The sequence below is a fragment of the Tenrec ecaudatus genome, unplaced genomic scaffold (assembly GCF_050624435.1).
Source record: "Tenrec ecaudatus isolate mTenEca1 unplaced genomic scaffold, mTenEca1.hap1 Scaffold_1546, whole genome shotgun sequence".
NCBI classification, from domain to species: Eukaryota; Metazoa; Chordata; class Mammalia; order Afrosoricida; family Tenrecidae; genus Tenrec; species Tenrec ecaudatus.
In genome coordinates this window covers 43,758-115,846 of record NW_027458038.1, presented here as the reverse complement: position 1 = coordinate 115,846, position 72,089 = coordinate 43,758, and the positions used below count along the sequence as shown (strand labels likewise).

General features: G+C 42.3%; 1 long non-coding RNA gene across 1 annotated transcript; it reads right to left on the bottom strand.

The window, feature by feature from the left end:
- Nucleotides 1-40,900: 40,900 nt before the first annotated feature.
- On the bottom strand, nucleotides 40,901-68,335 carry LOC142436121 (uncharacterized). Its single transcript, XR_012781787.1, has 3 exons — nucleotides 68,273-68,335; nucleotides 67,613-67,690; nucleotides 40,901-40,950 (listed from the first exon to the last, which is right to left on the bottom strand). It is a non-coding gene; the product is annotated as an uncharacterized LOC142436121 (long non-coding RNA).
- Between the last annotated feature and the right edge of the window lie 3,754 nt (nucleotides 68,336-72,089).

Below are 72,089 nucleotides of genomic sequence, written 5' to 3'. Positions count from 1 at the left end.
TGCGCCATGGACAGGGGAACAACTGGGGTATCAGAGCCAGTAATGAGGATATAGGGATCCAAGGTGGGGGTGGTGGTAATGTTGGAGCAACAGCAGACTAGCTAAGGGGGTTACCAAGAGGCAGAAATAAGGGGAAAGTGGCAGTGGGACATGAGGAAGGTAAAAGGCAACAGAGGAAGGACCAAGGAAGCAAAGCAATGGATAGAGGTATAAACATAGTGCTGTGCATATGTAAATACATTAATCTACAAAAATAGAGGTATTGGCCCATATGCATATATTTATATGGCAATACCCTGAGGTAGGGGATGGACTTTGGGCATCCACTCATATCCTCCTTCCATTCAAGAACACTTTGTTCTATGGGGACCCAATGCCCATCTGTAGACAACTGGACATCCATTGCAGAGCGGTAGTGGGGAGATGAGTCACTCAGGCTTCAGTGTAGCAATAACGAAACTCACAACTTTCCTCTAGTTCTTAAACACTTCCTCCCCCCAACTATCATGATCCCACTTCTACCTTGCAACCCTGGTTAGACCAGAGGATGCACAGCGGTACAGTTGGGATTTGGAAACAGGGAATCTAGGACAGATGAACCCCCTCAGGACCAACAGTGAGAGTGGTGATACCGGGAGGGTAGGAGGGGTAGAAAGGGGAAACCAATCACGGGGATCTATATATAACCTCCTCTCTGGGGAATGGGCAACAGGAAAGTGGGTGAAGGGAGACGCCTGGCAGTGTAAGATAAGATAAAATAATAATTTATAAATTATCCAGGGTTCATGAGGGAGAGGGGAGCGGGGAGGGAGAGGGAGAGAAAAAAGGAAAATGAGGAGCTTATTCCAGGAACCAAAGCGGAATGCGAAGTTTGAGAATGATGAGGGCAATGATTGTATAAGTGTGCTTTACACAATTGATGTATGTGTGGATTGTGATAAGAATTGCATGAGCCCCAATACATACATTTTTTTAAAAAGAGAAAGTTTTGTTCTAACCAGTCAGCAGCATGAGATGTTTACCCTCCTGACACAATCGCTGAAGACAAAATAGGTGCATAAACAAATGTGGTGAAGAGGGCAAATGGTGCCCGGTTATTAAAAGATATAGTGTCTGGGGTCTAAAAGGCTTGATGTCACACAAGCTGCCATTCAGCAGTGAAGCAACAAGTCCACATGGAAGAAGCACATCACTGGTGCGATCATGAGGAGTCATAGGAACTGGGCATCAGCAGACACATAACAAATAAAAACGAGAGGGCTGGAGCAGACATCCAAAGCTCATCTGTAGATAGTGGAACAATCTCCCCACAGAGGGACCACAGGGAAGGATGAGTCAACTTTCCTCTAGTTCTTAAATATTTCCTCCCCACCACTATCATGATCCCAATTCTATCTTAAAATCTGGCTAGACCAGAGGATGTACACGGGTACAGAAAGAAACACAGGGGATCCAGGACAGATGAACCCCTCAGGACTAGTGGTGAGAGTGGCGATAATTCAAGGGTGGAGGAAAGGTGGGATAGAATGGAGGAACCGATTACAAGGATCTACAATATAAGCCCCTCCCTGAGGAACAGGCAACAGAAAAGTGGGTGAAAGGAGATGTTGGACAGTGTAAGACATAACAAAATAATAGTAATTTATAAATTGTCAAGGGTTCATGAGGGAAGGGGGTGGGGAGGGAGGGGAAAAATGAGGAGCTGATACCAAGGCCTCAAGTAGAAAGAAAGTATTTTGAGAATGATGATGGAAATAAATGTACACATGTGCTTGACACAATGGGTGTAGATATGGATTGTGGTAAAATGATTAGAAAAGAGAGAAAGGAATATAGTCATTGTACAAAAAATAAGAAAAGAATATAAGCCAGGTGACATTCCACCATTTCCAGATCTAGCTCTTTCTTTTTTATTAAATCAGTTTTTGGGGGGCTCGTACAACTTAAAAAATAGTTTTATTGGGGGCTTGTATAACTCTTATCACAATCCATAAATATATCAATTTTCAAGCACATTTGTACATTTGTTCTCATCATTTTCCCTTTTGTGTTCAACTTTGAGTGACTTTCTAGTATCATTCCTTCACATTTCTCACGTTGGAGGACTGGCTTTAAGTTTTCTTGTATGGGAGTCTAATAGCTATGAACGCTCAGCTTTTATCTTGGAATACTTAACTTTTTTTTGAAGGACAATTTTTACAGTCCTTAATTTTTGAAGGACCGCTTTACAACTTGTACAGTGTAAGCATTTTTCATAAAACAAGTATGGATAGATATAATCATATTTATCATATGAGCAAGGGGAACACTGCGGAGCATGTTTGGGAACATGGCAGGGCTGAAAGAGACAGGTTTTGTGCTACATTTTATTCATTCCTAAACAGTGTTATATGAAAAAAGAAACTTTTAATTAAAAATATCTTTTGAAAGAAGGGCTTGGCTCCCCTCCTTGACCCCAGTGAAAAAGCCTATCACTCATACCTGGCCTGCCCTCAAAAGATCAGGTGATATTTTTACATCATTTACCACAATTCATATGCATTCTGATTCAACCCAATAATTGCAGCAATACCGTCAATGTACCATTTGAGTTCAGTTCCCGATCTGCAGGGGAAGAGTGCAAATCTTGGAGGTCCTGCCTATCTCTGTTCGATCAGTAAACCTGGCATCCTTTAGGGCTATGTTCTTAACTTCTCCCCCACTCTAGACAGAACCTTCTGTTGTGATCCTTTTCATAACACTTGGTCATGGTAGCTGGGTGCCGAACAATGTTTTCAATTTCTAGGTTGTGAAGACTGACATTTTCCTGGTCCTTCAGTCTGGGCACTTAATTCGGAGACCTGGGTTTGCTGACCTGAGTTTGACCAGAGCCTGAGCTGAATGTCTTTGGGTTGAGGCTCATAGCAGAGTTGTATGCCACTTCGGGTGTTTATTAGCATACCTGAAACTCTGTAATGTGTCCTGTTAAACACCTACCCTGAGCATTTCTCTTGGCACTATAACTTATTGAGTTATTAAATTCTTTCATCACGCATTTTGTCTGTGAGTTTCTGTGTAGCCGTTGCAATGGATACATACAAAAGTAAAAGAGTGGACACTAATCAAGACTATATAATGCATATATAATAAATGTACAAAGAGACCAGGAGACTTACTTACCATCTTTGGGATAGTGCGTGCCTTTAGGACGAGTAAAAGGTTGCAATCAATAGAATACGACTTTCACCTCTATCTAAAATATTTTATATCTTTTAAAAAGAAAAATTTCAAAATATTATATTAAATGTATCTAGTTGATGGGTATATGGGTTTTCTCCTAAAACTGTATTTTCTAAATATTTGAGATATTTTATAATTGAAGAACAAAGGACAAAATTGAAATATAGATATTTTTTAATTGAAAAACTGCAAATACAGTGACTCATTTCACATTACAGTAGTACATTCAGATAAACAAATGACCATCAATTTTGGTATAAAACCATATTTTTATCTTTTTTTAACATATAGTTCAATTCCCAGTGCAAAAACACTCCAATGAAAAAAAGATTAATGTACAATAAATACAAGCCTACAGGTTTAACCAAAGTACCAATATTTACATGTGGTAAAGTGGTTCCAAACGAACAAGAGTCCTCTCCTTTATTGTATAGAGGACACTCTGCTTACAGAGGGAAGCCCTTCTGGAAAGTCTGCACTCAGCAGCCATTGGGAAGTGTAACAGAGGACAGAGCTGAATAACCAGACAGTAAAGCTCTTAGGTTCAGGGTAATGGTTTCATGGGACATACCATTGGCTTATTAACATGTTTGGTGCTTCTGTTCTACCTCCTCCTTCAGTTGTCAGGCACAGTTGGTGTCGATTCATGTGGAACAACAGAATCGAATAGAGTAGGATTCTGGAATGCATGGCTAATTAGCTGCCTCCATAAACAATGCCCTCCTTTGTCACGAGTCCAAATGAACTGCATGGTGCCTGGCTACCACTGCTGAGCATTTTGATCAAAGAGTTCAGAGAAGGATCCTGAACAAAATGGGGCAAAAATACAGACAAGAATATAAAATTCTCACAATTCCCAACTTTCTGGAGCCATGGAGGGTGGCTGAACTCCTAAAACTATTGCCTTAAACCAGAAATGTACCATAATGTCTTCTTGAAACCAAGTAATAGTTTGGCTTAACTAGTAAAAAAAAAGTCTGCTTTGAGCTTGATGATCTTTTAACAACTATGTATGTGGAATAAAATGGAAAACAACTTGAAGTATTTGCCTGGGACTTTAAACAAAAAAACAAAGCCAACCACACTGCCATGAAATCAATTCTGATTCACAATGACCTTACAGGACCGAGTAGACCTGCCCCTGTGCGTTTCTGAGACCGCAACTCTTCATGGGAGCAGACAGCCATGTCTTTCTCCCAAGTCTGTTGGATTTAAAGTGCTGCTTTTGTGGCTAGCAGCCCAGCGCTGTCATCACCATGCCACCTGGACTCCCCTGGAACTCTAAGGGGAGTGAATTTATGCTAACAGATGAGCAACAACTCAAAAAAGCTGAAAATGGCTACAGACCGGAGGAATATAATCCGTATCAGCAAACTGTATACATTAAAAACTGCTGAAGTGATGTATGTTTTGTTGTGTGTCTGCTTAAGAAAACATAAATGAAATTTAAAAGGAAAAATATGATAAAGCTGTCTAGAGCCCTACTTTACATTTTAATCTTTGAAGCCAAAGTCACTACGAATTGTAATTGACTCGATGGCAATGAGAGCTTAAGTCGAAAATGCAGTATTGGAACTGCATTATCTTAACCCACTTTCTCTGTCAGGCCTGACTAAGTGTTTCCATCATGTTTTCCCAGTGGTAAAATTGGGAGTTTTATAAAAATGTGCTCTTGTCCAACACGTGTATGTTCCCAGGATCTGGCACAGAGCAGATGCTGCTGGAACGAGCCAGACACCACAGTCGCCCTGTTTCTGAGGACCATGGCCAATAAGCTGCAAGTGATTAAGGCATCACAGTGGCTCAGGTTTTAAGATTTCCTTTTCAGAATGAATTCCAAGAAAGCAAGCAGTCTTTACACACAGAGGGATGCCGGAGAAATCTTACTGATTAATTTGTTGAGAGCTCTGAGTTTTTCTTCCAAGATGAGGCTGTTTTTCTCAGCTCCTCTTTGTTTCTCTTCAGTAACCTGGAGGGCTTTAAGCAGGTGTGCGTTCTCCACATAAAGCTCCTTGAGCAGCAAATTGGACTTCACGCTGTTTTCAAACTAGAGAGGGAAGAGAGCCACCCATTACTATGAGTGCAGGGAAGGGGTACATGCTCCCGACCCTGTTCATTCCACGGTCGTTGAAATGATAACTTTAGGTTCTTAAGGATATAACAAAAATATTGCGTGTATGACACTTCTTGTTACCCTGAAGTGAGACCTCCAACTGAGGGTGTGATGAATTATGTACTGGAGAAAATTTACGGGAAATTGTGGGAATCAGTTTAACCGGAAGACCCAAGAGTCACAAATCAACAGTTCTCAGAAAGGCTATTGTACGATACAATAATGAATTGCAAAGAATGACAACAATTTTTGGTTCTTTACTGCCCCTTGCCCTAGGAATCACTGTGGCCCTGACCCCCACTGCTGTTTCCTGGGTCTGAGCTTTCTGCCAAACCCATACGGTTTCACAGATGTGAATGACAGGAAACACTAGCAATGACCTCATTCAAAATACAAGGGCACAAGAATCCCAGCATGGGGTTCAGTCAACACCAAATTTCACTTGTAGAACATAGTCAGTAAGCGCCCACATGCCAGGTCTTGCTCTAGCACTAGCGAAGCAGTGGTGAACGGAGTCTCTGGGCTGTGCGCCACATATGCTAATGAGAACCAAACTTAGTATGCCATATGGGGGAAGTGCTGAGAAAACCAAGCAAGGAGCAAGAGGGGGGCAGCTAGTTGGTTGAGGGAACTGTAACGACTAATGTAAACCTCAATTTGACTAGACTATGATTCTCATCAGTCTGACAGGTGCTTTTTCATAATGGAATCAACTTTCATTTTTGTGATCTGATATGAACAGCCAATCAGTTGAAAGGGAAATTGCCTCGGGAGTGTGGCCAGCTTCCTTTATCGAAGTGGAAGTTGTGGCAAAGTTTGCTCTCTTTCTTGACCTGCACTCTAGTTGCCTGATCTGCAGTTCCTGTGTTATAAACCTGAAGAAGTCTCCAGCCTAACCAGCAGGTCGTGGATTCACCAGTCCTACAACCCCACAAGTCATCAGAAATCCTTAGCTTCCACTGGACACATACGGTAGGTTTGGGACTTGCCAACCTCTACATCTGCATAAACCCCTACCATGCAGCAAATCTCTTTATATGTATGTATGTGTGCATCTCACTGATGCACCCCTCTCGAGAACTCAGACTTAGCTATTTGGCACCAAGAGTGATTCTAGAAGAACAAAACTCAAAGAATAAGTGGTAGTTACATCATTTCATGTCAACTTGAAGATATATGAAAGTGTAAGGGTAGAGTTTAGTCTGTCAATCAGGTCACACCCTGATGGTGACTCTCTGTGGGCGAGACTTTCTCATAAGCAGGGTCCTGGGCACCTCCCCCACTCTCTGTGCCTTCACTTTCCTGGCTGCTGCAAGCACTACGATACGGTCAGTTGGATCCACATAACTACACCCACTGGCCTGTGATTGTCCTGCATTCTGCATCATTGCATGTGACTTAATGAGTCTGAAGAGCGACTTATAGACTGAAGAGCTGGACTGGGATGGAATGTTTTATTGATCCATAATTACTTCTTGAGATAAAACTTTTTCTTATACATATATGAGTATCTCTGGATTTGTTTCTCTAGTCAACCCGGCCCAACACAGAATGCTTTCTTTCTTTTTTAGTTATATACTTTCCTTGGGAACTCTTACATCTCTTATCACAATCCACACAATCATCCATTGTGTCAAGCACATTTGTACATCTGTTGCCATCATCATTCTCAAACATTTGCTTTCTACTTGAGCCCTTGGCATCAGTTCCTTGTTTCCCCCCTCTCCCCAGTCCCCCTCTCTTATGAACCTTTGATAATTTATAAATTGTTATTTTGTCATGTCTTACACTGTCCGACATCTTCCTTCACCCACTTTTCTGTTGTCTGTCCCCCAGGGAGGGGGTTTTATGTAAATCCTTGTGACTGGTTCCCCCTTTCTATTCTACATTCCCTTGACACTCCCGGTATCACCACTCGTCCTGAGGAGTTCATCCATCCTGGATTCCCTGTGTTTCCATTTCCTATCTGTATCAGTCTACATCCTCTGGCCAGATTTGTAAGGTAGCATTGGGATCATGATGGCGGGGGAGGGAGAGGAAGCATTTAAGAACTAGAGGAAAGTTGTATGTTTCATCATTGCTACACTGCACCCTGACTGGCTTGTCTCCTCCCCATGATCCTTCTGTGAGGGGATCTCCAGTTGCCTAAAGATGGGCTTTGTGTCCCTACTCTGCACTTCCCCTCATTCACCATGATAGGATTTTTTGTTCTTTGATGCCTGATATCTGATCCCTTCGACACCTCATGATCACACAGGTTGTTGTGCTTTTTCTATGTGGGTTTTGTTGCTTCTGAGCTAGATGGCCAATTGTTTACCTTCAAGCCTTTAAGACCCCAGATGCTATATCTTTTGATAGCTGGGCACCATCAGCTTTCTTCACCACATTTGCTTATGTACCCATTTGTCTTCAGCGATCATGTCAGGAAGGTGAGCTTCATGGAATACCAGCTTAATAGAACAAAGTGTTCTGACATTGAGGGAGTACTTGAGTGGAGGCCCAATGTCCATCTGCTACCTTAATACTAAATCTATAACTATATGCACATAGATCTATTTCCCCATCATCATATATAAATATATTTACATATGTACACACCTGTACTTAGACCTCTATAAATGCCCTTTGCCTTGTAGTTCTTTCCTCTTTTTCCATTTACTTTTCTCTTGTCCCACTATCATGCTCAGCCTTCATTTGAGTTTCAGTAATTCCGCTCAGTTACATTGTCCTTGATCAAGCCCTACTAGGCCTCTTACACCATCCTCGTCACTGATTTTGGAGCACTTGTTGTTCTCTTGTCCCTGGGTTTGTTAACTCCACTACAGCATGCTTTCTGAACTTATTCTCAAGTCTGGCTGGATTTAAAAGTACTAATTGCTCGACTTCCAATAGTAAAGAGGCATAGTAATCCACGGCATGAGGTGGCAATAAAGACAAGCATAATATCCCCACCATTAGATCAAACATCTGTGAGAGACAATGCTGTGAGTGACTACTATTTCATTATTATCTTTCAACATTTTTGTTACACCCACAAGCATAGTGAAGCTGGCTGGTTCAGCTTTCAGATACACAACGCGGAAAGAGAAAATGATGAGTCCAGAGCTTCAAAGTCCTGGCTCAAGCAGTACATAAAGGACCTGAAAGTTGCTATTTGGGTCTTGAAATAAAGTCTTATTTCTTGTAGCAGTGTTGAGATTGCTGAAAACCCATCCAGAGTCTTATCCTCACTACCACTGAGTTGGCTGCAATGCACAGTGACTGCACAAGCCAAAATCAAATGTCCTCGAGGGCTCTGGGGGCTATAAATATTTATCGGAGCACAAACTTCATCTTTTACCTGGGGCGTGGCTGGTGCTTTTAAAATCGCTGACCTTTAGCTAACAGTCCAGTTTGTAACCCACACACCACCATCATTCCTGAGTCCTAGCTGAAGAATAGCTAATTACACCATCAACTGAATCCCTTATGTTGAAAGGTTTGACGGGGAAGATGTGAGATCCTGAAAATTGAGATGGGAAAATGTGGACAATAAAAGGATCAAGCTAGGGACATGGAGCCCTTATTGTTGAATTACCTTTTTTTATTTTCAGAAGGACCAGCCTCCTGCCCCCATCTGAAGGGATTAACCCACCTTCTGTGCCTGAATCACCTTCGAGAGTAAAATCAGCCCTCTTATCCTCATCTGACCATAGTCCCACAGCTGTGTCCCAGGAATCTTTGTATGAGGCAAATGCTTTGCAAGATGCACTTTTTGCTTTTAGAACAATAACTAGTGTGAAGTCCACTGTCCCGTGACACGACTTCTTTGAGGGACAAAGTGTGACCCAGGAGGAGGTATGGCATACTCCAGACAGAGACTGCTTGCTTTTCCTACTGAACACAAGGAGAAACAAAGGCCTCGGGATTAGGTGTGGGAACTGTGTCAGTCTGAGTGTAGTGCTATGAGCCTGCCAAGTGGCAAGTCTTCATTCGATGTTTCAGCTCACGGCGTCAGAAAAGTACCTAGTAGTTACATTGTTGCGGGACGACAATGAGGACTATGAAGTGGCCTATACTGAATGAAGTTGAATTGCTTTTATATACTGGAAAAGGGATCTAAAAGCTGAAGTAAATTGGAATGTTAGAGTAGATTTATCAAGATGGACATACCCACACATGCAGGGGATGCTTAGAGGGCTCTATCAATTCCAAGATGAGCAAGTGTATAGGCCCACAACTCCTATGAATCCTCTGAGGTAGAAATCCACTACACTGTCAGAATATAGATAGTTAATATTTCTCAAAGGATCCCTATGGCACTAAACTGACACTCATTCTAGGAGGCCCAAATGTCAGCTCATGCCTATCCAACAGTGGGTACAGTGGTCTCTGAAATAATCCTGTAATAATCTCTCCAGGTCCAGAATATGCAATTGACAGAATTTTGGATCCCTGACACATGGAGAAAGGGTTATTACAGTAAGAAAGGCCAAGTGGAAGCCATTAGAACTTTCCTCAAAGAAATATTAGACCAAAAGCAGTATTACATTGCTGGAGAACCTGCAGAGATTAATGTCACCATAAAGACTTGAAGAATGGAGGGGGATGATTTCCACCACAATCTCATTCAACTTACCTATCTGTCTTGTGCAAAAAAAAAAAAAAAAAAAAAGGATCTTAAGAGAGTGACAGTGAATTGATATAAACTTAACCAGTGGTGGCTCTGATTGTAACTGCTAATCCAGATGTGGTTTCACTGCTTGAGCACATTAGTACATTTCCTGGAAGACAGCACATAGCTATTGCTTTAATCAATGTCTTTTTCTTGATACCTGTCAGAAGCAGTGTACCTTTAGCTATCAAGGTCAAGAATACAAGGGGGCTTCAAAAAGTTCTTGAATGAGATCAGGTCCCTTAAGGGTAGCATTGGTGAAGAAATTAGATGGTGCCCCACTAATCAGACAGAACAGCATCTGGGATCTTAAAGGCTTGTTTCCAAACAAGCAGCCATCTAAGTGAGATGTCAACTAATTCACATGGAAGAAGCACACCAACATCTGTTATCCATAGATTGTAAATTATATAATCCATATCGGAAGAAGGGAATAGTATCAAAGCTTAGCAGGCGAGATTCTGGTTTTCTGAAGGGAATGGATGAGAGCGGAAGGCCAAAATACATTTGCAGGAGCTACTCAGCGAATAAGTCTCCAGTGATTTTCCGATGAAACTGAGGAATGGGAAGAACCTGGTTACCAGATGAGAGTACTGAAGATGACTATAGGAAATTAAAATGATAACTCTGACTTGAATAGCTAAAATCTCGAACAGTTAAAACTATGGGGGTTTATTTCTGTTGTATTTTGTCATCGTGGTTAGCCGTCTCGATTCTTTGTTATGTTTTTGCTTAACGCCTGGCCTGCAGTTCTAGTTCATAAACCTGCAGACATCTGTTCCTCTGCTACCCCATGAACCAGCAGAGGTCTCCAAGTTGCCACTGGACCCATGGATATGGGACGTGCTAACCCCCCCATGTGTGTGAGTCACGAAGTACAATTTTCTCAATATATTTACATACATGTTTTACTGGTTTTGCTTGTCTACAGAAACCCCGAGGCTGTTCCTGTAAGATGACATGTGAACGGAGTTCTGAGTAAAATGAGAGTCCAGAGACTATCCCAGTTTTTCCCAAAGGGGGCAGTACTGCCCGTTGGGTAGCAGTGAAACAGTCCCGTGACGATGTCTGGGCCTCAAAGCATCCAGGGGCGCTACACAAGCAGACACCCAAACCGTATCCTGAATTAGGGGCAATAGTACAAAAGATTTTAATGGTCAGGTGGACAATGAGTGATTTTTTTTTCCTGTAAAAAGGGGTGGTAGGCTAAGTAAGTTTAGGAATCTAGGTGCTATGTGAACACCAGGTAGCAAGAAGAGAGATTACAAAGACCTTGCAGCTGGTCAGGGCCTCGGGTGACTAGGTAGCAGCAGGCAGCCACCATAGCTGAAGGTGTGTGCTCCTGAGGAAACATAGACAGGAAGTCAGGGCAGGAGTGGACACTAAATCTAAGAGAGCCTTAAAGGACACCGTGACAAGGTTGACTTTTACTTTGAAGAAGATGGGAAGGTGTGAGGCGCGGCGAGCTGAGATCTCAGAGGTATTGCAGCGCCTGTGCTAAGAAGAAATCAAGGCCGGTATGCAAGGCAGAACCAGGAAGGCCAGAGAGAGGGCATAAAGTGAGGGGGTGTGGACCAGAGTGAGATCAGTGGGGTACGAGTGCTTGGAGTCTATATCCATTCTGAAAGCTGAGCTGCGAATTAGGTGTAGACCCAGGCAGGGGGGACGAACAGTGGCTGAGCCATGAGAGGAGCATGGAAGGGAGAGAAGCAGGGTTGTGAGCACAGAGTCTTTGAAGGGCATTTAAAGAGCAGAGAGGAGGGCTGAGGGCTAGGCCAGAGGGCCAGGCTTCTTTACAATGGGCTTACATACTTATGGCAAGGAGGGCTCCCAGTGAGTGGGGGAATAAAAAAGAGCAAGGCAGGATGGAAAGAAGAGGAGAAAGGGGACTTAAGAGGAGTAGGGGAGGGACAGGAGGAAGTAAAGGAACAGTAGAACAGTGACAGGCATGGTGCCTGGCACTCGGTAGAGCAAAACCTTTTACAGGGCCGAGACTATTTTCCCACAACCACGAACAGGGAAGTGTAAGTGTGTGGGTGCCTATTTATGGCTGTCTGGTGATCAGGAAATGTTACCGGTATTTAGCACCTGTCAGGAAGGATTCTCAAGTACAACACATGTGATATTCCACCAGTGAGCAACATGCTTCCCCCAATGCTAATCTGTTTTCTACTTGAGGTATACGATGGGGTACCCACAAAACCTGGAATTTTGTTTCAAAGCTTTGTATTTAAATTTTTTTACAAAACAACCTTATCACCTTCAAAGTACTCTCCATTACACCTAATACATTTGTCAATTCTGCGCTTCCATTCTTGGAAACATTGGTTTTTTTTCAAATTCAGCTGTTTGGACGGCTGATAGCACCTCTCTCATTTTTTTGCTTCATCTCTTCTATATCATCAACTAGCTGTCCTTTCATGTTCCTCTGCATTGGTGGAAACACAAAGAAGTTGCATGGAGTGAAGTCAGGTAAGGTGCATGGGATAAGAGAGGCATGCTGTTTCTTGTCAAAAATTGGCACACTGAGATGGCATGTGAGCAGTTGCATTGTCATGATGGTAAAACCAGTCCCCCATCTGCCACAAATCAGGTCTTTTTTGTTGCACATTGTTACACAATACTTTCAAAACCTCTAAATAGAAAGTTTGATTAACAGTCTGACCTAGTGGAAGGAACTCTAAATGCACTATATTATGGACATCAAAAAAATCAAATGAGCATAATCTTGATCTTTAATTTCACTTGACGAGTTTTTCTTGGGCAAGGTGATGACGGTGTCTTCCCCTGGCTTGACTGAAGTTTGCTTGTCACCAGTAATGACCTTGAGAAAAGTCTGGATCACTTCAGAGTTGTTCTTTCCAAGAATGACTTGTTTCCAGTTGACACTCCTTCTTGGTGGCCTGTCACAAATCTTCTGTTAAACTTCACTGAACTAAGCTCCAAGATAGTCCAGATAACTTCCCCATCTTTTTAATGGTCCATCATTGGTCTTCAAGCAAAAGTGGATGAATTTTTTGGACATTTTTGTCTGTTTGGAAAGTTGATGGACATCCAGAATAAGGTTTGTTATCGATCGACATTTTACCTTTTTGGAAATAAGAAAACTACTGGTACACTTGAGTTTTTTTCAGAGTGCTATCCTTGTAAGTTGTATTCAACATCACAACAGTTTCTGTGACATTTTTCTGGAGCAGAAAGCAAACTTTCACAGCCACACGCAGTTCTCTTAAATGAGCCATCACAAAAAACAAGGTGTGAGCAAAACTGCTTTTATGAAAAAATTCACTGTGACCAGAGAACCTTCCCAGGTGACGCCGCTGGGTGCACTAACTCAGAACAAGTTGCTCGATGCTCAGCTAGTAGGAACAATGCATCCTATGAAAGCTCCACAGAGTGGAGTTTTCCTGTTTTTCTTTTTTACCCACTCATATATGTTAGGTCATGATTAAGGGGCTGCTCAGATACCTTATCTGTGCAGTATAGTCTCCCCTAACACCCTGACTCTACAGTCCAGGAAAATGTGTTTTCTTCAAAGCCCTTGGCCAACTACAATCTTATTATTAGCTCTCATCAGCTCTAGAATTTAAGTTCCATGAGGGCTTATTTATCTCAGGTCTACCTAGAAAAATGCTTTCCTACACAGTAGGTGCTCAGTAGGCAATGTGCTGAATGAAGGATGCATGAATAAATCCATAACCTTCCTGAGGTTATGTGGCCATCTCAAAAAAGAAACCTTAAAATGATACCCAAAAGAAAATAAGTACAATAAACAAGCTAGTTTTATATATATAATAGAATCTTTTATTGACTGCTATTAATTATGAATCCTGTGGAAAATTACTTCATGTTCAAGTATAAGGTGTTGACTGAGGCTCAGTCTGAGGGGTAACTAATGAACATGGCCTCTCGGAGTCTGTGACCAGACAGTCTCTTACTACACCAGCTGTGTGAATACCCAGGAGGTAGAAGTGTGCAGATATAAGATGTTTGTGAGGAAATGACAAGAACTTATCACTCACCTGGTCCTTCTGCTCATCTACTTTTTCTTGTAGAAGCATTTCCATATTCTTTAAGATCATTTCCACTTTATCCACTTGCTTTTCTGTGGTATTAAGTTGTTTTTCATGTATTTCCTGACAAAAGGAGGTTACCAATCAAAAAATTATGTTTTAAAAGAACTAACTTCAAGACATTTAAAATGGTATTTGGGCGAAATGTACACATCTACAAGTTACTAGCTACGAGCCTCTGTCTGAACATGGGATGCTAACAAGCTCTGTCAGGAGTATAGGTGTGGCGCAGGGCGTAGTGTTTTGCATAGGAATCCGACAGTGGCAGTTTCTTACATAGGCTTACAAAAAAACAAAAACAATGCCATCAAGCCAATTTGACTCACAGCGTCCCTCTATAGAGTTTCTGACAGGATTTCTTTATGGGAATAGATAGGCTTATCTTTTTCCCTCGGATCATCTGGTGGATTTGAACTGTCAATCTCGCTGTCAGCAGTCCAATACTTATCTGGTAATGTAACCACTATTCCAAAGGCCTGTCATATGTTTTAGCAGTTGTGTTCCTAGGTATTTACTCAAATGAGTTGAAAATCTGTATCCACATAAAAGCCTGCATACAAATATTTATCGTAATTTTATTCATTATTGCCCCAAACTGGAAGTAATCAAGAGGTCCTTCAACAGGTCAATGGCTAAACAAACGAGCATATCTGTATCATGGAAATATTATCTAGCAAAAAAAATAAATGAGCCATCAAGCCATGAAAAAAATATGGAGGAAACTTAAGTACTTATTAAGTACAAGAAACCAGTCTGAAAAAGCTACATAATGCATGATTCCAATTATAAAGCAAAATTAAAGAGACAGAAACAAGGTCAGCGACTAGCAGGAGTTCAAGGAACAATAGAGGAACAAACAGGTGGAGCAGAGAATTTTAAGGGCAGTGAAATTATTCTGCATGAAACTTTAATCTTGGGTACAGGGCATGCCTACGGGCAACCCTAAGCGTCATCCTGAATGGGAACAAGAGACAGCAGTTAATAACGAAAACTGATGCTGTGGAGTTAGTTCTAACTCAGGGCAACACATGTATTTGTCAGAGTCGAAGTGCTCCATGGGGCTTTCTTGGTCATGATCTGACTCTGTAATTCTAACATCCCAGAAAACCTGATCTGATCTGTAACCACATGGAGTTTCTTTCTATCTCGTTATTTATTTTTCAATATGAAAACCGTTTGCAGTAGTGGTCTCATACAATATCTGTCTCTTGTGATTGACTAATTTCACTCAGCATCATGTTCTCCCGAATAATCCATATTATTGTTTTGCATCACATCTTTTAAAACAGTTGTATTAGCATTTCACCCACGTCATACAATTCAATCAGATCAAGAAAAGTTGTCCAATTGTTACAATATTTAATTCAAAACCTTTTTCTTCTTCCTTGTACTCATTGTAATTCATGTACTTATTTTTTTCTAACTGTGGCACAAATATACAGAAATATTTTCCAATTGCACAACTTCTAGTTGTATAATTCAGAGCGAGAAGAGGCTCAATAATATTCTTCATGTTGTACAACTATCATTGTTATCCTTTTTCAAACTATCGACCACAGTGACAGAAACTCAATGCTCCCAAAGCAACAGATCTTTCCCCTTCACCCATGGTAGCTGTTGGTCAAGTTTGGTTTCTTTTTTTAGAGTATTTTAAAAAATCATTTTATTAGGGGCTCATACAACTTTAAAAAAATTTATTATTATTTTTTAAACAATTTATTAGGGGCTCATACAACTCTTATCACAATCCATACATATACATACATCAATTGTATAAAGCACATCCATACATTCTTTGCCCTAATCACTCTCAAAGCATTTGCTCTCCACTTAACCCCTCTGCATCAGGTCCTCCCAAGAGCAACCTCACTGGACACCCCTCCCCCCACAATGTCAGCCCTCCCTCTTCTCCCCTCAACAGGCATGCACCTATGTTCCCCCAAATTTGACCATTGCCTTTCTTCTTTCCTGTGCTGCCCCTCGCATCAGTAAGCCCCATTCCTCTGACAGGGCTGATTCCCTCTCTGGGAGACCTCACCCCAAATCCACATGGCTACCTCTCAGGGACCAGCATCAACCCCACCCCATCCATCTGATTCCAGCTCTCATGAGGTGACCTTCGGCCAAGTGACCTACATGATACTTACTTTGAGCAGATGATGTGTGGCCTGCCTGGTCTTTAGCGGCCTGCCTGGTCCCCAGCCAGACGACTGGATGGCCTGCACACTTGAACTTGTGCCCGTTCTGCTGCATGTTCCTATTATCGTGGACTCACACAGTGTTTATCCTTCTGTGCTTGACTAGCTTCACTCAGCATAATATCTTCCAGATGCCTCTACAACTTGAGGTGTTTCATTGCTGTTTTTAGGGATCTATTCCATTGTATGTATGTACCAGAGTTTTTATCCACTCTTGTACTGATGGTAATGTAGGCTGTTTCCAGCTTCTTCCTGCCCACCCACCAGCTTTTTGCTACTATGAACTCTGCTGTGATGACCATAGGGGAGGGAAACATCTGTCCGTGATCTGCTTCTTATTTCTTTGGGGTACAAACCAGCAATGGTATTGCTGGATCATATGGTAGTTCAGTTGCCATCTGTTTTAGGTATCGCCATACTGCCTTCCAGAGTGCCTGTACATATTTACCAGTCCACCAGCAGGGGATAAGAGTTCCTATCTCACCACACACTCTCCAACATTTGTTGTTCTGTTTCTTTTGAAAAATCATTTTATTGGGGACTTGTACAACTTATTGTAATCCTTCCATTGTGTCAAGCACATTTGTTCATTTGTTGCCATCATCATTTTCAAAATATTTTCTTTCTACTTGAGCCCTTGGCATCAGCTCCTCATTTCTCCCCCTACCTCCGCCCTATCCTCCCTTTCACATTCTGGTTTTTTTTAATTGGGCTAGTTATGGGCATTAGGTGGGATCTTATGGTCATTTTGACTCGCATTTCCTGGGTGGCTAGTGACAGGGAGCATGTATCAGTATACCAGTATCAGACTGTTTTGACAACTGTGGCTGTATAAGTAGGTTTTGGGGTCAAGTAATGTGAGATCACCTGCTTTGTTCTTTTTCTTGGGGAGTTCTTTGCTTATCCTGGGTTTCTTCCCTTTTTATATGGAGTTAATAATCAGTGTTTCCATTTCTTTGAAGAATGATGTTAGAATTTGGATCGGCAATGCATTTTATTTGTAGATTGTTTTAGATAGTATCAACATTCTCACAATACTGAGTCTTCTGATCCACAAACACGGAATATGCTTCCATTTGTGTAGATCCCGGTTGGCTTCTTATAGTAATGTTCTATAGTTTTCTTCGTACAAGTCTTGGTTTTTGGTTAAGTTTATTCCCAGGTATTTCAGCTTTTGCAAAGGATACTGATTCCTTGGTATCTTTTTCTGTACCCCCATCCCTGGTATAGAAGAAGTCAATTGTTACTCTTGTATACTGCTACTCTACTAAACTCCTCTATGACTTCCAGCTAGTCTCTTGTGGACCCTTTAGGATTCTCAATATATAAAATCATATTATTTGCAAACAGTGAAGTTTCACTTCTTATAATGAGATTCTTGAGGCTCTTGCTATCTATATTTTCAACTTGTCTTTTCAGAAAGGTTGTAGGAATTTACTCTCTTTTTAAGATTTAATTCCTTTATGCTACTCTTCTAAATAAAGCAGATTTATAAAAAACTATGATATTCCATGTTCTTTTCCCCTAGGCTTCCTGGCTATGTGTGGGGCAGTGTATGTCTCCATATCTTTAAGTTGTTGCTCTCATATTCCCACTCTGCACTGCCCACTCACCTGCTCTTTCACCTGGTGACCAGCCCGATCCATCTTCAGTGTCAGCAACTGAACGGGTACTTGATTTTTCTCATTTTGAGCCTTGTGGACAAAGGCCTCCTCACCCAGGTGAAGGATCCTATGGTTGAGCTGAGATAACTGATCCTTGTATTTCTGACTCTAGAGCAAAAAAGGGTAAAACAATGATTGAAAACAAAAACGAAGCCCCAGCAGATCCTTTCAGTGGTTAATGAGGGGTAATTTTGTCTCACTGTGGGACGTGGCAACATCTGGAGGCATTTTTCATGGTCATAATTGGGGTAGGTAGGGGTGGCTACTGACATGTAGTAATGCTACTAAATATCCTACAGTGTATAGGACAGCCCCTATACAGACTTATCCAGTCTCACACAGCAATGATGCTGAAGTTGAGAACTCTGCTTTATTCCTGAGAAGAAGTGAGAATACATCTAGACCATTAAGAACATTCAAACCACTGTTCTGAAGGCCTCCCACTTTTATCTAAGTTATTTAAAACATCGTGTTAAGAGGGGGGGGGAGGAAGAAACTTAAAGCATATGAATCTCTTCAAAAGGACCTCTGACCTGTCCCTGATATCCAAATCTATCTGGCAGTAAGTTGTTGATATTCTCAGTACCACTGGGCCAGGAAATTAGAGTGTCTGACAGATGTCCTCTTGGTGTATACACAAATGGCCGTGTGTTCCAACAGTTGCTAGAAAATTTCTCAGTTTTTCACCATAGAGATTTCAGTTACTGTCAACCACTGGTCAGGAGCATCTTTCAATAAATTACAATTTAAAAGAATCAAATTACATTTTTGTTGGATTGCCTTTCTTTTTTTCTCACAACAATTAGTTTTCAGGGGAGAGATCAACCACAGTTCCAAGGTATTCCCACGTTGGTGTGAATACCTATGGTTCAGCAATGAGCAGAATCATATCATTTTTATCTTGTAGGTTTAATACGCACACACAAGGGTAAGTATAAAAGCATTTTATAATAGAAACTTGTTAAAAATGATTATGGAAACATATGTATGAAGGTGCTTGACACAATGAATGTATGTATGGAATGTGATAAGTTGTATGAGCCCCCAATAAAATGATTAAAAAAAGAAACCTTAATTAAACAAAACTATCAAAATATGAAGCTACTGTTTCATGTCATATCTTTATCTATGCCTATATGCTTCTGAAGTGTTTTCATCTTTCTATTCATTTCCCAAAGAATTCTCACTCTTCAATTTATGTCATGTCAAATGGGAGTTTTGTCATGTTCAAGGGATGCAAATCATGTTCGTTTTAAATGTCCTCTGAGCTTGGGAACACAGAGCAGTGTGGAAGGCAGATAAGGCTGCGTCAGGTGGATGGGTCGTTCCCAATGAGGAGCTCGTCAGACAGTCCTTGCTACCCTCCAGGAGGAGCAGGTATGGCGCCGTAACAGAACACACGCCGTGGTACATTTTCCTGTCCTTCTTCCTCCTCCCCAGCGCAGCTTTCCATTCTCTTCAGATGTCTTCCTGAGAAGTCTCTGTGATCATCCTTGAGAAAATATAAAGAGGATTCCTTTGAAACCCAGAAAGAGAGTCTCCAAAGCCTTCTGAGGTGACTTGCCTTGAATTCATCTTTGAGGTCTTCCCGACCTTCATTAAAACGCTAAAAAGTATTGTGTTATGTGGAGCAGCAGCATTCCTGTAAACTTGTGGGGAAACTTAATTAATTTGGGAATATTCACTTGAGTTTTGTTAAAAATGTGATAGCCCTGATGTAAATGAAAATTGATTTTTTAAAATTTATGTTTTTCCCAGATCATTTTATTAGGGCATAATCCAGACATCATACCAATAGCTCTATCAGATCAAGCAGCGTTGTGCAATTACTGCATATAATCAATTTCTTCCTTTTCATACTACGTGATATCAGCTCCCCATTACCTCTTTCCTCCCCATCAATACACCCCAAGAACTCTTACTCCAGTTATTACCTCTACAGATTCACCCAATCTGGGTTTGATAAACCCCCAAACACAGAAAGATACATAACAGAGAATCAAGAAAGGTACCAAAATAACAAAATACAGCAGAGATAAGACCTAATCTAGAAAACAACAGCAAAACCCAGAAAATATTAAAAACTAGATAAAAGTCAAAGTGTATCTAAAGGGAGCTCAAATAACAAGATTTTAACCATTCAAGCCCTATTTATCATTTTAATTTACTATAATCGTCTTTCCAATACCAGCTGCCTGATAACCAGGTTATTCCTATCCCTCAGTGATAGTCAGAGGGGGGCCACTGGAGGCTTATTCCCTGTGGAGAACCTGAACATGTATTTTGGGCTCCCACTGTCAGCCATAGCTTTGTGAACACCAGAATTTCACAAATTTCAGCTCTGACAGCACGCCCTTCTTCAGATCTGGTTTATATAATTGATAATCCTTGGATCATCGATGATCGTGTGCTTCTTCCAGGTGAGTTTACTGACATCTCACTTAGATGGGTGCTTATTTGAAACAAGCTCCAATTATTTCCAACAGGGTTTTGTGGAGACCTTGGGTTTTTCTCTCTCTATAAAATCATACCATCTGCAAATAACTAGAGCTTAATTTCTCTTTGCCCAATTGCACTCCCTTAATCTCTTGTTGCCTTTTGATTCTGGCTAGGATCTAGCACAATGCTGAATAAAAGTGGGGATAATGGGCATCTTTGTCTGGTTCCCATTTTCAATTGCAATGATTTCAGCTTTTCTCCATCCAGTATGATACTGGCTGTTGGATATTAAGACATGGACTTTAGTATATTGAAGAATTTCCTTATATTTAATTATTGTTTTTATTAGGAATGGGTGTTGGATATTGTCAAATGCTTTTACTACATCCATCAATATGATCATCTGGTTCTTCTATATTTTGTTTATATGGTGGTATGAATCCCATTTGGGCATGAAGTATTATTATTATTTTGATATGTTGTTGAATTCTACTGGCCAGGATTTTGTTGAGAATCTATGTTCATGAGAGATATTGGCTTGTAGTTTTCTATTTGTGTGAGGTCTTCCTTTCATTGTCATTGGTTTAGTAATTTTTTCTCCATCTTTTGACTCTCAGTCTGTTTTTGTCTGTGAGTTTGAGGTGTGTTTCTTGAAGGCAGCAGATTGATGGATCTTGTTTCCTAATCCAGTCTCCTACTCTGTCTTTTGACTGGGGTATTTAGCCCATTGATTTTCATTGGTATTAATTCCAAATGCAGGTGAGTTACTATCATATTGTATTATCTGTGTTTGGGAGGGAGGAATCTATTCATGTCCTTGTTTCCCGTCTAGATCTACTGTTTTGGGTGTTGTTTTAGTGTGTTGACTTCTGGAAAGAAGCACGGACTGTGGCGATCTCATAATGTTTTTGTGCTGTTGATTTTCTGACCATAGAGATATGGTTAGTGTTTTCGGCAATGCTGGTTTTGTTTTTATGAATTCTCTAACTATTTCCTTGTTTGGGAATACCTTTATTTCTTCTTTATATGTGATATATCGCTTTGCTGGATACAGGATTTTGGTTGGCAGGTTTTTACTTTGAAAGTTTGATCTATGTTGCTCCATTTTCTTATTTCCTGCATATTTTCTGCTGAGAGCTCTGAGCTTATTCCAATCTGATTACCTCTGAAGGTGACTTTTTCCCTCTCTAGCTGCTCTCAAGATTCTCTCCTTTTCCTTGAAGTTGAATATTTTGACTATCATATGTCCTGATGCCCTCCTATACATGTCCCCTACCCCCACCCCCCGGGTCTAACCTCCTTGGAGTTCTCTCTGTCTCCTGAATGGTTATTATCTCCTCCTTTATAGTACTGGGGAAAATTTCCTCCACAAATTCTCTTACTAATTTATATGTAGATTTGTTTGTTTCTTCCTGTTCCAGTATTCCAAACAAGACATTCATTACTTCTGTTCATGGTTTCTCACATCATCCTCAGGTTTACTTCAGATTATTTTACTCTTTTGTTTGTTTCTCTCATTTGCTGAAGTCTGCATGGTTGTCTTCAAGTTCATAGATTCAATTTTCATTTTCTTCCATTCTATTGTTCAGTTCTTTTTTGGGGGTAATTATTTTATTGGGGGCTCATACTACTTTTATCACAATCCATTCATACATCCATTGTGTCAGCACATTTGTACATTTGTTGCCCTCATCATTCTCAAAACATTGCTTTCTACTTGAGTCCTTGGTATGAGCTCATTTTTTACCCTCCCTCCCTGCCCCCCTTTCTCATGAACACTTAATAATTTATAAATTATTATTAGTCATGTCTTACACCGTTCAACGTCTCTCTTCACCCACTTTTCAGTTGTACATCCCCCAGGGAGGGGGTTATATGTAGATCATTGTAATTGGTTCTCTCTTTCTACCCCCACCTTCCCTCCACCTTCCCAGTATTGCCACTCCCACCACTGGTCTTGAAGGGTTCATCTATCCTGGATTCCCTGTGTTTTCAGTTCCTATCTGTACCAGTGTACATCCTCCGGTCTAGCCAGATTTGTAAGATAGAATTGGGATCATGATAGTGGTGGGGAAGAAACATTTAAGAAATAGAGGAAAGTTGTATGTTCATCATTGCTACACTGCACCCTGACTGGCCCATCTCCTCCCCGTGACCCTTCTGTAAGGGGGTGTCCAGTTGCCTACAGATGGGCTTTGGGTCCCCAATCTGCACTCGCCTCATTCACAATGATATTATTTTTTGTTCTTTGATGCCTGATACCTGATCCCTTTGACACTTCATGATCACACAGGCTGGTGTGCTTCTTCCATGTGGGCTTTGGTTGGCCTAGAAGGCCACTTGTTTACCTTCAAACCTTTAAGACTCTAGATGCTATATCTTTTGATAGCCGACACCATTGACTTTCTTCACCACATTTGCCTTCAGTGATTGTGTCTGGAAGGTGAGCATCATGGAATGCCAGTTTAATAGAACAAGTGTTCTTACATTGAGAGAGTACTTGAGTAGGGGCCAAATGTCCATCTGCTACTTTAATACTAAACCTATAAATATATGCATAGTTCTATTTCTCCATCATCATATATAAATATATTTACATATGTACATGCCTATATTTAGAGCTCTATAAATGCTATGTGCCTTGCAGTTCTTTCCTCTATTTCCTTTTACTTTGCTCTTGTTCATGTTCAGCCTTCATTAGGGTTTCAGTAATTCCTCTCGGTCACATTACCCATGATCAAGCCCTACCAGGCCTCTTACACGCTCCTCACCACTGATTTTGGATCACTTGTTGTTCTCTTGTCCCTTGGTTTGTTAACCACTTCTTTTCCCCAACCTTCCCCTCTCTCATGTCCCCCTGGAACTGTCAGTCCCATTGTTTTCTCCTCCAGATTGTTTATCCCACCTATTTTATCTAGATAGACCTGCAGAGATAATAATATACACAAAAACAAGACAGAACAAAACAAAGCAATAAAAGAAAACAAAACACCACCACCAAAAAACAAATGACAAAAAAAAAAGAAAAGCCTGTCAATAGTTCAAGGTCTGTTTGTTGACATTTGCGAGTGTTTGCTGATTGAGCCTGATGGGGTGCCATGCTCTGAACCCAAAGTCTATTTTTGATAATGCCTCGGGACTTCCTTGCTCTGCTCCCCTTGCTGTTCTGTTGCATGCCCTTCATGTTTTGCCTCAGTGTGGTGGGGTCAGATCGGTCTAATTCCCACACTGTGTCTCCAGTGTTGTCCCCTATAGGGCTATGGGTCAGTGGGGGATGTCCTGTCTCATAGTGGGACCAGCCATATGGTCCTCTCTGTGCATTGGCTGTTCTTAGTGGGGATATTGTCCTTAAGGCTTGGTGGGCCAGGATGTGCTCCAGTCTCTCTTCCTCCCCCTTCATTTGCTTCGATTTGCTCTGATCAGACATGTCCCTCTCTCGGAGCTGTAGCTTCAATGCTATCCTCTGAAGTACTTTCTTCTGGGGGCAAGGGCTGCTGTCCATGTAGTTGGGATTGGGGCCAACCCCTCAGACCTCTCTACTGGTTCCTTGCTTCATGCCAGTATGTTGCATTCACATCTTGGAGCATGGGGTAGAAGTCTGGTCCTTCTTTCCCGGCGACGATATGAACAAGACACTCCCTTTGGATGGGTTAGTTCCCTGTTCCCCAGCTACCCATTTATTTCATTTTCTTCCCCCCCCCCACACCTTTTTAATTGTCTAACATATGTATCCCTGGATTTGGTCTGGCCCCTGCCATACTACCTGGACCTCACCCCAGGAATGTTTGTATACAGTAGCTTTTTCCTTATGTCCCTTTTGCATTTTTTTTAAGTTTACCTCAGCGGACTCATGTTGTATTTGTGTTTTGTGCTTGGCTTACTTTGTTTAGCATCATTTTCTCCAGTTTTTCCCATGTGGCAAGGTGCTTCATGCATTCATCACTGCTTTTCAGTGATGTGTAGTACTCCAGTGTATGTATGTACCATAGTTTTTATTTAAATCATTTTATTAGAGGCTCATACAACTCTTAGCACAATCCATACATACATCAATTATGTAAAGCACATCTGTACCATAGGTTTTTAATCCATTCATCTGTTGATGGAAATTTGGGTTGTTTCCAACTCCTTGCAATTGTAAACTGTGCTGCGATGAACACCGGTATTGCTCAGTTCTCATACAATGTTTTTTAATTCTGTTATCTCATTGTTTTGTTTCTCGGTTTCTTTGGGGTGTGAGGTTCTTAGTATCACACTTTCTTCCTTTTTTCAGAATTGATCCCCAAATCTCTTGTATGGTCACAAACATCATTCACCTGTATTCTCTTTCTGGTTATTTAAGGTCTTCACTTTCTGTGTATTCCAATGAAGTTGCGTAATCTTCAGTTGTTGACTTTTGTTTATCTTGATTTTTTGTGGTTACTACTGCTGACTGTTGTTTGCATGGCATAGTGATCCAAATGTAGATGGTATGTAAGGTTCTGGATTGTGTGTGAGTAGGTGGAGGAGGGAGGGACAGGACTTGCTCTTTGGGTTAGTGGAGAAAGTTCAGATAGGGGCTGGAAATTGTATTCTGTTGAGATGAGGGAGAAATGATAGAGCTGACTGGGTAGAAGGAATAGGAGATAGGAATACATGAGTAGGATTTAGGTGACAGAAATAATCATGTGGTGTTCTGGTTATAGTGGTTTTCTGATAAATTAAAAAAGGGGATTTTAAGGGGTCTGCTAGTACTTGTTAGTTTATGTGAAAGTGTGTCTCACTGTTAAGATTCTGGCTGAGACTGGCTGAATTCCCAAGGAGGTTCTAACTGATGGCAGTTTCTAACATTTTATATTTTCTTTTGGCTGAGGTTTTTCTCTGTTTTGCTTTGTCATTGTTTGTGCTTTGTGTGATTTTCTGTGTATGAAATCCAGGCTATGTAAATCTCTAGAGACAGTAACTGGAGTGATAGTTGGCTAGGGGCATGGCAGGGAGGATGCGGGAAGTGGGAAGCTAACAATGAGTGGAAGAAGGAAGAGTTCTGACATTGATGGTGCTGATGACTGCACAACTCTTACTCTTGTACTTCTGCCAAAGAAGCCTCATCTCAATCTAATTATTATCAATGACTAGACAAACCCAAACTTCAAGACACGGAACAAAACAATTGCATGTAATATTCAAAAGTGCCATGGTCTCCAAAATAAAGAATAGACCGAGAGAAAGAGACAAGAAGACATGATATAAATGCCATATGTGATTCTAAGAATTATCAGGATGGCTGGCAGCACCAAAATGGGGTGTCCCTGACGGCAGTAATGTATCCACACGAACTTTCTGATTTTTGACAAGGGAGGTAGTTACTGCATTCTGAAATCGTTGAGGAACAAAGTCCTCTATAATATTCGAAAATAGTTTTTAAAGAAAGAAAGAAAGAAAGAGAGAAAGAAAAGTTCATTAGCTTCACATCAGGTGGTAATACTAAACCTGACTGTTGATCATTTCCATTTCAAGGCAGGCCTGATATTTCTCTTTCTTTAAAATATCAATTTCTTTCCTGTTGAAAAAGCAAAATTAACAATATCATTGCCAACTAATGTGTTTTCTTCTTCTAGTAACAGTCCACCATGGCTTGGACAAAAAGGCCCACCCCTACCTCCCCTCATATTCTACGGCCCAGATCCCTCTACACTACTGCTACTGCTATGATTGATAATAGTGGTGATGGTTCAATCTTGATCCCAAGCTCCTAAAGCCAGAAGAATTTAGGAAAGTTTACCCTTAGGACTTCAAACCGATTCATTCCAGTTCCAACCCCTGTTGATAATTTGAATTTTTGACCTAAATATACTGAATCACAATCAATATTTTAGCAAAGTTCTCAGGCGATTCTTTAATTTTTAAAAAAGTTCTATTGATACATAATTCACATATATACAATTCAATAGTTCAATCATATCAAGATTGTATAATCATCACCACAATCAGTTTTGGAACATTTTCTTCATTCTTGTACTCGTCGTTATTAGCTTCCCATTTCCTTCTAACCAACTGTGTGAAACTCCCAAAGAACCATTAATCCAGTTAGGGTCTGTATAGATGCACCTATTCTGGACTTCATCTATAGGAAAACATACTTTAAAAACAACAGAAACAACTAACAATAACAAAGTAAAACAGACAAGAACATTTAGAAAAGAAAGCAGAAAGTATTAAAAACTGGAACAAATTAAAAATGGAACTTAAGAGAGATCAAAAGACAAGGTGCCAAATTTCAAACTAACTGCATCTCCAATAATCCCCTTTCCAATGCATTTTACATGAGAACAAAGCTGGTCCCATCCTTGGTCTAGGGTCAGATGGGATTCGTCAGGTGACTCTTTTTGAGGCGGAAATGAAAATTTTCAGCAGGGAGGGTGAAACCAAAGCCAGGTGTCACCTTGGTTTGTGCTGGTAACTGCCAAGGTCAATGGTATAGCCTCCCACACCCCTTAACGATTCAGTCTTAGAAACCCTCTACAGACTCAATGAGAGTGGGTTTAGTTTTCGCTTGCAAGATTTTGCCAGATTGTACAAAAGGAGCATTCTCCGTGGCAATCCTTAGTCAAGCAAATCACTACGGATTTAGCAAAGTATGGAACTAGCCACCCAGCAACACAAACACAAACCATCTTACCCTCACTGCGATCTGCTGGGAATGGAGTCTGGTAGTAAACTTAGGAGAAAATGGTTTCAAGGGAAGACCTCCTGGATTTCAGAACTGTAATGATGCAAATCCCCGCTGGTCCCTTCCCCTGCCATCCATATTCTGACCGTCATGGCTACTCCATCAACTATGCTCCATGCTCGCAGCAGGTCAGAGTTGACTTTATCTTGAACTTCTTATTTGGAAGAAAAATCAAAAGGCAGACTGCCCTTGGATATGGCTACAGCAGTGAAAACTCACTGACCAGTGTTAGCACTCCACTCCCTGTCCCTTGTTCCTGCCTCAGTGTCCTAGGGCCCAGACCTACCCCTAATGCCGATATCTACATACAAATATAAACCGTGGTGAAAAGTCCACCTGAAATTATTACTGAGTCATGAACATAGATATTGTATTTGTCTAGGAAGGCCCTAGGATCATTTCACTGTACTAAACTATGTCCACCTGTCCTCACCATCAGGTGTGATGCGGAGTACTTTCATACAGGGAATAAGGTGGTATGCCACGATGGCAGAGGTAAGAAGGATGGGTGTAGCAGCTGCTCACTGTGGGGTGGGCAATGCTGCCACATACATACGTGTTCTACCTTTTACGTCTGAGACCAGGCATTCAGGTATGAGAGGGGCTGCCTGCATGTGGAGGTAGGCCAGGGCCCTTTACATATGTGTCATGTCATGGTCAGAGACCAATTAGGTTCATCCACTCTTGGCTTTCTGGAAAGTGAGGTTGATTTGAGAATACGCCCCACTTTCTATCTCAGTAACTTCTACACTCACTTTACTGAGAGGAAACCACTCATTCTGCTATGTGAAAACTGGGTCACAAGCTCAAAGGTCCTAAGTTGAACCTGGACAAGCCTTTACCTCTGTACATCATTTGTTCTTTCTGCAACTTTAAGTTCTTGCTGAATCCTTCCCAATTCATTTGTCAACGATGTGTTTTCTTCAGAAATCCTCTGTAGCTCGGCTCTGCAAGCACAATTGACAATCAGAAATAAGTTGGGAACCATGTGGCCATGGTTGGTATCAATGCGTAATACTGAATGTGAGACCTTGGGGCATTCCAAAAGCTATTCCCTGCTAGTGAATCCCGGCAGGGATCTAAGAAACAAGAATGACCAGAGCTTAAAATATATGCACACATTTTCCTCTTTAGTGAGACTGTCACCTGCTATACTCCAAGGTCATCACTGGAAGGAAAAACTGAGGAAGAAACACATATTGATTTATGGAGCGGCCTGATGCACAGTGAATACCTCAGCAGAGAAAGACAGGTGTCACTATCTACTCCATGACCAAGGCTACCCTGGGCCACATTATTTCCTGACAAACAATTCTTAAAGAATCTCTGCCAAGACAACACAAGTGATTTATGACAGGCAAGTATTTTTACCAACAAAAAAATCCCTAATGAGCTTTGAACCCATACTTTCTGTCCTGAACACATGTCGATATTTATCCTCCCAACTACGTCTTTGTCTGGCATCTTGTTAGATTCTAATTTTCCCAATCTAAGTAATCAAGGTACTATATAACCTTGCCATGCTTATCTTATGCATTATGTTCTAGTATCAAGCACAAATATGTCTCATCTGACTTCATTTGATCTCATGGGGCACTAAGGGAAAAATAGAGAAAAAGAAGTCATGGGAACTTTAAAAGCAGCAAAGGGTTTAGAGTAGGGCTGTCAAATAAATGGGACATGAAATTTGAAATGGTCACTCTGGCTCTAGTATGGGAAACAGACTGATTCTAGGTGTGTACACTGTGTTAGGTGGAGGTTGAATTCTACTTTTGGCTGCTTGGAGCGCAGATACACTGAAGATTGCTCATCCTATCTGCTGAACAATTAAGAGACTATGTGAAGCCAAGTATGTAACTGCCCTCACAGAAGTAATGGAGAACACACTCAGAGCAGAACACAATGGATGACTAGGGGCTCCGAAAACGTAGACAATTGTGTGTGTCAATAGATTCCACCAAGAGTCAAAAGAGAAGCCAAAGGCTGTGGAATTTCATATTGGACAATGACATACTGGACAAGAGACTCATCTCTAAAATTTACAGAAAATTGAGTATCTCAACAGAAAGAGATAGACAATCTAATTTAAAAAATGGTCAAAGGATGTGAACAGATCCTTCACCAAAGAAGACATTCAGGGGGGCAAAAATATATGAAGAAATGCTCTTAATCATTAGCCATTAGATAAATACACATCAAAATGAGATACGACCTCACCCCCCAAATTAACTGGAAGGTTAAAAAAAACAACAACAGATAACAACAAATGATGGTGAGGGTGTGGAAAGACTGGCACTTTCATACACTGCCGGAGGAACTGGGAAATGGTGCAGCCACTGTGCCAGGCAGTATGGTGCACCCTGAGAAAGTTGGGAAGAGAAATACCATGACACATCAATCCCTCTACTTGGAATGTGTCTTCGAGAAATAAAAACTATCACACAAATAAATAGATACAGACCCATGTTCATCATAGCATTATTCACAATAGCAAAAAACAGGAACAATCTAAATGCCCTGCAGTGGAAGAATGGATGAACAAACTTGGGTGCAATAAACACACAATGAAATGCTATGCAACGTCGAAGAATAACGATGCACCTGCAAAGCCCTCACAGAGGGATGGACACGGAGGACAGTACGCCGAGTGGAATTAGTCAAAAACAAAAAGGACAGATATCGTATGAGACCACCACTATAAAAAATCAACAGTAAGTTTTCTTATGGAAATATAAACATTCCTTGATGGTTGCAGAGGATGGAAAGGAGGGGGGGGGGAAGGTGCGGCTAGAACACAGGCAAGTGATAGCCTGGGCGGAGGGGAATGCAACACACAGGAGAAACGATGGAGGCAGGCAGGCGAGTACACCGGTAGTTTGCAAGAGTGAGAAACTACAGACGCAAACACTGTTAGATTCAAATTCCTACAACAGTGGGGGATTGGGGAATCTACAAGTGAGTACTTGGACATACACACAGGCTGAACAGATAGGAGACTTTTACAAACATATATATATGTGTGTGTGTGTGTGTGTGTGTGTGTGTGTGTGTGTGTGTGTTTAAAAGAGAGTATTTGTATATTTACTTTTACTGCAAATATATCCATGAATGTGGTGGGGCGAACAGAGGACAAAATTATGACAACTTCTTAAATATAAGCAGATACTCTGAAGGAATAAGGTACTGGGCTTTGGGGGAGTGGTATCACAATAGTTGCAGGGGACAAAATGATCCATTAGCATATCATAGTTCACAAAGACAGTGCTCTACATTCTAATCTGGTAAGTAGCAGCGGTCTTAAAGGTCTCTGAGCAGCCGTCTAGGGTGCAAGGACTGATCTCTCCCTGTCCAGAGCAGAGCAGCGGGGTGGCAGTTAAACAAACACAGGGAAAACACTTAGTCGAAGGGACAGTGAGAACACCGGTCTCCACAATCCTGGGCCCAGAAGAACGGGGTGATACCTGGCGCCACCACCACCAGCTCTGCATAAAATCACACTAGAGAGTCCTGGAAAGAGAAGAAGAACCTGTCAATCAAAATCCTAAAAGAAACCAGGCTTACTGGTCAGACAGCGTCTGGTAGGGCCCCTAAGACCGTGCTCCCTTGGGTCTGGACTTCAACTCACTACTGTGTTAGAAAAGTCAACCGTTAAAATGAGATGGGGAGCATTCACCCAAAGACAGAAGGCTAGGAAGGGAGGAGAAAAGGACACAGAAAACAGGGAAGTCGTGGACTAAGGGAGGGCATATTAAGGGGACTGGAATGAATGAATGGCATCAAAATATGTATGAATTGCAGAGTGTTAAAGTATGATCTGCTCTGTAAACCTTAATTCACAATAAAAACTTCATTAAAAAAAGAGTTGTAGTTGAGTTTTGCACAAGACACATTGTTTCTTATGTCAATAAAAAGGTAAACATTATTATATCTTAAAATCTAAAAAATTCCATTCCATACAAACATATTGCATTGACCCAGAACTTTCATAGCAGTAGAAAAATGCAGGCAAGAGAATGAAAAATAAAGTGCAAATGAAATAACTATAGCTCTAAGCAACAATATGGAAGAATCTCACAAACAACATATGGTAAGAAAGGACGGATGGTATGCTTCTTTTATATAAAGTGCAAAAACAGGCAAAATTAAGGAGTTAGAAGTCAGGATACTGGCTATGTGTGGGGAATCCAGGAGGGTTCTATTTCTTGTTTTGGGTGCTGGTAAAACGATCTGATCAATTTCTTATAAAATCATAGCAGTACACTTTTTTATTGCATATAACATTAGAATATTTTAAAAAATACACACCTAAATACACCAAAGATATGTGATCATGAATGTAACAGAGATAAAAAACATCCAGATCACTACTGTGGTTGGCAGATTAATGACCTCCTAAAGACTGTTCTGGGAAGCCATGGTGGTGCAGTTGGTATTGTATTCATCTGCATTTCACTCTAGGTTGCTAACTGGAAAGCCAGCAGCTAAAAGACCCACCCACTCACTGCTCTAAAGGAGAACGATGGGGCTTTCTGCTTCTATCAAGATTTATAGCCTCACAAACCCTAGGGATCAGTTTTACTCTGCCCTTTGGGGTGGATATGAGTCAGAATTAACTCGATGGCAGTTGGTAAAACATTATTCATGTTCTAATTCCCGATTGTGAATATTATGTTACATGGCTAAGGGGAATTACAGTTGAAGATGAAATTAAGTCTGCTGATCAGCTGACTGTGAGATAATGAGATTATTCTGGACTATTCTAGTGGGCCTATTGTACAGACTAGGGTCCTTTTAAATGAAAGAGGCAGAAGAGGCACAGCCTTAGATTCAGCCAGCCATTGGACGCTTTGAAAAGTGGAAGAGGCCACGAGTCAAGAAATGTGAGTGGCTTCTAGAAGGTGGAAAAAGTAAGTACATGGGTTCTCCTTAGAACCCCTTGGAAGGGGCACAACCCTGATGACACCTCGATTAGAGTACAATTTAGCTCTCAGTTCTAGCTAACATGCAACTAAGCTGTCAAGAAATTAGCTAAATTTTAAACTATTTCTGACCTGTAGCGTCTAGAACTGTAAGATATTAAATCTGTGTTGTTTTAAGCCACTCAGGGACATGGGTCCATCTATGGAAAATATTGGGAAAGGCCTTCCTATATCCCAGGCTTTTGAGATAGAGCATTTGCCAGCCAAAGTCCTCAAGCGAGAAGGCCAGTTCCACCTGTGGCCTTTCAAGCAGCCTGCCCAGCTGGTGGAATTAAGAACTCCCTCTCAGCTCAGCTTTCTCTAGAAGGCATTGGCTTCTGCGGCCAACATCCGAGTGTCCCAGTCAGTTCTTGGGGCTCTCACAGAATTCACGAAGCAGTAGATCTGCGCCAAGGACACTTTCAATAAATACACACAGTGGGACTAAAGGAAGGTGCTTGGAGCTGGCAGGCAGAGACCTTCAGAGACCCCAAAGGAATGAAATGGGGTTCAGGGCAGTCTTTCGTGGGCCCCGTGAGACAAGCACAGATTTCCTGCCGACAGAGATAGTGAAAACCTGAGTCTAAGCCACAGCAGTCCTCTTGGTGAAGTTCTGGGGGTTTCTGTATGGAAAATTTCTCTTTTCGCATTCACACAGCACCTAGCAACACCACGGCCCGAGTACAGGCCAGACTGGGCTTGTAAGCTTGGGCACACCTGGGCTACGTGGTATTCTCCTGGTGCCGAGTCTACCAGCCTGCTAGGAGGAAAGGGGGTTATGCAATCAAGTCATCAGGGACTGAGATGACTCAGTTCCACTTGTTTAAGAATGGATAGAGGGCAAACCTGTTATTCTCTCTCGAGTCTGCTTCTTTCTCCCTAGCCAGAAGCTTATCTTCCAGCTGTAGGAGCCTGGTTTTCATGTCATTCTTTTCTCTCTCCAGCACAGTTTCTACCTTCTGTTATCGGTACAGCATCTTCTAATTTCTGCTGTCCTGTCCTAGTGGTCCCTACCCCATGCTCACCTTCCAAGACACAGAGGCTCCTAGAGGGGCAGCTTGTGTCCAGCCATGTCCAGTAAGGGCTGCTCTGTGGCTTTGGACTCCTGCTGCTCAGATGATCTTTGCTTCTGACCAGCAAGGCTGCTAGCCAAAGGTACGGGTTTCTCCAGGAACATGGGCCTTGCCCCTCTAGGGGATAGCATAGATCACCCATGTCTCTAAAGGAGCAGGAGCCACCTCTATATCATTCACCAAGATGGGATGGCCCTGATAGTGAGCTATGCAGAGGGTCCTCTGGGCTGTGGGGCTGCTCTCGGGACCGGGCTCTGGACAGGATCTGCAGTGAGATGCCTCCCTGGCATACGCAGGAACTCAGCCTCTCCACGTTCTGACCCTGCTGGTCCCGTCTCCTTTCTGACTTCTGTGGACCTCAGCAGGCCTGGAGGCAGTTGCCTTTCCCTCCTTCAAGAAGGCTTTCAGCCCCTCTGCCTCCAGGGAAAGCCCTTTTAATTGCTTCCTATATGTGGTTTCTAACTTTTCAAGTGCAAACACTTTGCAAATTTTAGCTTGCTCTTTACTCATCAGCCCTCCCTGCCACCCTCCACCCTCCACCCCCCACCCAACTTGCGTTGCTGCTTCTTGCACTGGGCTAGCATCTCCTTCTGCCTCTCTTCTCTATCCCTTGTCCAAGTCCAGCTGGGCTCCCATGTCTGTCACTAGCTGCAGTTGCCTCTGAAGCATCTTTTTCTTTTTACAGTCCCATTGCTGTAACAAGTGCGCTGCTTCCATCCACAGGAGTTTCTGGCTCAGTTCAGCCTTTGCCCCCTTTCTACAGAAACTTTCACATGGACCTGGCTCAGAAACACGAATGTCACATGTATCACAGGGTTAGAAAGGCCTGCCCAAGCGCACGTTCTAAGTGCACAACTCCTCGCTACTCGTGCCAGCTGCGCTCAGAGAGTGCATGCACAGGATCTAGTTGATAATGCAGCAGACACGACTTGTCAAATGGGACTAAATTTACATTTAGACGGATTAAAATGGAATAAAATCAAAGCTCAGATTCTTGGTCACATCAGTCACTTTCAGTGACCCCATGTGGCCAGTGGCTCCTGTAATGGGCAGGCAAACACAAGATATGTCTATCACTACAGAAAGCTGTATTGGGCAGTACTGGCCTAAAGTTTAGTGAAAAAAAAAGTACCTTTAGTCGAAATTACTCTAAAAAGTATTTTAAACATCTAGGAAAGAGGCCTTTAGAAGCCCCAGGAAAATAACACTGAGGTGGAGTGAGGCCCAGCTGAGAGCAGTCAGCCTGGGAGAACAAGAGTAACTCAGCTCATCAGAGTCATGCAATATGGCTCGACTCACAATCATGACATGGGGTGGGAATGGGGGTGGGAGCAGCCTTCCAGCCAGTTAAGGAAACTCCTGGGACCAGACATGTCCCTTTGCTGCTTCTTAGAGCCTGAGAGGGCTTGGGAATAGTGGCAATGGTCTATAAGGTGTTCTGGACAGTAGCCCGCCCTTTACCAGACAGTTCACAGGTTCAGATACTATGAAGCAAAATTCTCAGGAGGAAGCTCTGGATCATCCTAGTGGGCAGTATGTGTTATTGCAACGCCCAGGTCTGAGGCCACTGTGTGGTCATCTTTTGGGGAACAGAAAGGCAGGGTACAGAAGAGGGTACAATTCAGTAGTCCAGGATTTTCTTTACTGCCCATACTCAAGCTGCCTCAATTCCCTTGCACCATGACAGAAAGGCAGACTGGCTCTGGGATCATCAACCTCCCCAGGTCACAGGACACGGGAGATGGCTTGGTCCACTGTGGTCATCGTAGTGCCGCTTCTAACCCGAGCCATGTTCCCAGCTAAGAATGCTTCCCAAGGAGGCTTTGCAGGTCTGGTCAGCAGGGCTCTAGCCCGCTTGGTGTCCAAGTTGGCGAGGGCCAAGATTCTCTGTGGGAGAGTGAGGTCATGATAAATAGGCATGGGCTGGCAGCAACCAGTTATCATTCCACTAAGTGAAACCTACTTGATACGCTCAGTTTTCCAAAGAAATCTTTCATTGCTTTTCTTTGTGATGACACAGCAACTCGCTGCCATGAAACCGATTCTAACTCCTATGCTCTGCAGGATGGAGCAAACTGCTGCCGAGGCTCTCAGATGGTCCCTCTTCTTGGAGGAGCAAGTCTGTTTTTCTCTCACAAAGCAGTTGGGAGGTTGGAATCACCAATCTTGTAGTTAGCAGCCTGATGCTAACCCAAAGCCCCAGCAGGGCTCCTTTCGCTTAGGACAGCTTTGAAAAGCTACCTTCGCAGATAACTTGCCTCCCTATTGCAAAGGAGCTTTTAGCCTTTTTCTCCATTTGCCCACATGCTACCACGTGCACTGGAAAATTAGAACATGACATTAAATAAGGAAGATGCTTTGCTACTTTGTTCCTTTGCTACAGAGAAGTCTGAGGCAGAAAATAAATATGAATGTGTTAAAAGTAGTCTACAAAATAAATTACTTCATAACTTAAGTTTTAATATATATATTTCTAATTTAAGTTAAAACAACTCATACAAAGCCCTATTTTTTCCTACCTTCCTCTCTGTGGCCAGAGAAAAACTACCCACTTAGCATGCACTGCAGTTGAGTCATTTCCTGAATTAAATATCTAATGTGGGTTTTTGGGAAGAACTTCAGACTGAAGGAGGACCCAGAAGAAAACAGGGCAGCAGACCTGATTTGTGGTAGTCCGTGCTGGTGTCTCAGGCGTAGCTTCTCGTCTGGCCACTGAGCTAAGGTGGCCAACTCCTTGGGGCAATGTGGGCCCCCACTCCTTATCTCCCACAGCTGCCCCTGCAGGCTGCAAAGGGCATCCTGAGACTGTGCATGGAGCGCCTCTCTAGCATGCTGACTTCACTTTTGAACATAAGCTCCATTTCCCTTTTCTCCTTGTCAAAGTTTTTCTTCATTAGTTCAATTTCCTGCTTGTAGTTTACCTGGAAAGAGAAACATTAGCCCCTGACAATATGACATGGAAACAGCAAGGTTGTCGGGCATGCCAAGGAGCTGAGGCCTGCAGAAGTCAGGGATGAAAAGGCAGCGGTGACATCCCCAAGACTCAGTGCTCAAGATGTAGGCACAGCCTTGTCTGGACCAGTTGGATAACCTCCCGTGGGAGAAGATATTGTCTGGCCGTTGGCTGGCAAGCTCCGTTTAGGTAAGTAACTTGCAACCAGGAGCTCAGAGGTCCCGGTGGAAACAGGGTGGCTGGCTCTCTGAGTCCTGAAAGTAGAAAGAACGCGGCACATGGCAACTGTGTGCGGACATTCTCTTAGTCACCATCTAAGGAGAGGCAGGAGCTAACTTCATCTGAGAAGACCTTGTCAGCCAGGGTAATCCTGGCTGAGAAACTATGCAACATCCCACGAGAGGCAAAGCCAAGGATAAGTTATGCTAAGAATGAGGTAGGTGTTGTGAATTCCCGCACAGCAGTTGGCAGGGCTGCACTCAGCATGCCAGCCCCCAGCGACTTTGGGCCAGGCACTGACAGTCATTTCTGCTTGTATTTCCCTCAAACTGTCTTCTTAGTGCCCCCGCTCACCAACCAGAGAAATCCAAGGCAGCTGCCTGGAGAAGGGTCAGCACTAAGCACGGCTCTCTGTGCACAAAAGGAAGCCCCAGGCTCCCCCTCGGGCACCCCTCACACCTACCTTCGTCTCCAGCTGGCTCTTGACGTCTTGGTAACGTTCTTTCACCTGCTCCATCATGAGTTCCGTTTCGAGGCTCACTGGAGTAGGAGCTGTAACGCATGTGAAAAAGCCTGCGAAGAAGAGGAAATCTCAGCTTAGCTCAGTGAGGACATTACAGGTTTCTTACAGCTTTCCTATTCCCAAGGGACAACAAAGCACAGATTCTACATGTGCTTTTTCAAGGGAAAGGCAGTGATGGTGGAGTCCTGCCGCACTGGCGTACAACAGCACGCATCACTGGTGATCTGCTATGTTGTATCCATGTAGAATAAAGGATCTCAAACTTATTTGGTCAGCTGTCCAATTTTCAGAAAAATAGTTACCCAGCAACCCTCTGGCAATTAACTTTTATACAATAGCCCATCCCTAATCCAGGATAGGGTGTAGGTTATTTGCTTTGGCAGCTCCCACGGATTATTCCAGTGCCCCCCAGGGGGCAGCATTGCCCACGTTAGGAAACACTCATTTAGAACCATTTCACACTTTCACCAGAACAGATTGCTCAGGAGGCTCCTGCAGCCCATCACACCCTTCAAGTTCCTACAAAGTGGCAGTGATATCGTGTGATGGGACTTCAAAGAACCTCCAGAACACGGAAGAAAAAGATAATGGAATTGTCCATGAATGTAAGGCCCCCTTGTACTTCACTTCAAGTTTATTCCCTGGTGATGCCAGGATCATAGAGGAGGTGGGGAGATGGAAGAAGTGGGGTGACCTGGTGACACATGCCTCTGGGCAGTGTGATGCCTGGGAATGAGCCTCACTGTGTGTGAAGGTGGCCAGACACACCTCATGGCCTGTTTATTAGCTAAAGACTTCAAATTGGCCTCCTCCTCCTCCACATTATTATATCACACAAATAATGCTGGGTTTCAGGATATGTAGGAGCTCTGGTGGCATGGTGTTTATGCATTGGACTGTGATCTGAAATGTCAGCAGTTTGAAACCACCATCAAGAGTTACAGTCTCAGAAACCCACAGGGGCAGGTCTCCCATGTCCTATAGGGTCATTATGAGTTGGCATCAACTTGATGGCAGTAAGTCTGTGTGTTGCTCGATAAACTGGTCAGATGATTGCTGAAGCCAAAATGGGTGCATAAGCAAATGTGGTTGAAAAAAGCTGATGGTGCCTGGTTATTAATAGCATATGGGGTCTTAGATGCTTTGCAGTTAAATAAGTGCCCAACTAGCAGGTAAGAAACAGCCCACAAGGAAGCACACCAGCCTGTGTGATCATGAGGTGTTGAGGAGAAATGGTATCAGAAGTTCAAAAGATAAGCAACCAAATTGATGTGAAGGGGCATGGATGTAGTAGAGACCCAGAAATCACAGCCCCTCTGGTAATTGGACAGTCACGCTCAGAAGGGACACAGGAAGGGATGATAAATCCAGGGTGTGGTATAGCACTGATGAACTACATAATTATCCTCTAGTTCCTTAATATTCCCTCCCCTTATGATTATGGTTTTTATTTGTTTTGCCTCTTTAATCATATCAGATTTGATGTAGGTTCATCGTATATTTAATATCATTTGATACATGAAAGCTAAGATAGATAACCCTTCAGAAACAATAAATGGAGTAACGGTTCCCTGAGGGTACGGGAAGGGGGGAGGAGATAACAGGGAGCTGAGAGCACTGATGACTGAATAACCCCACTCAATGGGATCGAACAACAGAATTGTATGTGAGTGGATATATTGGATGTGCAAGATATGGAAAAAAATAAAGTAAGGTTTCCTGGGGCGGGGTATGGTGGGCAAAGGAGGGAATAAATGGGGAGCAGATATCAAGGAGTTCAAGAAAAAGAAAATGTTTTGAAACGGATTGTGGTAGCAACTGTACAACACTGTTTGATGTGATTTAACTATGGAATGTTATACTTGTAAGATGTCCCAACAAAATGATTTTAAAATACAATAATAATAATAATAATAAATAAAGCAGTCAGGCACATTCCATACGTGTGGAATGAGGAATGGTGCTTGAGAGCACTGCAAGGACTCGCTTTCCGACCTGAATCACCACTCCGCACACCAGGCACACAAGGCACATCTTTGAACTACGTGTGTTGCTAGGGCTTGGAAGAGAGCTGGTCTGAGACTCAGAATTGCATTTATGCCATGACTCAGTCTTCATTTTGCAGTGTCAAGGATGGGACGTGGCAAAGTCATCCTCTACTCTCATTGTCACCCTGAAAATGGTGACAAACTTTGACATAAGGGACAAGACAAAAACCTGAATGAGAACCTCTGGAAAGAATTACTTTGCCTTGGAAACTGAGAACTGTCAACTTGCGCAGTCACCTGGGCTGACAGGAGGTCCGTGAGGCTGGACAGTCCACATCACTAGGCTTACTGCAACCCAGCTTCTTACTATTCTCTCAGCAGCAGACAAACATCGGAAGGGTCAACTGAGCCTTGGTGCTGCTTCTAAAATGGTTTCCATCAGAGGGATGGGAGGACAGTACATAAAAAGGCCACATTGTGAAACTGCTAGGTTTCATTAGCGATGGCATGAAGCCTAGGTCTGTGATCTGGTGCCGCAGTCCCCAGTCTCGAGCAGACCCAAGACTTCAGGGCCTTGTCTCCCAGGTTTTGGGTCAGTGGTTCGTGCTGAGGGCCATAAATTCTGTGTAGTTGAGGGGACACAGTGTCCATTTCCCTGGGGATGGCTGACCTGTCTGTTGTGTGGAAGAATACGTAGGATGCCTTAAATGGATGTCACAGCACCCTTGGCATCTCTGGATGTGGTGCAGCTGGCTGTGTCAGGCTCCATCCCACATTTCCCAAATGAGTCTAATGGCCTTTGGCTGTTGACTCACAGGATTTCAAGACACCAATCTGCCATTTGCAGGTGAGCAGGTTATGTTGGGGTCCAAAGACGCTGTACCCACATTCAGAGAAAACTTAAGGTTCCCAGGTTGGCTCTTTTAGCTATAATTCATTTACATTTTATTAAATAAATAGCTTTAGAGCACTACAAAACTGGGAGGGAGGAGGATGCAAAATGCTCAACTGCCAAAGATACACAGGTCAGTGTCCACAGATCTCCCTGGGGTGAGGGAGTGGCCTGTCAGTGTCCACAGATCTCCCTGGGGTGAGGGAGTGGCCAAAACTTAGCACACAAAACCACTGTGTATCAGAGCTTTGGCAGCAGGGCTGAGAGACTTGCCACGGTGTCTGCTGATGCACAGTTGGGGGCACTGATCCAAGAACCAACCCCTGGCTATACAGGACTATGACAAAATTCTAGGGCAGCTGTGTTACCTCCTTGTTCTTGTCTTTTGAAGGAGCTGAGATTAATCAAACACAGTCTACACTGTAGGTGGAATTTGTCATAAACCTCAGCACTAAGAGGATCCTGAAGCCAGAGATATCTACTTTTAAGCAGATATGCATGCCTATGCACACAGGTCCCAACTGCTTCCATTGCTTGACCTGTGTCCTGCGCAGGCGCCGCTGGCACAGGTCTATTCTGACGAATTCTGACACTCAAGGGGACAAATCTCAAGCTCTCTCTGAACATCAGGGAGTCATTAATATGTTTTAGATATAATTTATCTCTTTTATTAAAAGAGTTTTCACATCAACCAGCTTACAGCTCAGAGGACAATCTGTATAGAGACTGGTCTGTGACCTGGGCAAAGGAAATATAGCTCCTTTATTTACTGTCACATACCCTCACTCTCTCTGTCTCTAGCCTATGCTGAAACCTCACCACCAAGTCCCTTCATCTTAATCACAACTCTGGAGGTGGCTTTGGAACATCTACGAGTGATGGACATGCCTCTGATGAGGTCATTGTGAGATCACATAACTGCTGCCATTTCATTACAGTTGATAAAGCCCCCATCCCCTTCCATAAATTCCCAGCTACAAGGAACTCAGCCGGGTGGTGCCAGTGTGTCTGGGGCAGGTGTTTGTGCCTCAATATACCCTATGATGCTTGGAAGTGGCCCATGACACAAACTACGGGTAGGTCTGAGAGATAGCCCAGTTTGCTGGAACAAGGACTCCACCCTTTCCCCAAGAAGATCCTCTACCTTCGGAGCAATCTGCTGGTGGCAGGCATCCATCTGCCTGGAAACTAGATGGGCTACTCTGTGTCTTGTGCATCCATGTCTTGTAGGCCTTCCAGCGCAGCCTGCAACTCATCATTGCGGTCCTGCAGGTCCTATAAGCAGAGTAGAGATGGCCCTGCAATCCCCATGCTACACAGCAAGGCCCAAGGAACAATGCAGCACCGCAGGGTCTGCAGGATGCCCAGTGGAAAGGAAATTCAATTCCTGACAGCAAACATGTAACATTCAAACTATAAGTTTCCAACTATGCAGTGAGTTAAACATGACAGGGATAATTCAGCTTTCTTAAATCCTACATCGCCTTCTATCACTAGAATCATAGCAGGGGCTAAATTTTTTTTTAAAGTGAAGTGAATGTGGAGGAGAAATGCAGATCACCAACACCTGACTCAACAGGAATGTGTGCAAGTCCACCACAGTGATGGGGTGTGGGCAAGAAAAGCAACTCACTGGTGTCCTTTCTCCAGAGGGTTCTGCAGCTTTGACTGTCAAGGCGTTGCCATCATCTTAAAACAAAATGCCACCCAGCAGAGCAGAAGGGCCACATGGATGGCTGAGGCCCAATGAGGCACATAGAGTGGGGGCTGCAGGACAGACAGGCAATGCTGGGAGGCTGCCCTGAATCTGCACCTGGCTGCAGTGGTCTGTCTGCACAGGAGTTGAGGAAATGCACTGTAAAAAGCACACTTGGTTGCCAGGGTTTAGAGGCGAATCTCCCAAGACACAGCTCTCACTTGTAGATTTAAGGGTAAGAAGGCAAGAAGTGCCTGTCTGTGGGACTATCGTGGTGTGAAGTCTCTTGGCATGGCTCTTCTGTCTAGGTCTTTGTGATTCCCATTGATGATTAGGTGGGACTTTGCAAATAGGGCATGTCTAACACAAAACAGAGTGGACTGGTTCATTTTCGTTGCCACTTCCCTGGCCATAGGGATGTGTTATCTTAGAACAGGAACAGAGAGGAATCCCATGAACTTAAGGGATAAAGAACTACCAGTGGAGAACAAATGAGATCTCTGTCTAAAGACAAGAGGAACCAGAGGCTGTGAAACAGAAATTACTGGACAGACTGAAAGAACAAGGCAAAGTCAGAGGCTGAGGCAAGGAGACACGAGACAGAATTGAAGAGCAACACAGAGACTAAGGACTAGAGAAAGACTTGATTGAGGCGAGATGATACTGTGGACCAATGACTGTATCCTTAGTGTTTTCTGATCTTGGCTTGTAGTAACCCATTAAGTTCTCTAAAAAGCTCCCTTAATTGTGAGTATTGCCTGTGAGCTCTGTGCGACCAGTGCAATGGATTATAGAACACAGCACAAAAGTAGAATGCTGTGGAAGAAACAGTTACTATCAGAAAAGGGTAAAGAATGATGGAGGGTGGAGGCATGCCTGATCTCTATTTCGTGGCAATCAGCCTTGATTGATGGAGCTACGTAGGATTCTTCTCCTTGATGTAGCCAGAGGTCAGCTATGCACTCCATGTGGTTTACTCAGGGACCCTAGATCCCTTCGTGAAGGAATGTGAGGTGTGTGGTCACTTTCCCTTTTGTGCACCTGGGGATGGGGGACTTGGGACTCTTCAGACCTAATGAATACGGCAGCAGTGCTCCCAGGGACTATAGGAGTATGATTCTACCTGGTTTCTCCTTTAGGAAACGTACTCTGGAGGGACACTAGACATTGAACTGTGAAGAAGCCCAAACTGGCCCATCAGGCAGCCACATGGTAAGCGAGCTTTCAGACATTTCTGGTCTAGCCAGTAAGGTGTGTAGCTGAGGCCCTGGCATCATAGGGCAGAGAAGAAACATGTTTGTTATGCTATGTCTGAGTTCTTTCCCACAAAATATAAAATCTATGAGCATATTTAATTGCTATTTTAAGCCATTAAGTGTTGGCGATAATTTCTTATGGAGCCATAGTAACTGGAATAACATGTATGAGTGAGCCACAAATAACTCATGGAAATAGGATTAAAAGGTAAAGGAATTTTCCATGAATTTTTGAAGCCATTTTTCTGTAATTTACAAAGGTAAATTACAGTCTCTTGAGGGGAAAAATATATTAATTTTAAGTGGGAGAGAAAAAAAAGTTCTCACAAAAATCTGTTAAGAAATGGATGGTAGAGACTTCCAGGAAGATGGCGACTGAGTAACACATAGCAGAGGAACTCCACAGAAATCTGTGCAGGAGAGTCACTAAGAGGGAAATTCCACACCGCCAGGTCGCAGAAGGAGCATCAGAAAGATAAGTAGGCAGAGATCCAATAGGTTTTAAGGAGCTGGGTCTTTTGGCTTACCACAATGGAGGCCAGCTAGGGTTTGACCTTAGCCTAAGATGGCCAGACGTACCGCTTTTTAAACATTTTTTCTCGTGTCTATGGTGTTTTTAAAAAGTCCCAATTTTTGGAAAGAATGGACAACAAGTGAGGGTATGTACGGTTTTCGGCTGCCATGTGGCAATTTCACCAGGATATGAGTTTTATCAATGGTGTCCCGCTATACCAATGTTAAAATCTGGTCACCTTACCTTGGCCCGGCCACTGTCTTGGCTGGAGCCAGGATCATTTGTAGCCAACACAGGGGCTTTATCTCAACACAGCGACAGTTTGACACCATCTCAGGGCAGGGATTAAACCCCTCCAGCCCCATGGTCAAGGATCAGGTTCATTTATATTGATGCTTCAGTTTCCCTCTCTTCTCTCTATTCCCCCCTATCCCCCTGTCTCAGTGGGCTGTTTTTTTCCTTCTCTTTTTCTCTTCCCCTTTCTCTCACACAGCACTGCCAACATCCTGACCACTACCCTTAGCCTAGGGCATTAATGCCTGCACTCAACCCTGCTGGGCGAGCTCCTCCCTCTGCAGCATAACCGGAAGCTGGGAAAGCCCACCCACACTCCAACAGGGGATATCCTGCCCAACTTCTTCCCTGGAAAAGCCCACCTGCCGGTCCTCTGTAGTGCTTAAGACATGGCTGGAGAAATTCGGCACCCCTTCTTTTGGGGAAATCCTGCCTGTGTGCCTTGGGGAGCTCCTATCCATCCTCTGTGGTCCCACGTTACTGAGGGAGCTTCCTCCCGCCTGCTGTAGTGCCTCACAGACTAAGAAAGCTTATCAAACACTCACCAGCTTTCCACGGAGCAGTGGGAACCTCTGCCTAACCTATGCAGTGATCTACCTGATCAGGGAAATTCCGCCCACCATTCACGGTGCTCTATACCAAAGCAGGCAACCAACCAGATTTCTGTGACACTCTTGTTGCAGCGGGCACCTTTGCATGCCACCTGTGGCAACCCAAGCCGTCATGGGCCACACCATCATGGATTCTTGTGAGATCACCCAGTAAAGCACCATCCTCGTGGATCCACAACAACCCAACCAGCATCTCCGGAGAGGCCCATCCAACTTGTTGACTAGGGAAAGAGTGAAGCCACAGGAGGATAAAGTGGTTGGCTAATTCCATAGTGAAATTAGCTGTAGCAGTTCGAAGAAGCTTTCCTACGAGTCTCCCAGAGAGAGCCAGTGCTCTTTGACTCCCTGAAAAATGGCACCTGGCTCCTCTAAAACAAACAGCAATCAGGCCCAATGACCTCAACAAAAAAACATGAGAAACAAACTTCAATGGCAGAGATGCCCTGAACTGAACGACATGCATAGAAGAAGCAGATATTTATCTGCCACATAAAGAATTTTTCAGAATACTTCTTGCAGTAATACAGGATATGAGAAAAGCAATACAGAAAAAAGATGAAATGAAAGAGGAGATTAAGTCCATACACCAAAGGGAAATACAAGATATCAGGGAAGAGATAACAAAAACTAGTAGCAGACACGCAGACCTCGAGAATCGACTGGAGGAGGCAGATAATTGCACCAGTGACCTAGAGGACAGCCAAGGAGACTTTAAATGCGAACAAAAATCTAATAAGATCATTAGTGAAGCTGAAGAGAACCTAAAAGCTAGGTCTGATGCTATGAAGTGGAACAACATTAGAATTATTGGATTACCAGAGGAAGACACCACAAAGAAGTCAACTGCAACAGAGAGGAAATTCTTGGAGGAAAACTTCCCGAGCTTAATGAATGCAAACCTGGCAACCATTCAGGAAGCTGAAAGAACACCAGTCAGATTGAAACCCAAGAAGAAATCAAGGCACATCATACTTACTATCCAACTTTGAGGAAAAGGAGAAAATCATGAGAAGAGCTAGGGAAAAACAAGCAATCACATAGTTTCCCAAATAAGAATATGCTCAGACCTATCATGTTTCCCCAAAAGTCAGACATCCCCCCAAAATAAGACCTACTTACAGTTTTGCCTCGGGCTGAAATATAAGGCATCTCCCAAAAATAAGACCTCCCCAAAAATCAGCACCCCCGAAGCTACCGTAACTCTGGACTCTGGATCATAGTGGTGGGCACCACCACGCAGCTCACTATTGGCTGCAGCGCAGTCAGAGCAGACAGGTAGTACGAGGTCTCTTTTAATAAAACAATAAACGTGTACCACATTCTTCTCCATGGAAAATAAGATATCCCCTGAAAATAAGACCTAGTGCATCTTTGGGAGCAAAAATTAATATAAGACACTGTCTTATTTTCGGGGAAACAGGGTATCAGAGAACACTATGAAGAAGAGGAGAGAGTTGTTGAGCAACATTGCAAAAATTGAAGGAAAATAATGCAAACCCAAGAATACTCTACACAGCCAAATTACTGATCAAGATAGATGAAGAAGTGATTGTCTTGTTAGAGAAGGAAAAACTCAAAGAATACATTAGAAGAAACCCAGCCTGGATCCTTGTCGATCCAGTATAGGCAGAAGAACAGCACTCACCAAGCATAAGTAAGAGACTGCCACAGAGAACAACCTCACCCAGAGGGAAACAAAGAGAAAACAGCCCCCAAGATAGCATTGGATTAAGGGTGAAAAGAAGTCAAGAATGAAACACACACACACACACACACACACACACACTACATTAAAAAGAAAGGGAGGTGGGAAAACACCCAACACAAAAGGTGTAAGATGACATCACAGAGTCCACGGATGGAAATAATACCCCTGAATATCTATGAACTAAACTCAGGCATTAAAAGACTGAGGCTAGCAGACTAGTTTAGACTAGTTTAGAAATACAACTAATCAATCTGCTGCCAACAGGAGACACATGTCAAGACTACAAACAAAACTAGGCTGAGAATCAAATGCTGGAGAAAAACATACCAAAGAAACAGCAATTAAAAAAAAACCAAGGGTTGCAATCATAATCTTGGATAAAACTGACCTCAAAGTGCAAACCATAAAAAGAGATGAGGAACGCTATATAATGCTCGAGGGAACAGTAGGCAAAGAACCACTAAGCATTGTAAACATATTCCCCAAATGACAGACCTGCTGAATACGTCAAACAAATGCTTCAAAATATGAAAAAGGAAGTCACAGCCTCAACAATTATAGTAGGTGACTTCAATACACCACTCTCTGAGAAAGAAATATCACAGGGAAAGAAACTCAAGGAGGCCAGAGATCTAAACACTACAATTAGTCAATTTGACCTGATATATATTTACAGAGCTTTTCATGAAAATACAAAATATTTCACATTCTTTTCAAGCCCACATAGCACATATTCGAAGATAGACCACATGCTGGGGCATAAGTCAAATCTGCATAAATTTAAGCACATTGATATCATATAGACTTCTCTCACTGACCACTGTGCCATAAGGCTGGAAATTAGCAAAAGGAAGATGAATAAAACAAGGCAAACAATTGGAGGATGAATAACTCTCTACTGAAAAAGGAGTGTGTACTGGCTCAGATCATAGATGAAATTAGGAAATTTCTAGAAACCAATGAGAATGAGAATAAGACGTACCAAAACTTATGGGACACAGCAAAGGCAGTTATCAGAGGAAGTTTCATAGCAATACATGCACACCTGAGAAAGGAAGAAAGCCATATGATTGATATGCTGGCACAAAATTTACAGCAACTAGGGCTGAGTCAACAGCACAATCGTGCTAATAGCAAAAGAAAAGAAATAATAAAAATCAGGGCTGAGATTTAGGAGAGGGAAAATAAGAAAACTATAGAAAAAATTAATGCTGCTAAAAGTTGGTTCTTTGAAAAGATAAACAGAATCAACATATCGTGGGTAAACCTAACCAAAGAAAGACGGGAACAAATTTCAATAGCAAGAATGAGGGATGAAAGAGGGGACATTACAACAGACTCTAATGAATTCAAAATGATAATTAAAGAGTATTACGAAGGACTGTATTCCAATGAATTCAACAACTTGGAAGACATGGTCAAATTTTGAAAAACAATCCCTCCCTCGAATTTCCCAGAGGAACATCAAGAATGTCAATAGACCCATAGCAATAGAAGAAATAGACAAGGATATCAAGGGATTACCAACCCCAAATTCCCTGGACCAGATGGCTTCACAGGACAATTCTACCAAGCATTTAGGGAAGAAATGACACCAATCCTACACAAAATCTTCCAGAACATAGAAAAGACGGCAACCTCTTGAAGCAAGTATAAATATGATACCCAAACAGGGCAGGAATCCTACAAGAATTGAGAACTACAGACCAATATTCTTAATGAACACAGATGCAAAAATTGTTAACAAAATACTTGCCAATAGAATACAAATGTATATAAAACGAATACCATATATACTTGAATATAAGCCGACCTGAGTATAAGCCTAGGTACCTAGTTATTACCTGGGAAACTAGAAAAACTGATGACTTGAGTATAAGCCTAGGGTGGGAAATGCAGGATGTGAACTAACACAGAGACCAGAGGGGAGAGACGGAGCGCAGCCACGGACACATCCTGACCAGTTCAGCTGCCAGCGTAAGTGAATCACTATGGGTGCTTCTGCAAATTGGAGCCTTCCACGTCATAGGATGGCTCTGATTGGTTAGATGTGAGTAACAAACATTCAAAGCCCTGCAGTATCAGTGGGGCTTTGAATGAACAGCGGAGGAACGACAATCACCTGTGAGATATTACACCTCGTATAAGTTAAACCCCAGTTTTTCAGCACATTTTTTGTGCTGAAAAATTCAGCTTATACACGAGTATATATGGTAATTCACCATGACCAAGCAAGATTCATACCAGGGATAGTTCAACATACGAAAGACCATTAGTATCATGTGCCACATTGACATGAAAAACTCTAAGAACCACATGATAATATTGATAGATGTGGAAAAAGCATTCGACAACATCCAACACCAATTCCTTTTTAAGACACGTCAGGAGATAGGAATGGAAGGACAATTCCTCAAGACCATACAAGCTATATATGAAGAACCAACAGCCAACATGGTAGTCAATGCAGAAAAGAGGAACACAATTCCACAGAAAAAGGGTCCAGACAAGGATGCCCCTTGTCCCCACTCTTATTTAACATCGTACTGGAGGTTTTAGCTCGCAGCATAAGGCAAAGGAGAGACATCAAAGGTATTCGTCTGGGGAAGGAAGAGGTAAAACTATCGTTATATGTAGATGACATGATTTTATAAATGGAAAATCCCAAAAGATCCAAAAGGGGCAGAGTGGCAGGATACAAGATCAACAAACAGAAGTCCACTGGACTGCTGTACATATCAGCTAAAATAACAGAAGAGGAGGTCAAAAAGGTGGTACCCATCACAATAGCCAAGCACAAATTAAAATATCTAGGGAAATAGCAGACTAAAAGAACAAAAGATTTATATGAGGAAAACTATGGAACACTATTACAAGAAACCAAGAGTGATTCAACAAATGGGAGAATATCCCATTTTTGTCGATCAGAAGACTCAATATAGTAAAGATGTCAGTTCTCTCCTAGGCACTATATAACTTTAATGCAATCCTGAGAGAATTACCCTCATCTTTCTTGAAAGAAATGGAAAAACTGATTACCAAATTCATATGGAGAGGGAAGAAGCCCAGAATTAGCAGAGACTCCCTAAGAAGGACACAGTGGGAGGGCTTGCTTTACCTGACTTTAGCATATATTATAATGCCATCATGGTCAAAACTGGGAGGTATTGGTATAATGACAGATACTTAGACTACTGGAAAAGAACTGAAAACCCAGAAATAAAATCATCAGCATACAGACAACTCACTTTTGATAAAGCCCCCAAAATATCAAAAGCAGGTACCCTCTTTAACAAGCGGTGTTGGAAAAAATGGATATCTACCTGCAGAAAAATGAAGCATGACCCTTATCTGACTCCATGCACAAGAATAAACTCAAGGTAAATCACAGACCTTGAGGTAAAACTGCAAACTATTAGGTCCATCAATAAGGGAACTGGGACCAATCTGAGAATTTTGGCACTGGGAATACATGGGATAGCAGAAACAGGGAAGGACACAAATGCACATGAGTCACAAATTGACATGTGGGATACACTGAAGATAAAACATCTGTGTACATCAAAATAATTCACCAAGAGAGTAATAAGAGAGCCCACGGACTGGGAAAACATCTTTAGCCTGACACATCAGACAAAGGCCTTATTACTAAAATCTACAATACTCTGCTAGTTTCCAAAGAGAAAAAAACTAATTGCCCACCGAGGAGGTGGGCAAAGGACCTGAACAGCAGTTCCACAAGGGTACAAATCCGAATGCAAGGAGTTGGAAACAACCCAAATTTCCACCAACAAATGATTGGATTAAAAAACAGTGGTATATACATACAATGGATTACTACACATCACTAAAAAGCAGTGATGACAAATACTAAGAGGACGCCTGGCCCTCCCACCAGAAGAACTTATTTCAAAAGACGGCATTGAATCTGCAGCTCCAGGAGAGGGACATATCTGATGGGAGCACATGGGTGATGATGAAGGGGGAGGAGGAGAAAGTGGAGCACATCCTGGCCCACCAGGTCTTGAGGACGATTATCCCGATTAGAGCAGCCAGTCCACAGAGAGGACCACATGGCCAGCCCCACTATGAGACATGACGTCCCTCACTGACCCATAGCTCTACCGGGGACAACACTGGAGACACAGTGTGGGAACTACGCCTGATCTGATCCTGCCACACCGAGGCAAAACACTAAGGGGGTGCAACAGAATAGCAAGGGAATGGAATGGCGAGGTCCTCAGGGAATGATGAAGGTGGACTTTGGGGCTAGGGTGTGGTACCCCAATTGATTGAACTGGAAAACACTCCTAAAGGCCAACACACAATCCTTGAACTAACTACAAACTTTTCTTTCTTGTGCTTTTTTTTGTCATTGATTTATTGTTGTTGGTTGGTTGTATATTGTTCCTTGGTATTTTTATGTCTTGTTTTTGTGCATGTTATTATCTCCGCTGGTCTTTCTAAATAAGATAGGCTGGATGAACAATCTGGAGGATAAAACAACAGGACCGACAGTTCAGGAGGGACATAGGAGAGGTGGGGGAAAAGGTAGTGGTGTTAACAAACCCAGGGACAAGGGAACAAGTGATCTAAATCAGTGGTGAGGAGGGGCTGGGAGGCCTGGTAGGGCATGATCAAGGGTAATGTAACAAAGAGGATTTGCTGAAACCCTGGTCGGGACTGAGCATGATAGTGGGACAGAAGGAAAGTCAAGGGAAATAGAGGAAAGAGCTAGGAGACAAAGGGCATTTATAGAGGTTTAGATAAAGACATGTATATATGCAAATATATTTATATATGAGGATGGGTAAATAGATCTATGTGCATATATTTATACGTTTAGTATTAAGGTAGCAGAAGGACATTGGGCCTCCACTCAAGTACTCCCTTAATGCAAGAATACTTTCTTCTATTAAATTGACATTCTGTGATGCTGACCTTTTCAACGCAACTGCTGAAGACAAAGCGGGTGCATAAGCAAATGTGGTGAATAAAGCTGATGGTGCCCGGCTATCAAAAGATATAACGTCTGGGGTCTTAAAGGATTGAAGATAAACAAGTGGTCATCTAGCTCTGAAGCAACAAAGCCCACATGGAAGACGCACACCAGCTTGTGTGATCACAAGGTGCCAAAGGGATCAGTTATCAGGCATCAAAGAACAAAAAATCATAACATTTTGTGCTTGCCTCCATGATATGATCGCTGAAGACAAATGGGTGCATAAGCAAATGTGGCAAAGAAAGCTGATGGTGCCCGGATATCAAAAGGTATAGCGTCTGGTGTCTTAAAGGCAAACAAGCAGCCACTTAGCTCAGAAGCAACAAAGCCCACATGGAAGAACCACACCATCCTGTGCGATCACAAGGTGTTGAAGGGATCAGGTATCAGGCATCATCAGAACAAAAAATCTTACCATAGTGAATGAGGTGGGGGGGCGGGGTGCAGATTGGAGATCCAAAACCCATTTGTCAGTCACCGGAATCCCCTTGCAGAGGGGTGTAGGGGAGGAGGCGAGCCAGTCAAGGTGTGATGTAGCAACAATGAAAAATACAACTTTCCTCTAGTTCCTAAATGCTTCATCCTCCTGCACTATCATGATCTGATTTCTACCTTGCAAGTCTGGCTAGACCAGAGGATGTACACTGGTGCAGATAGGAACCAGAAACATAGGGAATCCAGGGTGGATGATCTCTTCAGGTCCAGTGGTGAGAGTGGCACTACTAGAAGCGTAGAGGGAGAGTAGGTTGGAAGGGAGGAATCGATTTCAATGATCTGCATTTGACCTTGTTACTAGGGGGTGGACAACAGAAAAGTGGGTGAAGGGAGATGTCGGACAAGGCAAGATATGACAAAATAATAATTTATAAATTATCCAGGGTTCATGAGGGAGGGGGAAGCGGGGATGGAGGGGACAAAATGAGGACCTGATGCCAAGGGCTTAAGTGGAGAGGAAATGTTTTGAGAATGATGAGGGCAATGAATGTACAAATGTGCTCTACACAACTGATGTATGTATGAATTGTGATAAGAGTTGTGTGAACTCCTAATAAAACAATTAGGCCTCCACTTACTCAATGCAAGAACACTTTGTTCTATTAAATTGGCATTCCAGGATGCATACATTCCCGACATGATTGCTGAAGAAAAATGTGTGCATAAGCAAATGTGGTGAAGAAGGCTGATGGTACGTGGCTATCAAAGCGTCTGGGATCTTAAAGCGTTGAAGATAAACAAGCGGCCATCTAGCTGAGAAGCATCAAAGCCAACATGGAAGAAGCACACAGCCTGTCTGACCACAAGGTGCAGAAGGGACTGGTTATCAGACATGAAAGAACTAAAAATCATATCAATGGGTGCCCACCTCCCTGATACGATCAATGAAGACAAACGTGTGTGTAAGCAAATGTAGTGAAGAAAAGTGATGGTGCCCAGCTATCAAAAGATATAGCGTCTGTGTTCTTAAAGGTTCTAAGATAAACAAGTGGCCATCTAGCTCAAAAGCAATAAAGCCCACATGGAAGAAACACACCAGCCTGTGTGACCACGAGCTGTCGAAGGGATCAGGTTTCAAGCATCAAGGAACAAAAGATCATATCATTGAAAATGTGGGTGAGTGCAGAGTGGAGACTCAAAGCCCATTGGTAGCCAATCGGACACCCCTTAGTGAAGGGTTGTGGGGAAGAGATGAACCAGTCAGAGTGCAGGGTAGCAGCGATGAAACATATAACTTTCCTCTAGTTCTTAAATACTTCCTCTCCTCCACTATCATGATCCCAATTCTACCTTACAAATCTGGCTAGACCAGAGGATGTACATTGGTACAGATAGCAACTGGAAACACAGGGAATCCAGGACAGATGACTCATTCAGGACCAGTGGTGAGAGTGGCGATGCCTGGAGGATGGAGAGAATGTGGGGTGGATAGGGGGAACTGATTACAAGAATCTACATATAGTCTCCTCCCTGGGGGAGGGACAGTTGAGAAGAAGGCGGTGGGAGACATCGGACAGTGTAGTATATGACAAAATAATCATAATTTATTAATGATGAAGGGTTCATGAGGTAGGGGACAGTGGGGAGGGAGGGGGAAAATAAGCAGCAGATATTAAGGGCTCAAATAGAAGGCAAATGTTTTGAGGATGATGATGGCAACAAATGTACATATGTTCTTGACACAATGGATCAAGAATATATTGTGATAAGAATTCTATGAGCCCCCAATAAAATGATTAAAAAAATAAGAAAAAAAGTAATGATGAATGCATGAAGCACATTGGAAAGAATTGGAGGAAATTATACTAAGCGAAGTAAGCCAAGCAGAAAATGAGAAGTACTATATGAGTCTGATGAGGAAAGCTTAAAAAAAAAAAGTGCAAAACGGGCTTAGGGAAAAAACTATTGTATATAAACATTCCTGGGTTCAGGTTCAGGGAGTATGGCAGGGACCAGACCAAATCCAGGAATACATATGGTAGACAACTAAAAAGGAAGGGGAAAGAGAGAAAAAACAAAAACAAATGAGTAGTTGGGGAACAGGGCACTAACTCCCCCAAGGGGAGTGTATTATTCATATCTTCTCAGGGAAAGAGGGACCAGACTACAAAGCGGTGCTCTAAGATGTGAATGCAACATACTGGCATGAAGCAGGGAACCAGTAGAGGGGTCTGAGAGACAGGCCCCAATCCCAACTATGTGGACAACAACCCCTGCCCCCTGAAGAATTTACCTTAGGGGCAGCACTGAAGCTACAGCTCAGGGAGAGGGACATGTCTGATCAGAGCACACAGGAGCAAATGAGGGGGGAGGAAGAGAGAGTGGAGCACATCCTGGCCCACCAAGACTTGAAGATGATATCCCTGCTCAGAGCAGCCAATAGCTAGAGAGGGCCATATGGTCAACCCCACTATGAGACATGACATCCCTCACTGGCCCATAGCCCTATAGGGGACAACACTGGATACACAGTGAGGGAATTATGCCTGATCAGACCCCACCACACCGAGGCAAAACACTAAAGGCGTGCAACAGAACAGCAAGGGGAGCAGAGCAAGGACGTCTCGAGGGAATACCAAAAATAGACTTTGGGGCCATGGTGTGGCACTCCATCAGACTCCACCAGAAAACACTCCTAAATGTCAATAGACCTTGAACTATTTTCTTGTTTGTTGCTTTGTTTTGCTCTGTCTTGGTTTGTGCATAGTATTATCTCTGCAGGTCTGTCTAGATAAAAGAGTCTGGATAAACAATCTGGAGGAGAAAACAACAGGACCGAAGGTTCCAGGGGACATAGTAGAGGGAGAGGTGGGGGAAAGGAAGTGGTGTTAATAAATCCCAGGGACAATGGAATAACAAGTGATCCAAAATCAGTGATGAGGAGGGTGTAAAAGGCCTGGTAGGGCTTGTTCAAGGGTAATGTAACTGAGAGGAATTACTGAAACCCAAATGAAGGCTGAGCATGATAGTGGGACAAGATAAAAGTAAAAGGAAATAGAGGAAAGAACTAGAAGGCAAAGGACATTTATAGAGGTCTAAATACAGGCATGTACATATGCAAACATATTTATATATGACAATGGGGAAATAATCGATCTATGTGCATATATTTATAGTATTAACGTAGCAGATGGACATTGGGCCTCTACTCAAGTACTCCCTCAATGCAAGAACACTTGTTCTATTAAACTGGCATTCCATAAGGCTCACCTTCCCAACACGATCGCTGAAGACAACACAGGTGCGTAAGCAAATGTGGTGAAGAAAGCTGGTAGTGCCTGGCTATCAAAAGATATAGCACCTAGGGTCTTAATGGCTTAAAAATAAAGAGGCCATTTAGCTGAGAAGCAATAAATCCCACATGGAAGAAGCACACTACCCTGTGTGATCATGAGATGTTGATGGGTTCAGGTATCAGGCATCAAAGAACAAAAATATTATTATCACTGTGAATGAGGGGCAGTGCAGAGTGGGGATCCAAAGCCCATCTGTAGGCAAGTGGCGATCCCCTCACAGAAGGGTCGCAGGGAGGAGATGAGCAAGTCAAGGTGCTGTGTAGCAATGATGAAACATACAACTTTACTCTAGTTTCAATGCTTCCTCCTCCCCACTATCATCATCCCAATTCTACCTTACAAATCCAGCTAGACCAAAGGATGTATACTGGTACACACAGGAACTGGAAACAGAGGCAATCCAGGACAGATGACCCTCTCAGGACCAGTGGTGAGAGCGGCGAAACAGGGAGGGTGGAGGGACGGAGGGGTAGAAAGCAGGAACTGATCACAAGGATCTACATATAACCACCCCCTGGGGGACAGACAACAGAAATGTGGGTGAAGGAAGATGCTGGACAGTGTAAGACATGGCAAAATAATAATAATTTATAAATTTATCAAGGATTCATGAGGGAGAAGGGTTAGGAGGGAGGGGAAAAAGGAGGAGCTGATACCAAGGGCTCAAGCAGAAAGAAATATTTTGAGAATGATGATGGCAAGAAATGTACAAATGTGCTTGACACAATGGATGTACGTATGGATTGTGATAAATGTTGTACGAGCCCTCAGTAAAATGATTAAAAAAATAAAAAGCAATGGATGGTAATTAAAATAGGAAAAATCCCACAAAGAATGGTGTCTTGCTAGGCACCCGGTTGAGTAGTACTACCAATCCCATGGGTGTCAGGGTAGAACTGTGCTTCACAGGGTTTTCGATGGTGATTTTTCAGAAGTAGATCACCAGGTCTTTCTTTCAATATCCCTTTCAATGTGGGTGGACTCAAACTGCCAGCCTCGCAGTCGGCAGTGGGATGCGTCAACTGTGTGCACTTGCAGCTCATTTCCCTTTCCACTGGGCAGCACGGATCTTGGAAGCAGCATCCACAGTCATATTTATCTGGTGGCCTGCTTCTTGTGTGGTTCTTCTTATATTCCAAATAGGTATTCTGAAAATGTCCACTGCTGATAACAAGTTGATTCTGACTCACAACGACCATATAGGGCAGAGAACTACTTCTTTCGGTTTTTGAGGTGGAAAATCTTTACAGGAACAGACGGCTTCATCTCGCTCCCACAGACTGGCTGATGGGTTTGAACGACTGACCTAGATTTTAACAGCACCCAAACATAGCCACTAAGTACCACTAGGACTCCTTTAGACACATCCCTACCACTCAGCAGTGTGAGAAAGCTGATGCCTGATATACAACGAGTCGAAGTCTCTCTGTCTTGAGATTTAGTAACACAAAACCTAGGAGCATAGTCCATTACAACTGGTAGAGATGTGTGGAGCCTGAGCTGGAGCAGCAGGGCCTTAGCACGTCTACTTGGTGGCTCTCTGGAAGGATGGAAGTCAGACTACTGTTTTTAAGTTATCACTTGCTTAAGTGGGTGGCTGTGGATGTTGAAGGTGATAAGGAATCTGGGGAAAGTCTTGTGAAGTAGCAAGTCCACTAAGGTCTATCACAGCATTAAGAACAAAGGACTCTGGGTTTCTTACAGAGGCCACAGAAAGCCATTATGGTGTCCAGCAAAATACACAGCAGAAAAAAGTATCAAACCAAAGATAGCGGGTTACCATCTTATATTTCCTTTTATCAAAGGCAGCCTCACCAGGAAAATCAAGATGGACAGTTGGGAAAAAAAAGAAAAAGCTGAAATGATGCTTAAAGAGAAAGAACATTTGATAAATCCATTGTAGTGTCCACAATAGCAGTAAAAACTGCCACTGAAAGCGATCTGACTAAAATCTTATATTTGCCAAGGGCAGCCTCATCGAGAAAACAAAGATTACCAGCTGAGAGAAAGAGAAAGTTAAAATGATAGCTAAATTGGAGGAAAATTCAGCGACAAAGGGAAGAAGCATGGTTGTTGTGCTTTGCAATATGCATTGTAAATTACAGTGAAACTTTACGCTAAAATTTGGAAAAGAATGGGCGCTACGCAGGGGGAAAGGTCATGCTATTTCTCCTTCTGTAGAATGAGTGTAAGACACTGAGTTCAGCCAACAAGCAAGGATATCCCTGTAGCAATGAGCCCATCTGGTAACCTAATCGACCTCAAGAATCATTCTCTTGTCAAATGAACCGGCAGTCATTGGAGAAATGGCAGATTCTGGGGTAAATGGCAGCAATGTACAAGGTAAATCTGGAGTATCTCAGGAACCACGTAATAAAACAACCAAAACAATGATGGTGCAGTGCAAAAACTTAGCAGATAGGTTGACCTGTCTGGCACAATTTGAACACCAGAAATCTAAGCACAGTAATGAATTATAAACCTTTGGTAATAAATCGGAAATTCTTTAATTCCATAACAACAGGTAAAAACCCACTGCCTTCAAGTTGATTCTGACTGTTCGTGTCCCTATGGGAAGAGTAAAACTGCTCCCCATGGTTTCTTGGTTTCTTTTTTTACCCTAGAGTTCTGAGAGCGTACATGTTTATGGGAGCAATAGCTTGATCTTTCCCCTACAGAGAAAGATGGATGTGAATTGCTGACTTGTGGTTAGCAGTATCACACCAATCTGCACCACCAGGGCTCCTTATACCAATATGTGACACACGCCAACCGATAGATGGCATCGCCCTACTTTAATTAAAAAGGAAACAACAGAAAAGCACTAAGTCAAGGCATTTCTTTGAAACAGGGAAGAAGAGTCCCAAATAACCAGAAGCCTTGGGAATTTGGCAATACCAGACCAGCCCTACATGTACTTAAGGAAGTTTTCTAAATGGAAAGGAAAGAACATTAATCAAACACTCAAATGTACACAAAGGGGGAGGAAGGAGTCAGACAGAGATCTCAGAAAATAAGTACATATTACGACTACTGGATGTAGGGTGTACATTACTGTCACTGGAGGTTCACCAACAGAAAAAGGAGAGGGAACAGTAAACCAGGAATACTTAATATTTCACATTCATTGTTGATTGCATGCTAAATGTTACTGTAATTGCATGTTGTATAGTATAATATTTGTAGTAACCACTAAGAGAATATGTAAAGAGGAATTAAAGCTCATAACAAAAGATGCTAAATACAAAAATTAACAGGAAAATTGATAAAAAGAGAAACCAGATAAAAGAAACTCAAAACCCAATTAGCTAAAAGAATGAAGAAAATGTAAATAGCCAAAATATTGACACAAAAGGCAGAGTGATAGACTGGATAAAAAACATGATTCATCTTTTGTTACCTACACAAAACACACATTCACATTAGGACACAAACTGACTGAAAATAAAGGATGGAAAAAATGTTCCGTGCAACCAGCACCCAAAAAAAGGAGTGTGGTCATACTGATAAAGGCTATTACATAATAAAAGGGCTAATACTTCAAGAAGATACAACAATTATTAGCATATATTCACCTAACCTGTCCAAAAACATGACACAAACACTAATATCAAAGAAAAAAAATTACAGTGCCGCTATTAATATTTGTAGATTTGAAACCTTCAATTTCAGTTCTCGACAGAACATTTAAAAAGTGAATCAATAAGGACATTAAGAACATAAAGAAAATCATAAGCCAATTTAACTTAGAACACTCCATCCATCATCAGCAGACATTTTCACAGGATAATTTTTCCAGAACCAACTACAGATTAGGCCACAAATCTCAAGTTTTAAAACATTAAAATCATACAAAGCATACTTTCTGACCATAATGGTATGAAGTAAGAAATCAATCACAGGAAGAATAAAAATGAATAATTATTATTATACCAAAATTAAATATTGTACGACTAGAAAACAATTTCTCTATGTAAAAAATTAAAAGTGAAATAAAAATATACTTGGTATCAAATATAAAGGAAAGCACAACATACCAAATCCTTTGGGACACAGCACAAACCATTCTCAGAGGGAAATTCATAGCAATACATGCCCATATTTAAAAAGATGGATGAAAATCAATTGTTTAAATGAAAACTTGAACAAAAAGGAAAGGAAGAGCAAGAGGCCAAAGATACTAGCTGAAATGAATAATAAATACCAGTGAGAAAGAAATGCAATAGAATACAGTTAAACAACAGAAAAAAATCAATCAAACCAGAAGTTGGTTCTTTGAAAAGGATCACTGAAACAAACTACTGGATATACTGGGGGGGGGGGGGGGTGGAGGGCAAATAATCAAAAGAAATGAATCTGGAGACAACACAACATATTCATTGAATAAAGAATCATAACACTATGAAAAAGAACTGCAACAGATTTGAAAGTGCAGATGAATGGGACAAATTCCTGAAAATATACGACATACCTAAACTAATATGAATAGAAATAGGTTTAAGCAGAGTAATTATGAAATAAGCAATTCAGAATGTGATTAACCCCTTGCTCCACCCCTTCAAAAAAGGCCAAAAATATATATAAAAAGAAAATCAATGGCAAGATGGCTTCACTGGGATATTTCATAAAAAATTCAGAAGTGCTGACACCAGTTCTATAGAAACTTTTAAAAACATTAAAGAAAGGGGACTAGAACATGTCCAACTGAACACATACACACAGGTAGATCCTTATGTAACAACCAGGATAGACTAGGCCCTAAGAAAAGACAGGTGGCCTGTGATCTCAGACAATGGCTTGAAAGTGAAGTAAAAGGAGGCTTCCATATATCAGAGACTGTGGGAGCAAGCAGAGAAGGGAAGGAAAGAGCAGGTCCACTGAAGAGGCGCCCAGTGGTCTCCTGCTACCCATCTGTAGCTCCATTCTGCACTGCTGGCTACAGCAACCCAGCTCCACTCCTCAAAGACTATCATTGTGAGCAGGGTCCAAAGCTTCACGTGTAATAAGCACGCAGGTCCCATGTGGCTTCCAGCTCTCCAAGCAAGCTGGCCTGCACAGTTCCCGGAGCATAGGTCCCAAAGGACCAGCCTAGGCTATCCCAAGGACAAACTTGGCACCATGATGGTTTTCCTGAAGATTGCCTGTGCTTTGACGGACTATGTTAAGAAGCTCTTGGCCTTAGGGAAGAATACACTCAAGTACAGTGTTCCTCCCCCTCCCAACTTTTCTTAGTACAGCCTTTTACTGCCCAAAGCCTTTTTTCCCTCCCCCGTCCCTCTTCTATTATTCATTTCTGGCACTACTCAACAAAGTCATCGACTCCCACAAAATCTAGCAGCCCTCCCAACCGTAATACCCGGCCACGATGCTGCAGTGGCAGCAGTCACTCCTGATTCATCAGAAGAAGGATTAACAAATGAACAACACTCAGATCTCAAGGAATTTTCTTAAAAAGAACAGGCTCTGAAACTATCATAAATTGAATTCAGAAAAATGTTGTCATGTACTTTCAACAAAGAGTTTGCGAGAACAATGGTCAGAATAGAAAAGCTAGATATCTTCAACAAAAACCTCTAAAAAGAAATGCAGAAAATATTAAGATAAGAGAATTAGGCAACAATTTAGAAGAACAGAGTAAGAGAATTGAAGAAATGGAAAGCTGAATTGGTGAGTTTGAAGGCATATCTCTTAACTCCAATTTATGAGTGATACAATCAGCTAAAAGAACAAAAGAATCTGAAGAAAACATAAGAATGAAGTGGGATTCTATCCATATAAGAAATTCCGGAATAATACTTCCTTAACAGAACAGAGGAGGAGAAAATAATTCTCCAGGAAGCAGAGAGAACCCAAAACACCACAGATCCCAAAAGAAAACACTGGAACATATTGTCGTTGAAATTTCCAAGACAGAAACAATTAGCAGGCTGAGAACAGCTTGGAAAAATTGTTTTAATTCATTTACAAAAACACTTTTATTGGCATATGACTCACATGTCATACAATAGCTCAATTATATTAAGATAAATTGTAATAATCATTATCACCACAATCAATTTTAGAACATTTTTTCTTTATTGTATTCATGTTATTTCCCCCAACCTCCCCTGCCATAGCCCCCAAAACCATTGTCTATATAGATTTAGTTATCCTGGATTTCATATACAGAAAAATGTATTTTTAAAAGCCTAACAACAATAACAAAGAAAACAGATTAAAAAAGCTCTAGAAAAGAAAGCAGAGGTTAAAAGAACTGGAATATATTTAAAATGAGTCAAAAGGGAGATGTATAAATTTTAACTTAAATACATCTGTAATAACCAATTTTACAATGTTATCTGTCTGATAACAGGGCTGTTCACATCCCATGGCTCTGGTCAGAGAGGATTCCCCAGAGCTTGCAAATGTTATCCACAACCTTAAAACCAGGTGTTCATAATTGAAGCTGATATCATTCCCTCCTTCAGATTTGAATTTCATGAGTTAAAATCCTAGGATGTTACAGGCTGGTGTGCTTCTTCCACATGGACTTAGTTGATCCCTCACTTAGATGGCTGTTTAAGACCAGCTTTTAAGACCCCAGAGGCTATTTTTTTCTGATAGGTGGGCACCATCTAGTTTCTTCATTACACTTTCCTATAGCATTCATGTCTTGAGTGATTTCTTCATGAGGACGAGCATCAAATAAGGCCATTTCATAAGAACTAATTGTACTTAGATTGAGGCTAGAATTAAGTGCAAGCTCAAAATCCATTCACATATTTATGGTTCATCTGGCTCTGGTTCACCTCAGAGATATAATTGTTATTTTCTGTTAGAGAACATTATCAATCATCCCCTTGGGCATAAGGCAATTTTATTGATAGTGTAGTTAATTTAGCCAATGGTATAGAATTTAAAACAAAAATATGTCTTGTAAATTTAAATTTTATGTTTTCTTCCCATTGTCTCTCTTTTGTTGCCTTTAATAGATATTTTTATTAATTTATTTCTATTACCATCCTTTTTGTCTTTTTTCTCATATTTTTCTGTGTTACCAATGTTCTTAGGAACCAAGACACCGCTCCTCTATCTGTCTCTAGGTGGGTCCGCCCACATGCAGATACACCCACATGTGAGTACCGTGAGTGAACATTGTTACCCATGCTGCACCATGCTTTAAGACAAAATTTCATTTATTTGTCAACAGAAATAAATATTTCAAACAAAACAAAACTGTAAACCAATATCCCTTATGAATATAGGGGCAAAATCTCAAAATCCTGGCCAACAGAATCCAACAATCTATCAAAAAGCTAAGCAAAAGAACCACAGCAGGTGAGATTGGTTCCAGGGATGCAAAGATGGTTTGAAATGAGAAAAATAATGAATGTGATCTACCATATAAAAAAGAAAAACAACCACATGAGCATTTCAATTGATTCAGAAAAGGTATTTGATAATATCTAACAGCCATTCTAGATACAAATACTAAAAAATAGGATTCGAAGGGAAATTCTCAATGAAATCAGGGACATATATGAAAAACCAACTGCCAGCATCTTACTCAATAGGGAGAAACTGAAAGCACTCATTCCTCTTTCAGATGGAAATACACAACAATGCTCCTTATTAACACTCTTATTCAACATTGTACTGGAAGTTAGCCAGAGCTATCAGGACACAAAAAGAAGTTTCAAAAATCCAAATGGGCAAAGAAGTAAAACTGTCACTATTTGCAGATGATCTGATTCTATACATAGAATGCACCAAAGGCTCAACAAAAATATTGCTAGAAAATATAAAAAGATTTGGCAACATGGCAGGAAACAAAATTGACATATAATAATCAACAGGATTCTTGCATACTAACAAAGATAACTCCGGAAAAGAAAACAAGGAATCAATACCATTTACAATAACCACATAAAGATGAGTCTCTTTAACAAATGGTGCAGGAAAAATTGGATTTCGACTTGCAGAATAATTAAATAAGACTAATGCCCCACACCCCCACAAAAACATATAATATGGATCAAATATCTAAAAATAAATACCAGAAAATCAATGAGAAAACATGGACAAACTTAAGAGTCCTATTGCAGGGGATACACAAAATGTCAAATATTAATGAAGGATACACACGTAACAGAAGACAAAATTGAAGTCTGGGACTTAAGAAAAGTAAAACAAAAACTTCATCAAAAAAGTAAAAATGTTATCTACAGATTAGGAAAAAGATTTTGGCAATGATATACGTAATTGAAACACTTCAATAAGAAAAAGATGAATAGGTCTGTGTGGCAAGATGGTGATGGAGTAGCATTCCAGAGGGACTCTGCAGAAATCAGTGGAGGAGAGTCACTGAGAGGGAAATATCACTCTTCTGGGTCACAGGCAGAGCATCTTAAAGATGAGCAGACACTAGGTCTTGAAGAGCTGTGGGGTTTGGGCTACTACTGTAGAGGTTGGCTATGGCTTAGCCTTTCCCCTGCCACAGTCTCGGCTGGATCTGAGCTCTCTTGGCCAGCACAAAGGCTTAACTTCAACACAACCACAGCTTACTGCTGCCTTTCAGCAGGGTTTAAACCCCTCCAGCCCCACAGTCAGGTGACTGGGGCTGTTATTTCTCTCTCCCTTCTTCCACAGTCTAATTGGCCTCGGTACCCACCACCTGGTCTTTTTTCTTTCTTGTCTTTCCTTTCACATGTCACTGCTGGGCTCCAGGTCACTGCTCTTTGCCTAGAGCAACTGCATCCATCCTCCACTCAGCTGGGGCAGCTCCTGCCCACTTGCCCTCTGTAGCCTTACAAGCAGCTGGGGAAATCTTGCCTGTCTTCTGCCACACCTCAAATGGGGGAATCTCCCCTTAAAACATCTAGGAGAACTCCCATCAACCCTCCAAAGCCCTGTAAGCAGATGATGGAAATCCCAACCACCCTCCACGGTGCACCATGTGGCTGGGAGGGTCCCTGGGCCCCTCCCCGTCCTCTGTGGTCCCACATGGCTGAGGGAACTTCCTCCTACTTGCTGCCGTGCTTTACACAACTTAAGACAGCTCTGTGTGAGCCCTCTCCAGTGTGCCATACTGCTGTGGGAGCATCTGTGTGACCTATATGGGAGATCTTGCTACTAGAACAATTCCGTCTGTTATCTGCAGTGCTCTACACTAAAGTGGGCACACCCATCAACACTATGTGGCAATCCCGCTGCAGGAAGCACCCCCGCACTTCCCCTGAGGTGTTCCAAGCCGCTGTGGGCCACACCACCATGGCTTCCTGTAAGATCATCCAGTGCAGTGTCATCCTCCCCAGTCCACAATCACCCAACCAGAGTCCCATGAGAGGACCATCCAACGTAACCTCTAAATAACAGGATACGGGTTGGCTAGGTAAGGAGTAAAACCACAGGAGGAAAAAGTGGTAGCCTGACCTAGTACATTTAGCTGCAGGCAGTTCAATGACGCACTCCAATGAGTTTTCCAAAGTAGGAGACCAGTGCTTGTTGACTTTCTGAAAAATGGCACCAGGCTCTTCTAAAACAACACAACACAAACAGCAACCAGCCACAAAAACCTCAATGAAAAAACAGGAGAAACAAAAGGCAATGCCAGAAGTCCTGAACATAATGACATGTATAGTAGAAGCAGACATTGATCTGCAAACAGAAAGCAATCTTCAGGATTTCTGCTTGGAGTTATACAGAATATGAGGGAAGCAATATAAAAAAAGGATGAAATGATAGAGGAGATAAAGGCCACGCACCAAAGGGAAATAAAAGACCTCAGGGACAAGATAACCAAATCCAGTAGTGAATTCACAGACTTCTCCAAAAGACTTGATGAGGCAGAGAATTGCACCAGTGGCCTAGAGGATAAACAGGCAGACTTCAGCAAATGGGAAAGGCAGTTAGCCAAGATAATCAAAGAAACTGAAGAAAAGCTGAGAGCCATGTTTGATGCTATGAAGAACAACATCTGAATAATTGAACTACCTGAACAAGGCACAACAAAAGAGTCAATGGCATAATAAATAGTGTAGAAATTCTTAGGGGAAAACTTCTCCAGATTAATAAATGAAAACTAGGCAACTATTCAGGAGGCCAAAATAACACCAGCTGGACTGAATTCCCAAGAAGAAATCACCAAGGCATATAACAGCTATTCTATCCAACTTAGAGGAAAAGGACAGCCTCATAAGAGCAGCAAGGGAAAATAGAAACAGTTACCTATAAAGGAACTCAAACAAGAGTCTGTTGAGACCAATCAGCGGACACTGTGAAGAGGAGAAATTGAAGAAAATAACACAAACCCAAGAATACTCTATCCAGCCAAATTATCAAGATAGATGGAGAAGTTAGAGTCTTCCCAGACAGGAAAAACTCAAAGACTACGATAAAAGAAACTAGCCCTACAAAAGATCCTTATCTAACCGGTATGGGCAGAAAAACATCACTCACCAAACAAAAACAAGAGACTGCCACATAAAACAACTCCACCCAGATGTAAACAAAGAGTAAACAGCCCCCAAGATAACAGTGGCAAAGAAAGGCAGAATGAACCACACACAAATGCACAACACACTGATAAGAAAGGGAGGTAGGAAAACATTCAACACAAAAGGTACAAGATGACATCACAGAGTCCACAGCTGGATATAATAACCCTGAATAACAATGGACAGAACTCAGCCAATAAAAGGCAGAGGTTAGCAGCCTGACTTAGAAAACACAACCCCTTGGGCTGCTACCTATAGGATACACATCTTATGATTACAGACAAAAATAGGCTGAGAATCAAAGGCTGGAGAAAAATATACCAAGAAAACGGCCATTCAAAAAAAAGCAAAGGTTGCAATCCTAACCTCAGATTGTAAAAATAGTTCCCAAGGTACAAGCCATAACAAGACATAAGGGGTAGGGGCACTATATAATGTTCAAGGGAACAGTAGATGAAGAACCAGTGAACATAATAAATATATTCATGTTCAACGCGATGTCCACAAAATTTATCAAACACTCCAAAAGATGATAAAAGAAATCACAGGCTAACAATTATAGTAGGTGACCTTAATACACCATTCTCTGAGAAAGATCACAAGGAAAGAAGCTTAACAAGGAGGCAACAGATCTAAACATTATGATTAAATGACTTGACCTGATAGATATTTTCAGAACGCTCCACCAAAATGCAAAAACACCCTCATATTCTTTTTAAGCCCCCCATGGCACATACTCAAAGATAGACCACATGCTGGGACATAAGTTGAATCTGTGTAAATTCAAACATAAAGAGACCATACCGACTTCTCTCTCCGACCACTATAACATAAGGCTGAAAATCGACAGAAGGATGATGAAGAAAACAAGGGAAAAAATTGTAAGAAAAATAACTCTCTTTTGCAAAAGGAGTGGTTACTGGCTCAGAAAGATATGAAATTAGAAAATTTCTAGAAACCAATGAGAATACAGTTACCAAAACCTTTGAGACAGCAAAGGCCGCTATCAGAGAAAGTCTGATAGTAATATGTAAGCACATGAAAAAGAAAGAGACGTATGATTGATGTGCTGACACAAAACTTACACCAATTAGAGCAGTCAGCAGAATAATCCTACAAATTGCAAAAGAAAAATAAAAAGTGCTGAGATTCATGAAAGGGAAAACAAGAAAATTATGGAAAAAAGAAATGCAGCTAAAAGCTGGTTCTTTGAAAGGATTAACAGAATCAAAAGACCATGGAAAACCTAACCAAAGAAAGGAAGGAACAAATTTCAATAGCAAGGATGAGGAATGAAACAAGGGACATTACAATGAACCCTAATAAAATCAAAAGGGTAATTGCACAGTACTATGAAGGACTGTACTCCAATGAGTTCAACAGCTTCTCACTCCCCGCTATCACGACCTCAGTGCCGCTTCCCAATCTAGACTAGACGGGAGCATGCGCATAGGCATAGGCAAGAGATAAAACTCACGACACATGGAACCAGGAACAGGAATGGGAATAGAGACAACAAAAGGGTAGGGGGAAGGGGGCGAAGTGGGGAGAGAGGAGACACCAATAGCAATGAATAGCATATAATCCCGTACCCCCAGTCAGGGGGGAGAACAACAGAAACTAGAAGGGAAGGGAGATGGAGGTCGGAGTAAGATTTGAAAATAATTAACAATCTACAATGTATCAAGGGGCCACGAGGATTGGGGTTGGGGGAGGAGAAGGGAGAGAAAAAAAGAGGAGCTGATCCCAAGGGCTCCATGGAAAGTAAATGTCTATAAAAGAAAGACAGAATATATGTACGGATATGTCAGATACAATTGATGTATAGATTGTAACAAGAGTTGTAAGAGCCCCCAATAAAATGATTAAAAAACACCCACACAACAACTTTGTTTTTAAAGAAAGATATACAGTAGAAGAATAGCAGCCGTCAAGTCTGGAGCACTGGGCCTGGTTTCTTGGGACATTCTTGTGGCTATAACATGAGGCCACTTTTAGATATCAAGTTGACCTTCCACACGCAGCAAGTAGACGTCATCAAATTTGAGGCTTTTCAGCAGAATCAAGGCTAAACGTAGAAGCCCGGTCTCTTCAAGAAGATACTCTCAGTGGTCTCCTCTTTCAACCTCCAAAAGGAGGGCCTGAACATGGCCTGCTCAAACCTCAGCCACTCTCATAGCCATCAGCTAGGTTGAGCTACACAGACACTGGTCACCTACAGTTCTGTCCATTCTAATGGTTGAACACCACCCTCTTAGCAGGTACAATGAGACAAGAAGTAGAGTTCTTTGGACTTTTTTGCACAAGAGGTCTAGAGACCTGCTGATGCAGCCAGAGGGTCATGCTTTTAGAGAAAACCCTAAGTTCCCCATAAGCTTTGACCCTGCCCCAGTGTAGAAATGGTTGGGGAAGAGGATGGGAATGAGCAAAGGTGAAGGTTTGGGTACCAACAACCAAAATGCTGGCATGTAAGACCCAATACAAGATTAATATGTGACTGCTCACAGCAGTCAAAAGAGTGAGTGCAGTAGAGCTGAGGATGGTGAGGGAACCCCCCCGGCCCAGCCCCCCAAACTTCCCTGGCACATACCCTGCACTTGAATTCATACTCCTTCAGGATCGCCATGAACTGTTCTTGAGAGAAGAGTGCAGTGCCATCTGGTTCCAGCTGATGTCAGACCCAGAAAGAAAGCAACAATACAGAGAATGGTAAGGCAGGTCCTCTTGGGCCAGGTTCCTGGGGCCACCTCCTCACTTTCCTTCTGGGAATCTAACTTCTACTTTCCAGTAGCTCTAGAAAAAAGCATCCAGTCTACCTACTTTCAAACTTGTTTAAAAGGTCTTGCCACCAACAGCGTTTTCTTAGGACCCGGAGCCTGTGGTGGCTGGGATGCACTTCTGCCTTGTCTCTGGTGCAACTTCTCCCTTCCCAGCAACGTCCTTAGGGTAGATGACATATGATGGCACCACGCTCTAAGTGCTCCTTTGGCCTCTCTGGCTAATCCCAAGTACTATTAGTGGGTCCTGGCTTTATCAGTACAGAGGCCATACTACGCGGGGTAGCACTAGGTCACAGTGACTTGTCATGAAAAGGGGAAAGAAAAAGATATTATATAGATTTCTCTCCATTACAGGATTTTTGTAAGGAAAAAAACCAAAGTTCTATCACCCAAGTATCATTTTCAAGACATGGCCCACACTACTGACCATGATTCTAGTTGAAAGACTCAGAATAAGCAGAAGCACTTGCCTTGTCCTTCAGCACAAACTCAAGGTCATTCTGCAGTTTCAGCACCAGCTTCTCTGAATCTGACTACTTTTCCACAACTTCAAAGATCTCCTTCTGCAATCGACTGTTTTCCTAAAAGATTCAGGCCAGTGGTTTAATAGCTATATAACGCAAGCAATGACGCAATGGTAAGTTTCTCACCTTTCCATAAGGGAGAGGTGTTACAGGGAGGCAAGCTGCTTTTCCTTGAAAGAGTTCCTGTAGTGGTGGAGGGTGTGAGGGCAGCTGTGTTGAAGTGAAATTACTTGGAATGGCTTTTCTATTCATGTCTTTGTAACTCCCACCAAATTTTGGGGCCATATCAAGCAAATAGGGTATGTGAAATGCTAACTGAGGGAATTTGTTGGTTTTCCCATTGCACTGTGTATATAAGAGTGAATGATAACAGTTGCAGACAGAAACATTCCATGTTAATCAAGATGGAAACACCAGGAGTGAGCACATGTAAGATCCTTGCCTGAAGTAGTGGAGGCACCAGAAGTATCAGAGGCCAAGGCACTGAGAACAGAAGACAAAGCAAAGGAGCAGTGCTAAGCTCATGAGGTAGAGGGCAGAGGTGCAACACTAAGAAAGAGATGCCTACCATCGTGGGTGAGAAGAGGCAATGCAGACCAAAAAACCTGTTTCCTTAACGTTCTGTAACTGGTTAGCTTCCTTAAGCAATTCTATAACCATGAACATTGCCTGTAAGTTTTTTTGAAGACGTTGCAATACATTATTGAACCCAACAGAGAGGTAGCGTGCCAACTGAGGGATGTTGGTATCAGATAAGGGTAAAAAAAGGATAGAGGGTCAAGGCATTCTGCCTTGTGGCAATTAGCTTGGGCTGGTGTGGCATTGGAATCTCCCCCTTCGTGTAGCTAGGAGGTCAGACGTACGGCATTTCATCAGTTGGTGTCAAGAGTGGAATTAACTGCAATGGCTCCAGGCTCATGAAAGCATGGGGTTTTACAAAAGAAAGGTCAGGGTAAGGGAAGTGAAAATTTTGATTCTTAGATTATTCCTTTGGTTATTCTTACTATGGACTGCTGAAAGGACAAAATGATCTGTCTTGGAAGAAATACAGCTATAGTGCACCTTAAGAGTCTAAGATGGGCACACTTTGGACATGTCAGGAAAGACCAGCCCCTGGGGAAGACATTATGTCTGATAAAGCAAAGGGACAGTGAAAAAGAGGAAGGCTCTCGATGCGATCGATTGGTACCATGGCTGCAACAGGAGGCTCAACGGGAAAAACTGTGAGGATATTGCAGAACCTGGCATAGATGCATAAGGTCAAAACCTACATGATGGTACCTACCTAAAACAATGGCAGTGCTTGAAAGAAATGTAAGAGATGTCAAGGGCGTGAAAGTGCTCTGGAGTGGCCTGAAGGAAATACCAGGCTGGTTAAACAAAACAGTTAATAAGAAGGCCAGGGTTTCCTGGATGTACCCTAACAGAGGCCCAAGTCCGTAGACATACGAATGGGATAATCTGGGTGGAGAAAAGAACATTGAACTGAGTGTTTTTAAAAGGATGATATATTTGGGTTTATGTGTTTAGCTGACTGTTGGATAGAGGTTTCTCCTGACTAGTGTTATAAATAGGTATCATGTGCGATAGAAACAAATACTCAGTTTTATGATTACAGAGAGCTTGTATGTTCACATTCAGCCTATTCTTATTGGATTTGTTAAAAGGGGAGTTAGGAATTTTCCCTGAAGAAATGGGTTTTTGTTTTAAGTCCACGTAGAGTATTGGAGGCCTGTTGGTGTAGTAGTTACGCACTGGGCTTCTAACTGCAAGTTCAGCAGTTCAAACCACAAGACACTTCATGGGAGAAAGATGTGGCTTTCTATTCCTGTAAAGAGTTACAATCTTAGAAACCCACAAGGGCAGCTCTACCCCCTGCCCTATAGGCTGAATGGGAGTCAGAATTGACTTAACTGCAGTGAGTTTGGTTTGGTTTGGTTTGGAGAGAGCAGTGAAAGCTCTCACCAGTGTGGATGGAAGCCTCACCCAGAACCTTTGCTACCAGTACTTTTGCACTTATTTGCAAAGACATGCAGATCCACCCAGAACAACTGAAAGAATGAGTAGGAGAAAAATCGGTTTGGCCTTTTGAATTTTGAGCTGCCTGCCTTTAGAGTCATCTTAGCAGGGAGAAGTGTGTTCCTCTCAGAGAATGGCTCCTGACAGACTGAAGTTAAGGGAGCTGGCGGCAGCCTAGTATGCTCACTGTGCTGACACTTGGGTCCACTTGGGTGGGAGTGGTGGAACTGCCGCACTGATGACACAGCCTGCATTTTGGCATGTTCTATTGGCACCTGCTGATCTGGCCCCAGAAGCTAGAGATGAGAGAGAGGGGCTGGCTGGTCTGAAGTTTGAAAATGTGAGTGAAGAGGGGAAGACATTGGGAGATTTCATGAGTTGTGAATTATAAAGCTGATGATCAGGACCTAGGCCATGGGGAGTTAGGGTTGATGAGAATATATGAATTGGCCAGTTAATCTAAAGTACAGGGAGGTGTGTGTGAACTCCCAAGCTTGATACTGGTACCTATTTGATCTACCTTGGATTCTAGGGCTGAGTTGACCAGAACCCAAATGAATGACAAGATAAATGTTGACACTATGATCTGGCATACATTGCTCTAATTTGATGGCTTTCCCTGGATTGGATTATATTTATGGAAACAGATGCTCAAAGTTTAAATCATAAATAAAGATTCTTCTGATCAAAAATTTGCTTGTCTCCTCAGAGGACTGGTTGTTAGGGATTGACAATTTAGCAATGGGATATCTAAAATAGGGAGTGGTAATGAAGTAGCTGGTTTACCAGTTTTTATGGGTGTATTAGTATCAATATGAAAAAGAAAAGAAAAAGAACAAGTCAAGGGAAAGTCCCCATTGAAGAGTGTCCTCTTTTCACCATGGGCTCAGGTAAAAGGAGGCGAGGAGAAGATGCTGGTTTGATGATATGACTGAAGTACGAGTGACTGTTAACAGGGTCACCACGACTGTGAAAACAAATCCTAGATGTCAGTGGGCAGGAGGCAATTCTTCATGTATTAAAGGAGCAATGTCTAGAAGAGCCAAAAGGTAGCCCGGGGTGAAGTGAAATGATCCAAAGGGCTCTTCTATCCATATCTTTGTAACACTCATCAAATAATTGGGTGGGACTAGGCAAATCGGGTATGTGAAACACTCATAGATGGGTCGGACAGTGATGCCCTTGCACGGCATCTCAGTAGCAGAGAGAGAGAATCCTGTGTCCATCAAGAAATAAGAGCCATCAGTGGGGCACATGTGAGATCCATGCCGTAAGTCGTGGAGGCAGCAGAAGCCCTGGCACTGAGCACATGAGACAGAGCAAGGAGCAACACTGAGACCACGAGGCAGAGTGGTAGGCTTCCTGGCCCATGGAACAAAGCAGAAGCCAAGGGACTATGCAACTGAGAGGCCTGGGACCAGAGAAAGAGGTGGTTATCAGCATGGTATTGTAGACAAAAGACCTGTATCATTAACATTTCCCTGATTAACTCGATAATTGTGAATATTGTCTGTGAATTGTATGTGGTCACTGAAATAAATGACCGAATCTAGCTAAGAAGAGTGTTATGGGAAGGTTAGGGATGGTTGGCGTTAGAATAGCATAAAGATGAATTGAGGTTTTTTGGTGTTTATTTTGTTTTGTAGGATTTTCTGTATATGAAATCCGGGATAGGTGATCTATAGAAACAGCAATTAGATTAATAGCTCCTTCCGGTTGTGGCAGGGGAGACTGCGGGCTATGG